The sequence below is a fragment of the Anomaloglossus baeobatrachus genome, chromosome 2 (assembly GCF_048569485.1).
Source record: "Anomaloglossus baeobatrachus isolate aAnoBae1 chromosome 2, aAnoBae1.hap1, whole genome shotgun sequence".
NCBI classification, from domain to species: Eukaryota; Metazoa; Chordata; class Amphibia; order Anura; family Aromobatidae; genus Anomaloglossus; species Anomaloglossus baeobatrachus.
The window spans coordinates 183,254,190-183,326,278 of NC_134354.1; the positions used below are offsets into that span (position 1 = coordinate 183,254,190).

At 43.4% G+C, this 72,089-nt stretch overlaps 1 protein-coding gene across 1 annotated transcript; it reads left to right on the plus strand.

Annotated features, from left to right (window-relative positions):
- The first annotated feature begins 4,273 nt into the window (after window positions 1–4,273).
- Window positions 4,274–47,761, plus strand: NYX (nyctalopin). Its single transcript, XM_075333519.1, has 3 exons — window positions 4,274–4,373; window positions 5,719–5,795; window positions 43,863–47,761. The coding sequence occupies exons 2-3, from the start codon at window positions 5,762–5,764 to the stop codon at window positions 45,233–45,235; spliced, it is 1,407 nt and encodes a 468-aa protein (XP_075189634.1). The 5' UTR covers window positions 4,274–4,373; window positions 5,719–5,761; the 3' UTR covers window positions 45,236–47,761.
- Window positions 47,762–72,089: the final 24,328 nt, after the last annotated feature.

Genomic DNA, 72,089 nt, shown 5'->3' on the forward strand with positions numbered 1-72,089 from the left:
TGAAAAATCACTGATGTGTGACCAGACCCATTGATTATAATGGGTCTGCGTATGTCAGTGATTCTGGTACGTTTAAAAAAAAGCACAAACGTACCAGAATCACTGATGTCTGAAACAGGCCTTACGAAGCATATGAGCCATCTCCACTGTTGTTTGTCGCATTAGAACTGATAGACCTTGTGATGAGCCGACTTGTTGACTACAATATTTTGCCTGGACGTCCACCTCTTGGCTTTTGAATGGATGGATACACTTCATTTTATTTTCTTACAACTGCCAAGGCACTCACATGATGCAGTTTAGCAATTTTCATGCCTGAGAGACCACTATCGATTAGCTGGATGATGGTGTTTCTCTTTTCTTTGAAAATCTTTTTCATGGCTGCTCCTCGATTAGAAGCAGTGACTTTTGGCTTGGGAGTCAACCTAATAACACACTGAACTATTAGGAAATGTGAGAACAGGTTGTAATTTGTAGTATACAGGAAGAAAATTATTTTAAAAACACCAGGAGCAAAACAGTAACAATGCAGTAACATGACAAGAATTTGCATAAGTAATCATATGCTATATAGTTGCAAGTCAAATTTATGTATGAGAAAGCCAAGATAATGTCTCTATAAAATGAAGGTAGTCTCACACTCAAAGATGTGCATGGTGAGATATTGAGCATGAATTCAAAAGTTCAAAACATTGTTACCCTTTTATTTGTCACTGTGTATATATATATATATATATATATATATATATATATATATATATATATTTATATTTATAAAATGATGTACACTTAATAAAAATTGAATGGATTAAGCACGACTTCCATCCAGTTGCAAGATTTGCCAAACGGCTGGAGTAAACAGTATTTATAGGTGAAATCATTTATTGTAGTAGATGTGAGCAGACCCGTGGAAGTTCGGTTTGGTGGGTGCAGCCGGGCTTTTGAGAGAGTTCGGTTTTCGGACCTGGACTTGATCTGAACCTTAATGGAAGCCACTAATTGGGTAGTTCGTGTCCACGTGCAGCCAGCCATTAACAGACCATATGCGGGGGCGCATGGCCAGGTTTTTCCATTTATTTATTTTTTTGTGCACTCTACATTCAATCATGCTGTTGTTACCCCCCAGTGCGAGCTGATCAAACTCTGCAAGAGGCTCGCACTGGGCTGAGGCTGAGCACCGACCGTACATGAGCACAGCAATGCTCACACGAGTAGTTTGCATATGTGAAGCATCCAAACTCCGAACTTATTTAACTGTTTATATGTAGAGTCTGTGTTCAGTATGAACACCGAACCTCAAGTTTGCTTATCTCTATTTGTGACCTTTGAGTCCTTTACTATCAAAAGTGTCGAAAAACCAAAAGCTTTTGTAAAAATGAAAAAAAACCAGGATAAAAATAATGTATTATTCTGAATAAAATATTCACATATGAATTTGACGGGCGGGTGTGACCACGCCCAATATCACCCATGCCCTGTCCAAGCTACGCCCACATTGTTAACTGGAGTTAACATTTTAATGAAATGTTGTTCTAATTGGTGCAGGGGGGACACACAAAATTAGTACAGTTCCAGTAGGTGAGCATCATCTTTTTTTTTTTTTTTTTTTTTGACCACCCTGGACCCTGTAATAAATTTCTTGAAATAGGGAACAACCTCTTTTACATAATAATGAAAGCCAAAAGTCACATGGGGAAAAAACACTTGATACACATAAAGGTCATAATTAGTGATGGGCGAACGTGCTCGTTACTCAATTGAGCATTAGCATGCTCGGGTACTCGCGGAGCTTGGCTGAGTATCACGGGTAGTGATGGGCGAACCCCCGATGTTCGTGTTCGGGAGCCTCACTTGAACGTTTTGTAAAGTTCGGGTTCTGAGATAACGCAAACTTGGGTCCAAACTTCGAACTTGGACTTTACAGTTATGGAATGGGGTGGGGGTGGGGGGCTGTAAAATAAAGAATATAGTTAATAATAGACATTGTCATTATACTTACAGGTCTCGCGACGCGTCCTGCAGACTCTGTCTCACGGCCACTTCTGCTTCCGCATCCAATCATTGCTGTGCGCCCTGGTAACCACCACTGACTAATGGACCTTCAATGACATCATAGCCATGTGACCAGTCTGGTGTGAATGTTGTACAGACATTAGCTTACAGACTGGTCACATGGCTATGACATCATGGAAGGTCATATTAACATCCGGGGGTATTCACTGCACTGCTTGTCGTCACTCGACAGTCTTCGGCTGTTTTCGGCCGTGTTCGCAGTGGCATCAGAGTTCACCCGAGTCCATGGCTGCCATAGACTCGATTGAACTGTGACTGTCACTGTGTGAGTCTCGCATCAGCAGCACGGTGCACAATATCCCGACAGCAGCAGGTTGGCTGTATGTATTTCCGTGCAGCTGAGGCGCTCCTGTCCTGAGAGCGTCAGGCCGTGCGGGGTGATGCAATGCGAGATGCAAGTGGAATCATACCGCCACTGTTAGCCTGCTTCTCGCTTTGTACAGAGCGATGAAGCAGAGCTGACATGGCTCCCTCTGCTTCTAGCTCTGTAGACATGCTTATCTTTACAGAGCAATGAAGCAGCGCTCACATTGCTCTACCTGTGGACTACGTCAGGCTAAGGATTTTTTTTTATAATAAAGATGGAGTCTCAATGTTTTTTTTGTTTTATTTCTAATAAAAAATTTTTTTTCTATGTGTTGTGTTTTTTTTCTGTCTTTTCATGGTGGCCATGTCTAATTTGGCATCACACCATGAAATTTGGGCTTAGTACCATCTGAGAATACAAAGCTGGTATTAACCCCTTTATTACCCAGCGTGCCACCGTCATCAGGACCGCTGGAGGAGCCGGTTAAAGTGCTTGGAAATGGTGCTAAGAAACAATGTGCCATTACCAGGGGCAGCTGCGGGCTGCGGAGAATACTTAGCCCGACGTAGTCCACAGGTAGAGCAATGTCAGCTCTGCTTCATTTGTCTGTACAGAGCTAGAAGCAGGCTGACAGTGAAGGTATGATTCTACTTGCGTCTCGCATTGCATCACCCCGCATGGCCTGATGCTCTCGGACAGGAGCGCCTCAGCTGCATGGAAATACATGCAGCTGACGTGCTCTCGAACAGGAGAGCCTCAGCTGCATGGAAATATATGCAGCTGACCTGCTGGTGTCAGGAGATTGTGCTGCTGATGATACTGATGCGAGACTCGCACAGTGACAATCAGAGTTCAATCGAGTCTATGAAAGCCATGGACTCGGGTGAACTCTAACGCCACCGTGAACATGGCCAAAAACAGCCAAAGATTGCCGAGTGATGACGAGCAGTGGAGTGAATACCCCCGGAAGTTAACAGGACCTTCCATGACGCCATAGCCATGGGACCAGTCTGCAAGTCAATGTCTGTATAACATTCACACGAGACTGGTCACATGGCTATGATGTCATTGAAGGTCCTTTAGTCAGTGGTGGCTACCGGGGGGCACAGCAACGATTGGACGCGGAAGTAGAAGTGGCCGTGCGACAGAGTCTGCAGGACGTGTCGCGGGAGCAGTAAGTATAATCATAATTTCTTTTAATAATCTGCTTTTTTTTTTACAGCGCCTGGACCCGAACTGGACCCAAACTGTAACGCGAGCGTCCCAGAAAGCTCATGTTCGGGACCGTGTGCACGAACACTATGTGTTCGGTATGAACCCCGAACATTACGGTTTGTATTCGCCCATCACTAATCACGGGTGCTTGGACACTTCGTCCATGAAAAAATAACTACAACGCACAGGCTTGCTTCACTGCATGAGGTGTGCAGTTGCAGTCTCTGAATGGCTCTATGTGGTCGGAAACTCGAACAGGCCAATTATTGACTTTCCACAATGCTCATTATGTGTGTCGAGCTCATCCGAGGATCTGACCCGCTCGAATCGAGTGGCGAGCATTCAAGCATTTTAGTGCTTGCCCATCACTAGAAATCAATTTTTCACATTAAACTATTTTTTTTATTATACCTTTTCAATCATCAAAAATAATAAACATCCACTTCACTTACACACTACATTATGCAACTTATTTCTGTACGTTCTCATTCCTCTGGATTTTTAGCAATACAGTACTAACTGCATGGCTCAAAGCCAAAAAAGGCTGTGATATTATTTCAGGCATAGACCGGATTGATTTGTCAACAATCTGTGTCTTGCTGTTCGTTCAGGCAATCACATTCTTACTTTTCCTCCATAATCCTTATTTGATACTAAGGATTTCAGGGCCATTAAATGATCATTTTCAGAGAGAAGCAAACCAAATGGATGTAGATACAAGGGAGAGAAGGATCATTCGGAGACATGAAACGACAGGAGCACCCAGCCACAAAACTAGGTACGATGATTGATTAGTTAGTTCCTTATGAAATATTGAGTTTAAGATTCATTTTAAATATGAAACTACAGAAGTAATCTAGATTTCTAAGGTTGATTTTATCGATAATGTTTCTGCTAAATACCTTGATATAGTTAAGTATATGTTATAAAATATGGGTAAAACAAAAAAGGCAACGGTGGATAATTTTAATTATTTTGCCTAAATGTTGTTTTATTTTTTTCTTGTGAAACTAGTTGTTAAAGGAAGATATGCACTAGTGAGACTTCAGTCTAATTGATGCTTCTTTTCAGTTCTGATAAGACATTACTGCATACACTAATATATAATTAAGATATAGAGATAAGGAATACAGTAAATTTATCCCAAAGGGATGTCATCGGCACCCGGTAAACCAGGGCATATGCCAGCGACTATGGATTTGACCAGCTAATAAAGATCTCATCTAGTGTGCTCACTGACTGACCAGCTAAAGGGTTTGGGACTGAAGAAGTACTGCAAACATAATTAGTCCAGTTATACAATATTGTACAGTATATGTAAAGAATTGGAGGGGGTGTTTTTATGTATAAAATTATTGGGTCTGTAGTTTGGTACAAAATCGACCAGTACCCTCTACAAATCATTACTGGGTTTTTCTAATAGTCCATATAAGTCACTATCAATAGATTAATCATTTATATTGCCCATAATTACCACTGTACAGTCATAACACAGTAGTGAATAAATTATTTATAATAATAATAATTTACATATTCTGTCTACCTGAGGGTATTATAGAGTTAACTTCCATTTCACGTTTTGCAAATTTCAGTACCAATATGAACTACATGTATCAGATCAACCAATCCAAGCATTGTAATTTTACTAACTGTCTCTATCCACATATATTAGAGATAAAGGTCCTTACTGTCTCTATCCACCATATTACAGATAAAGGTCCTTATTAACTGTGTCTATCCACTATATTACAGATAAAGGTCCTTATTAACTGTGTCTATCCACTATATTACAGATAAAGGTCCTTACTTAACTGTCTCTATCCACCATATTACAGATAAAGGTCCTTATTAACTGTGTCTATCCACTATATTACAGATAAAGATCCTTACTAACTGTCTCTATCCACCATATTACAGATAAAGGTCCTTATTAACTGTGTCTATCCCCTATATTACAGATAAAGGTCGTTACTAACTGTCTCTATCCCCCATATTACAGATAAAGGTCTTTATTAACTGTTTCTATCCACTATATTACAGATAAAGGTCTTTAATAACTGTCTCTATCCACTATATTACAGATAAAGGTCCTTACTAACTGTCTGTATCCTCATATATTACAGATAAAGGTCCCTATTCTAAATCTTTCTGAAATGCCCTGGTCTAATGGAAGACGTAATGTTTGCCAACATCTTCATTGGTAAGAACTTTATTGAGCTTCATGTATCTAATGAATCCCAATAAAATAAACAATTTGTCATCTAGTCAGGTTTTGTATGTATATAATAGTAATTATATACAAATTTATATTTTTAACTATATTGTCCTCTAAAAAATTCACAACTGCAATACCAAAACAATAATTATTGTGGACATATTGGAACAGTAGTAGTTATACCAAAATTTTGGGTTACATAATAATAATAAAATGGGTAACTAGGTGGATGGATGTCAAATAGCATTCTGAAGCTGCCTTTAAATTGCTGCCTAATGGGGTTTTTTTGTAACCTTTAAAAATGCATTTGTCTAAAAAGGTATAGTAACGTTTCCATGCGGTACTGTATCTTATTGTTTTCCATGGGACAAATTTGTCATTTTTGCATACTTCAGTTATTTTGGCTAATAATGTAGAATTTTTTATACAGTTAAAAGCCATACACAAAAACTATTGTTTTTTTTTAATAGGATTCCATGGTATATACAATTTTGTGTATTTTTTTTACATTTACATAAAACAAGCCATTGTTCCCTAGCTTTTATGACATCCCAGGGCTGTGGGGTACTCTGTCCCGGGTGCGTGGTGCACAGGGGAGGAACAGTCGGGGTCGCGGCCGATGCCCAGATCTGTGACCCTGGAGGTCGGTCCGATAAAAAGGGGGTTAAAAATGGAAGGAAAATAAAATAAAATAAAAATAAGAGTTTTTCGACTATGCCACTTGCGGTGTGCGGCCAGGGTATTGAAGCCGCCGCTGGTTTCGTTTTACATGGTTCAGGCACTCCCAGGGGGCGGGATCTCTGGTTTTCGCTCCCTTTGCAGCTTGTGGCGCAGTTGTTTTTAATCTCCAAAATGGCGGCAATTTTGCAAGTTTTAGTCACAGTTCAATTTGTAAGGTGCGCTTGTCACCCGAGGTTATGGGTCTAGTCCTTATCCTGCCAACTACACCAAGTTCGGGGTTTGATGACCCAGGGCTGTGGAGTACTCGGTCCCAGGCGTGTGGTGCACAGGGGGGAACAGTCGTGGCCGTGGCCGATGCCCCATTCCGTGACCCTGGGGGTCGGTCCAATCAAAAGGGGGTGAAAAATGGAAGGTAAATAAAAGAAAATAAAATAAGAGTTTTTCGAATAAGCCACTTGCGGTGTGTGGCCAGGTTATTGAAACCGCCGCTGCAGGGTCCTGCTGGGGCTGGTGGAGTAATGCAGCTTAGGTGTTTTGGGCCCTCCGCAAGCAGGGCTAGGCCCCAGCAGTGGATGATGGGGGCAATAGTAGGGAACAGTCAGTGCATTTGTACGGGGGTGAGAAGGAAACAGTCCACACCGCTATTGCACTTTCAACTTGCCTTTTTACTGTTGGCTCGGTACCTAGACTCCCTGGTGCCGGTTTCAGGTGTTCCCGCTCTCCTTGTTCTCCGTGCCAGCTGTGACTTGGGGTAGCTGTCCTCCATGCACACTTGTTTGTATTGGGCTCCTGTGGCTTACAGCTTCTGGGGGAGCCCCTCCGTTTCAGTCTTGGTCCTATTGCAGGCAGCCTGGACTATTTAATGGGTGGACTTCTATTCCTTGTCCCAGGTCCCCTCTTTGCTGCTCATGCTTCAGACTCTTTGGGTGGAGAGAGACCCTGGAGATCCCCTCACCTGGCAGATTTAACAGTTGACCATAAAGTGTCCCGCTGTCCTAGGGTTGTTACACTTTTCCTTCTTTACTTTATTCCTCACTCCTCACTCCTTTGCTTCCAACCACTGGCCCCTCCCCTTGCTGGGTCTCTCCCTACAGATTGGGTGGCAATTAGCCAATAAGTGCCCATCTCTTTTACCTGTTGCTAGGCAGTCTCCCAGTCTGGAATTGAGGTTGTGTATGTGGCCTGAGGGTGCTGATGTGTTGACTGGCACGGATATTCCGGGGTTTGGGATTCCACAGGTTGCAATTTGTGGCATCTGATACCTCAGGGGTGCTACATTTTGAACATATCATCAATAATTGCCTACTAAATAAAACAATAGCATGACCCGTAGGTTTGCATAACTTTACAATGTACGTTATTACAAATACCTGAGGTATTGTTCCTGTCTGTGCGACCATCAGACTACAGGACTCCATCATATTGCTAATTCTAAGTTGGCTATTGGTGATGCTTGCCGTTTTGGCAGAGGTCGGTGATGTAGAGGCGTGCATAGGATCCACATCCTCCAAGAGATTGTCATATTGTATTCTAGGCTTATGGCTTCCATTTGTTTGTGGTTGATAGTGACTGATAACATGAAAGCTTATCACCCTGTCTGAAGTCAGAAAAATAATCCAATCTTTCTTTCATTGCAAAGGTCCAAACCAGTCATATATAAGTCATCATGGCTTGGAAGCATTTATCGCTAGGCTAGCATGCAACTGGTAAAGATGGACAGAATTCTTAAGAGTAATGTAGTATCACTGTTTGGCACTATTACCCATCCTAGGTCCTATAGTTATGGGAGGCATATTTCTGTCAACTTGGGGCAGAGCCGAATGCAATGCATATACTTGCATCACAGTGCGTTCTCCGCATCAGCCAAAAATTAATATTAGGCAGATAGATGAAATTGTGTATGCCATGTCTCATATCTATAGACAGCTAAAGTCATGAATATATGGCATTAATACCTTCTGCCTGGGACCGCCAGGTGCTCAGATATTCTTAAAGGGAATCTGTCACCAGGTTTTTGCCACCTAATCTGAGAGCAGCATAATGTAGGGGCAGAGATCCTGATTCCAGCAGTGTGTCACTTACAGGGCTGCTTAGTGTTGTTTTGATAAAATCAGCTGTAGATTATCCTTAGAGGACTACTTGTCCTACTGCCAGGTAGTCCAGCATATTCGTGCGCTCTATATAACCACTAGATCTGCAGCAAAGAAAATACTGAATTTATCAAAATGGCAGCAAACAGCTCAGTAAGTGACACATTGCTGAAATCAGGGTCTCTATCTCTACATTATGCTGCTCTCAGATGGGGGAGCAAAAACCTGCTGACAGATTCCCTTTAACATCGGGAATCTCATAACTTTTGGTACCTGAGTCACATCTTATTTACCAGTCCCCAGCTAGTTTTTCTTTGGTTATTGCAAAACTTGGCAGTGACTGTATTGAAATATATATATATATATATATATATATATATATATATATATATATATATATATACTAGCTGTAGTACCGGGCGTTGGCCGGGATAGTAAATGTCTCTCTGCCAGTCTCTATCTGTATGTCGCTGTCTGTCTCTTTCCTTGTCGGTCTGTGTCTGTCTCTGTCTCTCTGTTTCTATCTCTCTATCTGTATTTGTATCACTCTATCTGTCTCCATCTCTGTGTCTGTCTCTCTCTATCTCTGTGTCTGTCTCTATGTGTGTGTCTGTCTGTCTCTCTTTCCCAGTCTGTCGCTTTCCTGGTCTGTCTCTCTCCCCAGCTGTCTTTTTGCCCAGCTGTCTCTTTCCAGGGCTGTCTCTTTCCAGGGCTATGTCTTTCCAGGTCTATCTCTTTGCCCGTCTGTCTCTTTCCAGGTCTGTCTCTCTTCAGGTTTGTTTCTTTGCCTGTCTGTCTCTTTCCAGGTCTGTCTCTTTCGAGCTCTGTCTCTTTCCCAGTTTGTTTCTTTCCAGGTCTGTCTCTTTCCAGGGCTATGTCTTTCCAGGTCTGTCTCTTTGCCCGTCTGTCTCTTTGCCCGTCTGTCTTTTTCCAGGCTGTCTCTCTCCCCGTCTGTCTCTTTCCAGGTCTGTCTCTTTGTCCGGCTGTCTCTTTGTCCGGCTGTCTCTTTGCCCAGCTGTCTCTTTCCAGGTCTGTCTCTTTACAGGGCTGTATCTTTCCCCGGCTGTCTCTTTCCTAGTCTGACTCTTTCCAGGTCTGTCTCTTTCCAGGGCTGTCTTTTTCCAGGTCTGTCTCTTTCCAGGTCTGTCTCTTTGCCCGTCTGTCTCTGTCTGTCTCTTTCCACATCTGTCTCTGTCTGTCTCTCTGTCTGTTAGCCTGCAGCTCCCACCTCCATTCAGTTTAATGGAGGCACGATTTTGGAGAGTATTTGTAAAGCGCAGGGTTAAATTTTCCGTTCAAAACATAGTCTATGACATTCCCTGAGTCACATGAGGCGTCTGTGCAAAATTTCGTGATTGTAAATGCGACAGTGCGGATTCCTTTAGCGGACATACACACACACACACACACACACACACTCAGCTTTATATATTAGATATATGATGATTGTTGGCAAGTGGAGTGCTATATAACAATAGCCTCCAGTTCACGAATGTTCTTTGGATTGCATTCTACAACAGCCTCCTGCAAATCCCAGCAAACATTTTCTTTGTGGTTCAAGTGAGGTGACTGTGATGGCCATCCCAGAATCTTTCAGAAGCCTTGGAGGACTTTGAGGTATACTTGGGATCACTGTCCTGTTGGTTGATCCAATGGTGTCCAAGCTTCAGCTTTCTCACAGAATGCGTGATGTTTTCTCCTAGGATTTCCTGACACTTGATACTCTTGTCCATCACTGTATACACTGCAGGTTTCCAGTGCCGGAGTAAACAAAGCATCTCCATCATCGAGCATCACCATTAGAGTTGAGCGGGAAGGCAATAATCCGGGGCCGGCGGGTCGTTAACAGACTTAAAAATAAGTCCGATCCGCTCCGGAATCCGGTGCCCATATAAGTCAATGGGGACCAGAATCCGGAGGGTTAAAACGTTTGTGGAGGGGCTAGGGGGCTGGGAACGAGTGAGGCATACTCACCGAGGCGCTGTCATGGCGACACACTACTTCCGGGTCACGCTGTTACCTTCCGGAGCTGACAATTCAATATTCATGGTTTTTCCCGCCCACCAGCGTTTGTTGGTTGCAGATAGACACGACCCCATCATGAGTGTCAGCGTGTCAGCTGACTGCAACCAATCACAGGCGCCAGGACGGCCGGTGGGCGGGGAAAGCAGTGCACTGTCAGTCACGGTGGTAAACACACTCGGCAGCACAGTTATAGCGCTCGGCTGCAGCCCCAGCCGTCTCTGTGCGCAGTATCTGTGCTGTTTATCCAGTGCCCGGAGTCACACGTGCGAGGCTGCCGGGTGCTGCCAGAGCCCCTCGCACCTGTGATTCCGGTGAAAGTAAAAAAAAAAAACCCCGACTTGCGGTCCCCCTAATCTTCACATCCAGCCAAGATAACGCCGGCTGGGGGCTGGTATATCCTCAGCCCGCAGCCGTCTGGTATGTCGCATCTGTTAGATGCGACATACCGGTGCGATACCGGCTCTTCCCGCTGGCGTGATGTGGTGCCAGTCGGGGTAATAGCAGGGGTTAGCAGGGGCACATAGCTGCTGCTAAACCCTAGGTTTGTGTGATGGCACAGGCGTCTATCAGATACCTGCATCACACAAACCTGTAAGTGACAGTAAATAAACACAGACACACAGAAAAATCCTTTATTTGAAATAAAATACAAAACACTCCTCCTTCACCACTTTATTAACCCCCAAACACCCTACAGTTCCGACATAATCCACAGGAGAAGTCCCACGCCGCTTCAGCTCTGCTACATGTTAGAGCAAGCAGCCATAGAGCACGACCGCCCGCTCTGAGTGCAGCGTAGTACTGACCGCGATAAGCAATGACTGCACTGCAGACACTGTCACAGGCTGGGGGGTGGGTCATCCAGGAACCAATCACAGCTGAGAGGACGGCCGCTGGGCGGGGAAAACACGGAAAGCTGTGTGACAGCACAGGAAGTGAAAGCGCGACCCGGAAGCAAGTGTGCCGCCATGACAGAGTCTGGTAAGTATGAAACGCTATTTATTTATTTATTTTTTTTCCATTTTTTATTACATGCCGGTTCCGGATCGTGCAGCCGGAATCCCAGGCCCGGATCGGGCCCGGGAATAGTGCTGAAACCGCGCGGATCCGGACATTTACAGCCTGGGCTCGCTCAGCCCTAATCACCATCATTGTTCACTGTAGCTGGTGGTAGCTAGTGATAGCTTACGCATTCTTCTATGTCCATGTAATGTAGCCAGTGTTCCTATAGCTTTGAACTTGCAAACTATTGCCCTGATTCATCAAAACTGCCTTTCTACACATCGGTGTTGATCTGGTGCATCAGAAAAGTGGCATGTGCCTCCATGTGTGCCTCACCACACATCTGACTCCAATTTTAGTCAGATTTGTGGCGTAAAAAGGGCCGACACTCATCATTAATTTAGCTGCCATGCCTTGTCCTGCCTCACCTCTAACCACTTTGTCAGAGCCGGTTAAAAATAGAACACCAAAAGTTGCAACATTATAGAGCAGCCTCACATTGTACCAAAATTAAATGACTTTCCAAAGCTTTTATCACCAGAATTCTGGCGTAAAACCTGTGATGAATTGGGTCCTGTGCATCCAACTATATCTCTAGGAACCTTCAATGCCTTTGCTATCTCATTGTATCCATGTTATTATTTATATTAGACAGTTATCTTTACTTTTAACATTTTGGATCACTATCTAACATAAAATCAAACGTCACAATTAGTGATGGGAGAACCTGATTTGTAAAGTTTGGGGTCCATACCGGATACCTATTATCCGTTCACCAACCCCAAACACGGAGCTCTCTATGAACTCTGTGTAACTGTTCGGATTCAGCCATCCAGATAATTTAAAATAAAAGAAGGCAAAAAGAAAGAAAATAGGGAATAAAGGAGGAGCGTTATACTTACCAAGTCTCCCGTACGGCTGTAATACTACTTCCGGGTCCGATAATTAATGCTCATACATATTCACTGCTTCCGCGCCCTCCGGCAATCCCGGTGTGTGTGTTGGTTGCAGTCAGACCACGCCCCCACCCTGTGTGACAGCGTCTGTGATTGCTTGGAATCACACATGCTGTCTGTGTCTCTATAGTGCTGTAGAAATAAATAAATAAATAAATAAATTGGCATAGGGTCCGCCATATTGTGATACCCAGCTCAGATAAAGCATACTGCTATGATCTGCAACCCCCAACCCTGTGCTTATCTTGGCTGTGTATCAAAATAAGAGGGACCCCATGTGGCTTTTTTTAAATTATTTACCCAATTTTGATACCCAGCCATGATAAAGCAGACAGCAGGGGGCTGGTATTCTCAGGCTGGGTAGACCCATGATTATTGGGACCCCCAGCCTAAAAATAGCAGCCTACAACTGCCCAGAATTGTTGCATCCATTAGATACGACAATATCGGCACTTTACCCAGTTTATCCCAATTGCCCTGGTGCAGTGGCAATTGGGGTAATATAAGGCGTTAATGATAGCTCACAGCTTTCACTAAGCCCTAGATTAGTAATGAGAGACAACTATGAGACCCTCCCCATGACTACACTATAAGAAAAAAAGAAAAAAACAAACACAGAAAAAATCCTTTAGTTGAAATAAAATCCCAAAAGAACACCCTCTTTGTTGACTATATTAACTCCAAACACTCAGTTCTGACTGAGGTCCACATGAGGTCTCATGACGTTCCTGACTCTGCTACATGCTGAAGTCACAGCATGCGGGCACAGAACATGCCCGCATGCTATGGCTTCAGGCAGAGACTGACTGAGCCGCAGCTGTGAGCAGTGATGTCACTCAGTTTATCCGCGGTCACAGCTGTACGTTCCCACGGTAGCCCGCCTGTAACTGTAGGTAAACTGACCTAAAGTGAACTCATTGAACTCAGTGACTTCAACTCAAGTGATCTGAGTTCAATCAAACCTGCATTTCCTGGCAGAAAACTGTGGGGGGGGGGTTTGCCAAGAGATGCAGATATGGTGCGGAAAATGTATACACCAAATTCCTGCACCAATACTGTATCTCCTGGCAAAAAAAATGCATCAAAATGCGATTCAGTTTTGATGCGATATTTTGCCAGGAGATGCAGATTTGGTGCTGAAATTTATACACCAAATTCCTGCACCAAATCTGCGTCTTCTGGCACAAAAAAAATGCATGTAAACATGATACGATACTGATACTTTTTTTTGCCAGAAGATGCAGATTTGTTGCAATAATTTGGTATATAAATTTCAGCACCAAAACGGCATCTGAGTTTGTAAATTTTGCTAATGAGTCCAATTTGCCATAGTGATTGAATAAATTTGATTGCAAAAGATAGCAATGAGTGATATGTTGCTTCTTTGCCTATTGTTGAAGAGACCTTTCATTTCATGTTGTCACAATTTCACAGTTAGAATGTTTCTTCATGTGATAAAAGCCTCTTTCTCTGTGTTCCAAGCTGTCAGTGTATGAATTCCATTATTGTAGGTGCAGCCTGGATTTAATAAACAAAAGATTCTAAATGAGAATTTTTAGCTGTAACAAGTACATAAAGTTCTGACCGTGAACCATTCAGAAAGCCTCTCTTCAGTTTTCAGTTTGGATGTTTCCTGAAAGCCTTTGCTGCTGTGGAATAAAACATATACGGTACTTTCTATTTTTTCTAATCAGTTGTTCTCTTTACATTTCTTCACACGCTTTTGTATTTCAGTACATGCACATTATATATGACCCCATTTGCTTCAGCTGTTTACATGGAAATGACAGTTATGGGTAATTCTGTCTTTCAGAGATGTCAAAGTTTAAAACTTTACATTATTTATTTGTCCAAGGATCATCTTTTCAATTTTATATAAAATAATGCATTTTTAATATTCTGTAGGCACAGATAACATTATTTGGTTTGTTAGTGTGCCGCCCCGTGCTCGGCAGCCGAGCCGCTCGGGTCTGGACCTTCAGTGGGTGGCTCGAGGGTCTCCGGACCTGGGGGTCCTGCGGTCACTCCGATCAAAAAGGGGTTGGCGGTGTGGGGATGTAGGTGTACGGCTGGAGCCGTGTTTAAGTTCGTGACGCCACCCACGGGATGTGGTGAAGGTGGACACCACCGCTGCAGTTATGGGGCACCCAGGGGAGATGTTATGCAGCAAGTTGTTAACCCCTCCGTGGGTAGGGATGGTGGCCCCGGGACCCGTTGGGGGAGTTGGGAGGTGCAGGGAGATGGGCGGCCGGAGGGCACTGATGTACTCACTATTAGTAAACACACGAGTCTCTGGTAAACCAAGGTGATGGTGGTCGGTGTACGCAGCCGGCTGCAGTCTGGTCCCCCACCCGGTTGGTGGTCTCTGCCTTTCTCCTGCACCTGTTTTGTGATGGTGGACTACCTGCGCTTGCAACTTCAGGAGTCTGCTCCCCAGCTTGTGGTTGCCTGAGGAGCCCTTTGCCCACAGTCGCTGGCCCGTGGGATCTCTCTGCCGTGGCGGTGGCTTTCTATCCCCCTCATTGGGCTGTTGCCTTCAGTCGGGACTTTGGGTGGGACAGGACCTATAGTCCTGGCCGCAATCAGTTAATTAGCTAGCCCCCAGTAGCTTCTGGACCTAGCTTGAGGGTCTGAGTACCCCCCTTTTTGCTCCGGTTTCCGAGTCGGTTCCCCGGGTCGGTACCGGCGGGCCACTACCTTGACCTGGTCCACCACGGTTCCACCGAGCCGTCTTCCCGGCTCCTGCAGACAGAGGCCTCCGTCTGCCTCCTAGCCAAAGGTACCAGGGCTCCTACCCAGGCACCTGTCAGTCTGCTACAGGCCTGTCACACAGGCCTGACCTCCTCCACTGAACTCTCAAACTGAACTACTGTCTTTTCCCGCCTCAGGCCATCCGAACTCCTCGGTGGGTGTGTCCAACCACCTTGCTCCACCCCTGGTGTGTCCATCAAGCACTGAGGGGGGTGACTAGGGTTTAAATGTTTGGCTGCTGTCACCTTGTTAGGGGACTGGTGTAATGCGGGGCCCTATCTGTGACTACCTGGCCCGGCCAGGGCGTCACAGAAGCCAAAATTGAACTACAAATAAAATAACACTGAATAAATATACAATGATTCTTCAAATCACCCTATTTTATACTGCAATGGCCTTTACTTGGCCATCATAAGAGAAATATTGTTTAGCGGCTAAGGCCCCCTTCATACGTGTGTCTACGGCCTTTTTCACACGTCCTTGTCTCCGGTACGTGTTTGGTCCTTTTCCTCACGTACCAGAGACACGGGCACACGTAGACCCATTAAAATCAATGGGTCTGCGCTCAAATGCGTGTTCTGCCATGGACCGTGTGTACGTGTGGAGCATACGTGTGTCCGTGTGCTCCACACGTCAACATGTCCGCTTTTCTCCGGCATCACGGGTGTCACACGGAACGCAAACGGACCACATGGAGGTGTTCCGTGTGACACGCACAGGAGAAAACACACATGTTTGAGAAAATAAAAAAATACTTTACTCACCTTCACTAGCCCTCCTGGCTCTGCCGCTGCTGTCACTTGCTTCCGACCGCTGCTCATTATGCTCATTGAATACTCACTTCACTGTGGCCGGAAGCAGCAGCGGGGAGTCGGCAGGACCGGAGACCGAAGATCAGTACCACGGACAGCGATGCCAGGGACAGGTGAGCAGAAAGTTCCCGTTCTCCATGTGTTATCACAGATAATACACGGAGAACACACGTAGGCCATAAACACGACTCACGGAGGGCAAAACGCTCCTCTGACACATCCGTGAAAAACGTGCGTGGTTTTTCACGAACGTGTGAAAGAGGCCTAAAAAAAAGTATGTAAAAAAACTGATACCAATGTTAGTGTATACCATCAGTGTGCCATCAATGAAACATCTGTGTGTCATCTGTGTTTTTCCAGTATGGCTAAAGAAAGAATGAAATTGCAAAGGATGTCCAATACTTTCATTGTTAAACATGTACAGCACACGGATAGGACATGGATGACTTGTATTGGCCCTTATCATCCTCATCCGTGCTGTCGGAAAAAAACGGACATGTCTCCTTGTGGTTCACATGGACTTACGGTACATGTAAAAACATGCACATGGCAGCCCCATAGGTTATAATGGGTACGTGTGGTATCAGTGAAAAAACAGATTCCACACGTACAGGAAACACGGACATGTGAGGAAGGCCTAAGGGATACACCTTTGTGGACACTTTTGTTTTCTACCAATATACATGCATTTTAGCTAAAATCATTTTTGCTATAGGGTTTCATTAACTATATTGAACCATTTGGCATCTGCAGCTTCAATGCTAGATGGTACATAGCAGACTGCAGAAGGAGTTATCTGTGAATCCAAACATTCTGAATTTTAGGGTATGTAAATTCGGCTGTGTTCACAATGGGGTTTTTCCAGGCTCTTTTTGAGCAGAAACTCCCCAAAATTCTCCTCAAAGGGTATGTGCACAAACTTTTTTGCCTAGTCTCCAGAGCAAAACTGTGCAAAATCTCCATGTTTTTGAGGAGGCTTTGTAATGTTTCCATGCAGTGTCTATACAGATACATGCATATATACAGTCTTGCTCATCATTATTGGCACCCATAAAGTTTAAGTATATAATGTGGAATATCACCTGGAAAAAAAAAAAATCAAGTGAAACCGCTTTTTGTATAGAGCACTCATGTTAAATACAAAAGAGCAAATGATAACCAACAATTTGAAAAAAAACAATGGAAAGGAAAAATAGAAAAACCTAAAGCTGCTGTGACACTGCTATTGGCACCCTTTACATTAAATAAGTATAGGAAAACATATTAATTCGCTTGTGGTAAATTGTCGGTGCTCATAGGGCATGAGTTAGCCAATGAACGATGACTTCAGAGTTTTAAAAAGGCCTTCTTCCTTTGTCACAGTGGTGAAGACAAAGGAGCTGTCTGATGACATCAAAACTGCTATTATTAGCAAATACAAGATTTCCAAAGGGTATAAGGTCAACTCCAAAGACTGTGGTATCACAGTTTCAACAGTGCGCAATGTTATTAAGATGTTTGCCAAGCATGGAACTGTCAAGAGCCTCTCTGGACATGGGGGAATGAGGAAAATTGACGAGATGTGTTCAAAGGTTGGTGCGAATGGTGTAAAAAAACACCACGTCAAAAATCCTGTTGGCCAACCTGGAACAGTCTGAGGTCAACAAGTACCATAGACAGCACACTAAACCAAGCACAGATTTATGGGCAAAGGTCAAGGAAGAAACCATTGCTGAAGAAAAGACAAAAAGGAACAACTGATCTTTGCCAAAGAGTACCTTGACAAACCACAATCCTGGGAAAATATTCTGTGAACAGATGAAACAAAAATAGACTTTTTTGGTAATGCATAGCAACAGTTTGTTTACAGACGGCGCAATCAAGCTTATAAAGAAAAAAAACCCTACCAACAGTTAATCATGGTGGAGGATCCTTAATGCTGTGCGATTGTTTTTCTCGTCTGGTACTGGGGGATTTACCTGTATCACATGAATCATGACATCGGAGAATTATTAAGAGATTTTAGAGCGAAATGTCCTACCCAGTGTAAGAAAACCTGGTTTGAATCGAAGATCAATGGTCTTCAAGCAAGACAATGACCCAAAGCACAGATCCAAAAGTACACAGGAATGGTTGAAAAATAAAATATGAACTATTTTAAAATGGATAGCAATGAGTCCTGACCTCAATCCCATTCACAATCTTTTGAGTGAACTGAATTCTGCCATTGGGAAAAAGAAGCCTGCAAACATTCAAGAGCTTGAACAAACTGCAAAGGAAGAGTGGGAGAAAATACCAGCTGAGAAGTGCAAGAAGCTTATAGATGGCTACAAGAAACGTTTGGAGGCTGTCATCAATGCCAAAGGGTGTGCAACCAAGTATTAATTAGTAGTGCTTTTATTGCTGCACATGCTGTTTATTTGGTTTCTTCTTTGAAATTGCCAAATGTAAGTTGACAAATAATGTTTTATTGTTGCATTACTTTGGACCATTAATTAAAAAGTCCTGAAGATATAGTTTTGGTACATTTCCATTTATTTCTGAAAATATTGTACAATCTATGAAAAAAATGAAGGGGTGCAAATAATGGTGAGCAGTACTGTACATACAGTTTTTGTAAAGTCTTTTTTACTGTAGTTTTCAAGGGATTTTTTCACTCTATTTAATAATGAAGGAACCATTAGTGTTCTTTTTTTAAGCAAAAACTATGGCAAAATGCTAAAAAAAAAGTCTGATCAGTTTCAGTTCCAAGTGTCTTCTGAGCTTTCACATTGGCTTGTTTTGTTAAGTAACAGAGCGTCTTTCAAGCAGAAAATAACAATAATAATAATAATAATAAAAAAAACCCTGAAGTGGTCATTAGGTGTTAAAAAGCATGAATATATGCACAGTAAGATGTTTTTACATGTAAATGAATATGTTCATTCTTCTACTTGTTTTTTGGATAGGTTTTACAGGTGGTTTCAGCAGCGGAATCCACGGAAAAAAGATAGTGTGCACATAGCAATTTTCTGTGCCTAAATCTCCTTAAAAAACCCCTATGTGCACTTAGCTAAAAACAGTTTCAGAATGTCTTAGAAAACTTTTCCAGTTTATTTCTATGGCAAATCCACCTTACTGTTCATTGAAATTTTAAACTTTTTTTTTTTTACAATGCAGAGGTTTGGAGAAAATCCTAAGGGAAAAAAATAAATTGCATGTCATTCTCTGCACTATGGACTGTCCAATAAAAAGGCTGCAAAAAAAAAAAAATTAAGGAAAAAAATCTCTTCATTAACTGTTCAAAAGTCAAAACCTCTAAAGGCTATGTTCACACAGGGCATTTTTGGTACATTTTTTTCTGCATTAAAATTGTAGCAAAACTTCATCTCTTGGCAAGAAATAACCTGCGGTTTGGTACGGTTTTCCTGGCAGGATGGCGGGCCTGCAGAGCATAGTCATGACAATGTGCTAATGGATGAGACAATTCTAAGTGGCTGCAGGCTATTTTTAGGCTGGGGGCTCCGATAACCATAGGTCTCCCCAGCTTGAGAATACCATCCCCCAGCAGTTGGCTTTAGCATGTCTGGATATCAAAATTGGGGGGACTGCCAACTGTTTTTTAAAATCATTTATTTAAATAATGAAAAAAAAAAGCCACGTGTGGTCCCTCTTATTTTGATACACAGCCAAGATAAGCACATAGCTGGGGGCTGCAGGCTGTAGCCGTATGCTTTATCTGTGCTGGGTATCATAATATGGACACACCCTAAGCCAATTTATTTATTTATTTTTACACCACTATAGGTACCCACACAGCATGTGTGATTCCAAGCAGTCAGACACGCTGTCACACAGGACGGGGTGCAGTCTGACTGCAACCAAACAGAGGTGCCAGGACTGCCAGTGGGCGGGGGAAATGTTGAATATGTATGAGAGTAATGAGTGGCCCTGGAAGTAGCATTACAGCCATGCGGGAGACTCAGTAAGTATAGCGCACCTGCTTTATTCCTATTTTCTTTCTTTTTCCGCGGTCAGTGCACGGATACTAGGTATTCTGTGCGGATCCCTAATTTTACACTGGTCTAATGTCCATTCCTTTTGTTCTTTAGCCCAAACAAGTCTTCGCTGCTTGTTGCCTTTCCTTATCAGTGGTTTCCTAACATCTATTTTACCATGAAGGCCTGCTGCACAAAGTCTCCTTTTATCAGTTGTTCTAGAGATATGTCTGCTGCTAGAACTCTGTGTGGCATTGACCTAGTCTCTAATCTGAGCTGCTGCTAACCTGCGATTTCTGAGGCTGGTGACTCGGATAAACTTATCCTCTGCAGCAGAGGTGACTCTTGGCCTTCCTTTCCTGGGGCGGTCCTCATGTGAGACAGTTTCTTTGTAGTGTTTGATGGTTTTTGCCACTGCACTTGGGGACACTTTTTCAAAGTTTTCCCAATTTTTTGGACTGACTGGCCTTCATTTCTTAAAGTAATGATGGCCACTCGTTTTTCTTTACTTAGCTGCTTTTTTCTTGCCATAATACAAATTCTAACAGTCTATTCAGTAGGACTATCAGCTGTGTATCCACCAGACTTCTGCACAACACAACTGATGGTCCCAAGCCCATTTATAAGGCAAGAAATACCACTTATTAAACCTGACAGGGCACACCTGAGAACTGTAAACTATTTCCGGTGACTACCTCTTGAAGCTCATCTACAGAATGCCACGAGTGTGCAAAGCAGTAATCAAAGCAAAAGGTGGCTACTTTGAAGAACCTAGAATATAAGACATATTTTCAGTTTATTCACACTTTTTTGTTAAGTATTTCATTCCACATGTGTTAATTCATAGTTTTGATGTCTTCAGTGTGAATCTACAATTTTCAGTCATGAAAATAAAGAAAACTCTTTGAATATGAAGGTGTGTCCAAACTTTTGGTCTACTACCTAGAGCCCCGGAAGACCAGTGTCAGTCACACACAAACACTCCAGGTAATCCCAGTTTTCTCCAAAAATCCCCCATACAATGGTACAAGGCTAGGGTCGGGCCAATGGATGGCCGCCCAGAGTTGGAGCCAGTCCAGTCCACTGGTTGAGCAGGTGGGAGGGGCAGACACTGGACAATGAGTCAGTCGGAGTCGAGCAGTGAAGGTGAACAGGAGGAGACGCACTGACAAGGAGTTGACAGTAACCTGGTGCCCAGGAGGGTAGTTGCCGGTGGAGTATGGTGGAGAATTCCGGGAACTACGCACCAACGGGATACAGGACTCTAGGACAGGCAGAAACTCCAGGCAGGCCTGTTAACAGCTGCACAGCGAGGGGACCATTAAGGACCTCGCTGACCCTCAAAATCCGAGACTCAGTAGCAAAGGAAGAACCAGGGACAGGACCAGACCTCGCTGACCCTCAAAATCTGATTCTCCGTAGCAAAGGGAGAATCGGGGACAGAACCAGAGACTCCAACCCCACAGGGTTCACGCTACCTTCAGGCGGACAGCAGTAGAAAAACCACCGGACGGGGACCCCCAGTTGCTCTACACCACGGGGACCCACGAACCAGAGACAGCTTCAGGGGAAGAAGATTCCAGATTACTAAACTAGCACTGGGACAAAGAAGACCTGAAGGTGAAACCAGCCGGCCTCGGGTGACCAGTTACCACCAACAGAAGTGAGTAAAAACCAAGTTACACTGAACCCTTGTGTGGACTACCTTCCGACACCCATCATTTCACCTACCCTCTAGGGCACAGGCTGCCATTAACACCATCCCCAGTAGTGGACATTGTGCAGCGGTGGCTCCATCAATATAGCCGCAACACCGCAAGTGGCGTTACGTGTGAACACTATTCAATTCCCCTGTAAATACGTCCCCTTAACAAAAAGGGCCCAGGGAACGGAACCGGGCTACGGCCACCAAAGTAATATTCCACAGATATATACCGCCCGGAACTGAGTACCCCATAACCCTGGGTGACACATATACATATATTCAGCTACATAAACAGATACACTTGAAATGAAGTATCGTAACTAAAAAAAATAAGAAAAAACAAAAAAATAGGGAATGAAGAGACATGAAAAGCTGAAGATATAAGATAAGTCTGTAAAAACATGAAATAAATGAAGTGCAAAATAAAATAAAAAAAATAAAATGGATCAAAGTATGAAAAAACTAAAGGAGAAGGTGAGTAAAGAGAAGGAAGTTCTGTAATTAAAGAACACAAGTACGTAGCAAACAAGAACACAAATTGGTGATAGTGTGATAAAACTTATAACAAGGGATACCTGGGGCTGAGAATACAGGGCCAAAAATGCGTCAATAGGTCCATGGAAACAATACCTAACGTGATATTAGCAAAGGTGAGTGTCCCAAACAAACAAAGGCAGTAACTGTAGTGACAGATGAGGAAATATTACACACCCTGTGGTGGGCGGAACTTGTTGCATTTATTTGCTTCTATGTTTGAGCTGTGCGCTGTTGTAAAGTTGGGGACGATGAGTTATGTGACGTGCCGACAGCTCATGTGACATGTCGGAAATGGCCGGAGTTGTGCGTTGCATCAGGATGATAGCTCCATTAGCGTTATTGATACACAGGTTCTCCTTTATTGGCAGGGTTATACGGTATCTACACCGATTTACTGCCTTTGTTTGTATGGGACACTCACCTTTGTTAATATCACATTAGTAACTGTTTCCTCAAACCTATAGGTGCAATTTTGGCCTTGTACTCTCAGCCCCAGGAATCACATATTATATGTTTGCTCACCTCTTGTTTGCTACATACTTGTGTTCTTTAATTACTGAATTTCCTTCTCTTTACTCATCTTCAGCTTTTGCTTTTTCTTGCTTTGATCCTCTTTTCATTTTACTCTTCGTTTATTTTATGTTTTTATAGACTCAACTTTTATCTTCAGCTTTATGTCTCTGTTTATCTTTCAGCAGCGTTGAGCTATATTTATTTATATATACATATATATATATATATAAATATATACTTACTGTATATATATAATAAATATACATACTTTATTCATTGTACATAATATGTTGTATTATTGAAATATTCTTGTTTATTTTTCCTGTATTTACATTTATTATTGCATGTTATGTTTATGTTTAGATTTACCGTACTTTGAAAAAGGCTCCGCAAGGCGAAATGTTGGGTTGTCTACTTATATTATATAATAGGTTACAAAATAGTTACCTTTTTGCACAAGACTCCTTTTTCCCTTCTTTTTTTTTTTGCAAGATTAATGTGCCACAGAGACTGATGTGTATACACCATATAGGATACATTGTGCCTGACGTATATACAGTCATATGAAAAAGTTTGGGCACCCCTATTAATGTTAACCTTTTTTCTTTATAACAATTTGGGTTTTTGCAACAGCTATTTCAGTTTCATATATCTAATAACTGATGGACTGAGTAATATTTCTGAATTGAAATGAGGTTTATTGTACTAACAGAAAATGTGCAATCTGCATTTAAACAAAATTTGACCGGTGCAAAAGTATGGGCACCTCAACATAAAAGTGACATTAATATTTTGTAGATCCTCCTTTTGCAAAAATAACAGCCTCTAGTCGCTTCCTGTAGCTTTTAATGAGTTCCTGGATCCTGGATGAAGGTATATTTGACCATTCCTGTTTACAAAACAATTCCAGTTCAGTTAAGTTTGATGGTCGCCGAGCATGGACAGCCGCTTCACATCATCCCACAGATTTTCAATGATATTCAGGTCTAGGGACTGGGATGGCCATTGCAGAACTTTGTAATTGTTCCTCTGCATGAATGCCTGAGTAGATTTGGAGCGGTGTTTTGGATCATTGTCTTGCTGAAATATCCATCCCCTGCGTAACTTCAACTTCGTCACTGATTCTTGCACATTATTGGCAAGAATCTGCTGATACTGAGTTGAATCCATGCGACCCTTAACTTTAACAAGATTCCCGGTGCCGGCATTGGACACACAGCCCCAAAGCATGATGGAACCTCCACCAAATTTTACTGTGGGTAGCAAGTGCTTTTCTTGGAATGCCGTGTTTTTTTGCCTCCATGGATAACGCCTTTTTGTATGACCAAACAACTCAATCTTTGTTTCATCAGTCCACAGGACCTTCTTCCAAAATGTAATTGGCTTGTCCAAATGTGCTTTTGCATACCTCAGGCGACTCTGTTTGTGGCGTGCTTGCAGAAACGGCTTCTTTCGCATCACTCTCCTATACAGCTTCTCCTTGTGCAAGGTGCACTGTATTGTTGACCGATGCACATTGACACCATCTGCAGTAAGATGATGCTGCAGGTCCTTGGAGGTGGTCTGTGGATTGTCCTTGACTGTTCTCACCATTCTTCTTCTCTGCCTTTCTGACATTTTTCTTGGCCTGCCACTTCTGGACTTAACAAGAACTGTACCTGTGTTCTTCCATTTCCTTACTATGTTCCTCACAGTGGAAACTGACAGTTTAAATCTCTGAGACAACTTTTTGTATCCTTCCCCTGAACAACTATGTTGAATAATCTTTGTTTTCAGATCATTTGAGAGTTGTTTTGAGGAGCCCATGATGCCACTCTTCATAGGAGATTCAAATAGGAGAACAACTTGCAAGTGGTCACCTTAAATACCTTTTCTCATGATTGGATACACCTGCCTATGAAGTTCAAAGCTCAATGAGGTTACAAAACCAATTTAGTGCTTTAGTAAGTGAGTAAAAAGTAGTTAGGAGTGTTCAAAACAAGAAATTGATAAGGGTGCCCATACTTTTGCACTGGTCAAATTTTGTTTAAATGCAGATTGCACATTTTCTGTTAGTACAATAAACCTCATTTCAATCCAGAAATAATACTGAGTCCATCAGTTATTAGATATATGAAACTGAAATAGCTGTTGCAAAAACCCAAATTGTTATAAAGAAAAAAAGTTAACATTAATAGGGGTGCCCAAACTTTTTCATATGACTGTACATCACATAGGATACACTGAGACTCTGACGTGTATACACCACATAGGATACACTCTGTCTGATGTATATACATCACATAGAGTACTCTGGGGCTGGTGTATATACATCACATTGGATACATTGGGGCTGATGTGTATATACCACATAGGATACACTGTGACTGATTAATATACACCACATAGAATACATGGGGGATGATGTATATACATCACATAGGTGATGCTGGGGCTGGTGTACAGTATATACATCACATTGGATACACTGGGCCTGATGGGCTTACACCACATAGGATACAATGTGACTGATGTATATGGAGCACCCCACGGGGTCTGGGGAATACTCGTCACCGGGCCGGTGGAGGGTCAAGGGATGTCACGGGTGGCCCAGCCCAGTTTCGTGACCCCGAGGTGTCCACAAAAAGGGAATGGAATGGAATGAGGATATTGGAAGTAGTAGTTGTTTTGTGACGCCACCTGTGGTACGCTGCCAGGGATTAACCGCCGCTGCAGGTGCTGTCCTCTGGGGCAGATGGTGTCGCAGCCGGGATTGTTCAGCTCCCCACAGGTAGAGCTAGGCCCCAGGGAGGATGACAGGGGTGGTAGTGGTGACCGTTGGCGCCGGAGCGTGGGGCGACGGCAGTAAAGGGCTGACTCAGTAGTTGCGGTTCAAGGTGTTTACTCACTTTCCAGTTGTCACCCTTAGAGTGCCGGTCTCTGCCGTGATAGACCCCAGCCGATCCCGGATAATTCGGAGGTCACCACCTTTGTTCCCACTGTGTGTCCTTTCTGGTCGGAGTCCCACCAATCCAGAGTAAGAAATATGGAACGGGTTTCGGGTGTATCCTGCACTCTCCGCAGACTCTGGAATCCCCTGTAGCTGTAGAGAACAGGGATGAGCTGTCTGCTCCAAGCCGCTGGTCCTGTGGTGCTCCCAGAAGTGTAAAGTGATGCCTGGGCCGAGGTCCTGACTCTGCTCCTCACCCCAAGCTGTGCCCGGGATAAAACTGACTAGGTGAGAAGAGCTCCTTCCTTTTCCCCAAGTGGTGCCCACCCACCAGGTGGTTGTCCCAGTGACCGGGAAAGTCCCATGCCTCGTGAGGGCCACCCCCCTATCTACCCTAGGCCAACCAGTTGGGAAAGCATCTGACTGTGTGTGGTTTGTGAATGTGAGAAACACCAGCAGTTAACCTCTTTCTTACCCAGGATGAGTACCGCACCTTAAGTGAGGTGCAGTACCCTGTGGCAACTGAAGCCTCAGAGGCGCCACATACAGTTAGGTCCAGAAATATTTGGACAGTGACACAATTTTCGCGAGTTGGGCTCTGCATGCCACCACATTGGATTTGAAATGAAACCTCTACAACAGAATTCAAGTGCAGATTGTAACGTTTAATTTGAAGGTTTGAACAAAAATATCTGATAGAAATTGTAGGAATTGTACACATTTCTTTACAAACACTCCACATTTTAGGAGGTCAAAAGTAATTGGACAAATAAACCAAACCCAAACAAAATATTTTTATTTTCAATATTTTGTTGCGAATCCTTTGGAGGCAATCACTGCCTTAAGTCTGGAACCCATGGACATCACCAAACGCTGGGTTTCCTCCTTCTTAATGCTTTGCCAGGCATTTACAGCCGCAGCCTTCAGGTCTTGCTTGTTTGTGGGTCTTTCCGTCTTAAGTCTGGATTTGAGCAAGTGAAATGCATGCTCAATTGGGTTAAGATCTGGTGATTGACTTGGCCATTGCAGAATGTTCCACTTTTTTGCACTCATGAACTCTTAGGTAGCTTTGGCTGTATGCTTGGGGTCATTGTCCATTTGTACTATGAAGCGCCGTCCGATCAACTTTGCGGCATTTGGCTGAATCTGGGCTGAAAGTATATCCCGGTACACTTCAGAATTCATCCGGCTACTCTTGTCTGCTGTTATGTCATCAATAAACACAAGTGACCCAGTGCCATTGAAAGCCATGCATGCCCATGCCATCACGTTGCCTCCACCATGTTTTACAGAGGATGTGGTGTGCCTTGGATCATGTGCCGTTCCCTTTCTTCTCCAAAATTTTTTCTTCCCATCATTCTGGTACAGGTTGATCTTTGTCTCATCTGTCCATAGAATACTTTTCCAGAACTGAGCTGGCTTCATGAGGTGTTTTTCAGCAAATTTAACTCTGGCCTGTCTATTTTTGGAATTGATGAATGGTTTGCATCTAGATGTGAACCCTTTGTATTTACTTTCATGGAGTCTTCTCTTTACTGTTGACTTAGAGACAGATACACCTACTTCACTGAGAGTGTTCTGGACTTCAGTTGATGTTGTGAACGGGTTCTTCTTCACCAAAGAAAATATGCGGCGATCATCCACCACTGTTGTCATCCGTGGACGCCCAGGCCTTTTTGAGTTCCCAAGCTCACCAGTCAATTCCTTTTTTCTCAGAATGTACCAGACTGTTGATTTTGCTACTCCAAGCATGTCTGCTATCTCTCTGATGGATTTTTTCTTTTTTTTCAGCCTCAGGATGTTCTGCTTCACCTCAATTGAGAGTTCCTTAGACCGCATGTTGTCTGGTCACAGCAACAGCTTCCAAATGCAAAACCACACACCTGTAATCAACCCCAGACCTTTTAACTACTTCATTGATTACAGGTTAACGAGGGAGACACCTTCAGAGTTAATTGCAGCCCTTAGAGTCCCTTGTCCAATTACTTTTGGTCCCTTTAAAAAGAGGAGGCTATGCATTACAGAGCTATGATTCCTAAACCCTTTCTCCGATTTGGATGTGAAAACTCTCATATTGCAGCTGGGAGTGTGCACTTTCAGCCCATATTATATATATAATTGTATTTCTGAACATGTTTTTGTAAACAGCTAAAATAACAAAACTTGTGTCAATGTCCAAATATTTCTGGACCTAACTGTATATACATCACATAAAATACATTGGGGCTGATGTCTATATACATCACATAGGTGACACTGGGGCTGGTGTATATACACCCCATTGGACACACTGGGGCTGATATGTATACACTGCATATGATACACTGAGCTCCCATGTTGTTACCGAGCTTGCAGGATGCAGCCCTACTCATCTCCAGGAGTATATACACTGAGTGTTAAATGTATGAAATTCGTGTGCATGCACTGTGAGGATAAAGTGTAATTAAAGAGCTGGCAGACAGTAAAACCGGGGCTACTATAGGTGCGGATGGGCACATGGCTATCCAGGCCTACAGTGCAGATAGTGGTTAGCCATGACTCACTATACAGTGGGTGTGCGGTAATCACTCCTCAACATGTTGATTGACAGACCTCTCTGCAGCCTCGCTAAAAAGATGATGCACAATGAACGATCGCAAGGCACGTAATACACTTACAATCAAAGCTTTAAACCTATACTAATTATTTTCTGTAACGCTCATTATTTAACTCTACACATAATTTTGATGTTTTCATCATGTATCTTATACTGACATATGTGGAAGGGAACAGCTGCTCCCCTGTGAAATGTATCACAAATCTTCTCTTGGGGATTTTGTCTGTATTCCTAAAGCTCTGGTGTATTCTAATCCTCCGAGTCCTCACCATATATTAACACAGCCAGTTCATTTAATTCTGTAAATTCCAGACATATTAATACCAGGCATAATGTAATGAAACAGCACTTACCATGTATGACATTCTCAATATCAGTTAAGCACTGATGAATCTAATGAATGTCATTTTAAGAATGACATTTTTTATACATTATGAAATGTTATCGTTTATTACAGACTTAACCTGCTGGTTTAGAAAGACTGTAGATGATTGAAAAAAAAGGATTTTTTTAAACTAATGCCACACCTGTGTAAGGGTGGCACGGGGCAATAGTCGTGGGCAAGGCCGAGCCCTGCTTCCGGGCAGTGCTTGTCTTCTTGGCTGCACCACGGCCACCTCCACAGTGCAATTAGAGACACCAAAACCCCATTTCTCAGGGGGGTATTTTAGACATGAAGACCAGTATAACTTTCAACACTTCTTTACTAGGGAACTCACAGTGTTCTTGAATCACACTCATTGGGGGCACAAAGCTTCAACATTACAGGCTGGTTACAGTGTAGTTTCATTTCACATATTTGCTGCAGACTGCTCCTTTATGTACTTTACTGCTGTTGCGCTAAGACTGTCTTCTTCTCGCTGTAACACCACAGTGGCAGACAATGAATTCATAGAGTCCAACATGGCTGTAACCACGTCCCCTCCCACAGGGATTCATTTTACCACCGGAGAGAGTTCCATTACCACTGTCTCCGTGACAGCCTGTTCACCCAGGTCTATGTTACCTCTCGTTGAGACTAGTCCTATTGGAGTTAGTCGCTTGCCAGACGTCCTCCTAAAGCTAAGGACTGCTACTTCTATAGATGGGCAGGGACTTTTCTCCAAACACAACTCCTGAAGAGTCTATTTTCCACTTGCTACAGACTTCCTCGGGTGACCCTGAGGGTCTGGCCAAATTTACCACTGAAATCCTACTCGCTATAACTCCCACAGGTACAGCCTCTGTACTGCACTTTCTCGTGTCCCTATCTGACTAAAACCAGGAGATTCTCACTGCCATATCCCCTACTGTGGCCGGCCTCTTCCTTTTACTCTCTCAGCCCTGCCACTACACCTCAGCCCTAAGCTCTCCCCTTACAGCTAAGGGACCAGCGACCGATGACATCTAGTCTTGGCTGGCAAACATTGCACCCGAAGGCATGCATATAAATAACATTTCACATAAACTATGACGTCTTCAAGGGGGTTGCAGGACACCGGACACCCGCCCACACCTGTCCCCAGGTTTGTATAGTAATGCAGCTCATTGCCATCGGCTCATGTCTTGTGCATCAGGCTTCTTCTATGTGACAACCTCTGTAGGCTCAGCCGCAGGGAAGCTCTCTGTACACTGTGTGCAGAATTATTAGGCAAATGAGTATTTTGATCACATGATAACATTTATACATGTTGTACTACTCCAAGCTGTAAAGGCTTGAAAGCCAACTACCAATTAAGTAAATCAGGTGATGTGGAGGGGTGTGGTGTAATGACATCAACACCCTATATAAGGTGTGCTTAATTATTAGGAAACTTCCTTTCCTTTGGCAAAATGGGTCAGTAGAGAGATTTGACAGGCTCTGAAAAGTCCAAAATTGTGAGATGTCTTGCAGAGGGATGCAGTAGTCTTGAAATTGCCAAACTTTTGAAGTGTGATCACGGAACAATCAAGCGTTTCATGGCAAATAGCCAACAGGGTTGCAAGAAGCGTGTTGGGCAAAAAAGGCGCAAAATAACTGCCCGTGAATTGAGGAAAATCAAGCATGAAGCTGCCATGATGCCATTTGCCATCAGTTTGGCCATATTTCAGAGCTGCAATGTTACTGGAGTATCAAAAAGCACAAGGTGTGCCATACTCAGGGACATGGCCAAGGTAAGGAAGGCTGAAAAACGACCACCTTTGAACAAGAAACATAACATAAAACGTCAAGACTGGGCCAAGAAATATCTTAAGACTGTTTTTTCAAAGGTTTTATGGACTGATGACATGAGAGTGACTCTTGATGGGCCAGATGGAGGGGCCAGAGGCTGGATCAGTAAAGGGCAGAGAGCTCCACTCTGACACAGATGCCAGCAAGATGGAGGTGGGGTACTGGTATGGGCTGCTATCATCAAAAATGAACTTGTGGGACCTTTTTGGGTTGAGGATGGAGTGAAGCTCAACTCCCAGACCTACTGCCAGTTTCTGGAAGACAACTTCTTCAAGCAGTGGTACAGGAAGAAGTCAGTATCGTTCAAGGATAACATGATTTTCATGCAGGACAATGCTCCATCACATGCATCCAATTACTCAACAGCGTGGCTAGCCAGTAAAGATCTAAAAGAGGAAAAAATAATGACATGGCCTCTTGTTCACCTGATCTGAACCCCATAGAGAACCTGTGGTCCCTCATAAAATGTCAGATCTATAGGGAGGGAAAACAGTACACCTCTCGCAATGTTGTTGTAAACAGATCAACAAATGACAGAATCTATGGATGGTAGGCTATTGAGTGTCATCATAAAGAAAGGTGGCTATAGTGGTCACTAATATGTTTCGGTTTTGTTTTTGCATGTCAGAAATGTTTAATTTTAAATTTTGTGCATTTATATTGGTTTACCTGGTGAAAATAAACAAGTGAGGTGGGAATATATTTGGTTTTTATTAAGTTGCCTAATAATTCTGCACAGTAATAGTTACTTGCACAAACAGATATCCTCTTAAGATAGGCAAATCTAAAAAAAACCAAAACACTCCAACTTCCAAAAATATTAAGCTTTGATATTTATGAGTCTTTTGGGTTGATTGAGAACATAGTTATTGATCAATAATAAAAAAAATCCTTTAAATTAGAACTTGCCTAATAATTCTGCACACGGTGTATAGAATAGATGCGTTAAAAGAAACCATGCTATGCTCCTCTTGGTGATTGATATGGGGGTTAGTATTTGGATAGATGGGAGCATAGGGCAGTATAATGGAAATGAATGATCTTGTTAGTGGGCCTGGCAGCAAATCTATAGAGGACCCCCATAACTCTTAGAGCAAGAGCACAACCATAGCAATTCCAGACACAGGCAGGTCATCGCAGTGCCAGCCAAAGGGCCTTTAGAAAACTGCCAAGCACTGGATCCCCAAAATAATGCCAGTCAAAGGGCTCCAATAACAATACCAGCCAGTGGTCAATGAAAATCATGGTGCCAAAAGTCCAATCAAGGCCTCCCCAACTATCTAATAGGGACCAGCCATGTGAGTGGAATAAAAGTATAGCAAAGTGATGACCCAGGCATGGAGATAAAACCTCATTGTTAGTATTGACCATGGCGTCTAAATGATGAAAACAAATAGTTTTGTCCATCTATTATCAACCACCACCAATAAGCAATATAACAATGCTAAAAACAATGTTGAAAGTTTTTTTTTGCACCCATCCAAATCAGATATGTATATTAAATTGGTCTTATTGAGTCATGCAACTAATTCCACAAAAAACAAACCCTCATATATGTATGAAAACTAAAAACCAAATGTTATGGCTGTGACCCTAACTGTTTTATTGGAGGATGATAAGTTTAAATATCACAATGGGGGGGTCATTAGGCCCCCAAAAAAGTTTACATACCCCTACTCTGGAAGATATTGTTTTACATAGTTGTGTAGAAAATGCAAAATATTACGGTAAATATTGTGAATATTAACTTTCTATCCCAGCAAACGTTTTTTTTTTCTTTGGGGAATTAGAAAACATGTTATTTTCTGAGGAATATTTTATCCTTTTTTTTCCTTAAGAAAAAGTTCTGCCAAATTTATGTAATTTTCCACTGTTTTTTTTGTCCAGATTTCACTTCCATGTTATCAAGTGTCACTGAAAATACTAGAACTGAGAAAACTGTAATTTGGGTGCTTGAATACATTATATCTTAGTTAATATGTTTTCTAGATTTGTTTGTATGAACAATTTCCTAGTTGCGATCTGACTTTGTAAGACACTGAAGCTGCACACAATAACATATACATTATTCTCAGCATTGTATCTAATGATATTCTGAATATCCTTAAAGCACCACTCCAATGTGTTTTTTATTTTACCTATGGAGTGGTATAACTAATGCATGTTCCATGCCCCTACTAATACACTTACCAACTGCCGTCATCTTCTCATATTGTCACCGCTTCAATCTTCTTCTGCTGTTTGTGACCTGCTGGATCACTCCAGTGTTTACTGAGAGCAAGCCAGAGATCACTTCTCAATGTAAAGGGGGCTTTACACGCTACGACATCGCTAATGCGAACTCGTTGGGGTCACGGAATTGTTGACGCACATCCGGCCGCATTAGCGATGCCGTTGCGTGTGACACCGATGAGCGATTTTGCATCGTTGCAAAAACGTGCAAAATCGCTCATCGGTGACATGGGGGTCCATGCTCAAAAATCGTTACTGCAGCAGTAACGAGGTTGTTCCTCGTTCCTGCGGCAGCACACATCGCTCCGTGTGACACCGCAGGAACAAGGAAGCTCTCCTTACCTGCCTCCCAGCCGCTATGCGGAAGGAAGGAGGTGGGCGGGATGTTACATCCCGCTCAGCTCCGCCCCTCCGCTGCTATTGGGCGGCGGTTCAGTGACGTCGCTGTGACGCCGCACGGACCGCCCCCTTAGAAAGGAGGCGGTTCGCCAGTCACAGCGACGTCGCCGAGCAGGTAAGTATGTGTGACGGGTCTGGGCGATGTTGTGCGTCACGGGCAACGATTTGCCCGTGTAGCACAACAGATGGGGGCGGGTACCCACACTAGCGATATCGGGACCGATATCGCAGTGTGTAAAGCCCGCTTTAGTCTATGAAAGCCAGAACAAGGCTCTCATAGACTTACACTGAGAGCTTGTGACCGTTACCTCTCACGTCTAGTCAGTCAGAGGCTGAGATCACAAGATAGCAGATCGGCGCTAGAAATAGCAGAAGATGGCAACTGGCAAGTATAGTACCACGGGCAGGAAACTTATATTATTGATACCACTCCAGCAATTAAATTAAAATAAAACACTGGGATGATGCTTTAAGGACTAAGAGACTGATGTATTCTAATTTTTTGGTGACTTTACATTATTACACAAAACGATAATTACTCCCAAGCATTGAAATTGCAACACAAAGAAGGAAAAGTCATGGAGTTATGAAACTCACATGATCGATAGATAATTTAAAGGGAACCTGTCCCCAGGTTTTTACTTTTTGAGCTGCGGCCACCATCACTGAGCTCTTATGTACAGCATTCCAGAATACAGTGTATAAGAGCCCAGGCCGTTCTGTAGAACGTAAAAAACACTTTTATAATAATCAACTAGGGGGCGATCTGGTGTGATGCGTGCCGCTGCTCTTGGTCTGGTGCCTCCTCCATCTTGTGCGATTGCCGTCCTCCTGCCCAGCCCCATGTGCATGATGCGTTCTGCGTCATTCACACAGAGGCCTTTATTGAACTCTTCCGCCTGCGCACTTTGATCTGCCCGGCTGAGCAGTCTCATGGATGCGCATTACAGTACTTTGCTCGGCCCTCAGCAGGGCAGATCAAAGTGCGCAGTTGCGCAATGGAGGCCTCTGAGTGAATGATGCAGGGCGTGGCATGCACACAGGGCTGGACAAGAGGACAAGATGGAGGTGGCGCTGGACCGAGAGCAGCGACACTCATCAGACCGGACCACCCCCTAGGTGAGTATTATAAAGTTGTTTTATGTTATACAGCGCGGCCTGGGCTTTTATATACAGTATTCTGGCATGCTGAATAGAAGAGCTTACTGGGGGTGGAAACAAAATTTTCAAAACATCCTAATTTATTCATAATTAATTATGAGTGACAAATGCAGAAATACATACAATTATACTACTTGGCATGTTATCAGTGAGGTTTTTAATGGTTGTCTAAGGACACTTTGGACAAATGGCTGTACTTCTGTTACCACAACCAAATCAAAGTATCGCTAAGCTATTAATGTACCTGCAATGAAGACTAGAGGGTCTTCCTACAGTATATTATGCCACCCCTATACAATAATCACAGAAAAAAGACCATTGTAACATTCCCTTGTGAAGGTCTCTTCATGGTGTTGCCCTCATCAGAGTTTAAGAATATGTGTAGTGATCCATTTCTTACTACAAGCAAAGTTAGACATCCCAAAACAAGTCTAAGGCATCAGTGTCTACATAATCCAACAGGAGGCGTTTGCATGACATTGGGCTATGAGCCAGACATCCAGCTACAGATACCGTCAAAGGCTATCCTGCTTCAGAGCAATGTGGCAACAGAGGCTGGAATGAAGGTTTGTCCTCTTCAGTGATGAGTCCCTCTTTTATCTTGGATGCAATTATGATGCCAGAGATTGGTTTGTCAACCACATGGGAAACACCAAGAAGAGGCATTCACTAGGTAATGTGAAAGTGTCCCAGGAGCTTTTTTTCAACATGATAACTTTGTGCCACATGTTTGTGCTACCGTGTGCAGCTTGCGTGACCTAAATATGCTACAATGCCCTGCAACACCTCAAGGCTTTTCTCCCATTGCACACCTTTGGGGCGTCATTGATCGCTAATTGCAAAGGCAGTTACCAGCAGTGGATCTTAATGCTCAGTATTGGAGAGCATTTCCGAGACAACAATTAGCAACTGCATTGATAGATGCCAAGTGTAAAGGCTGCTTTACACGAGTCAATCCATCGTGCGATTTATTTGGCAAAGTCTTTTTTTTTTTTGTTTGTATCACTGATAGGTAGTTGTCCATGTGTCACACGTTGAGTGTTGTCAAACGACCACAAAGCGCTCATCGATATATTGATTGGCCATGGCGGACGTCCAAAAGGCTTCACACATGTTTTCCTTTGGTCAATCTGTCTTTTGTATGGGCGTAATTAGGCAAACTATACAGCCCTCCATGACGTTGTCTGGATTGTTGCACGCCTTGAATTCTTCTGACCTGCTCAATCCAGTTCTGCTAATGTGGTTGATTGGTTACATCCCATATATATAGTTTCTCTTCTGCGTCTGTCTTTGTTGCCTCGTGTGTCCTTAGCATCAATCTTGTTTGTTGTTTGTGGTCTGGTTAATGTCGATTTTGATCCAAAAAGGAAAGATTGGCATATAACAACTTACCACAAAAAAGGGATAACAAGGAGTGAGGGCGGAAAATCCAGCGAACAAACAAACGTAAGAAAAATTAGGAATAATGCACTATAACACACTGTGCATGACGCCAAGGCTGAATGTTCACACATCATGACTACAGCTCCGTATTTTATAACAGTAATAACCAATCAAAATGCATCTGCTACAACCAATCCGATTAGATTAGGCGTGATTATTTAAAACCACAAATACGCCCTGAACGTTTACTGACGTCACAAACAACTATGAGGATGGCCGATTACACGGTGTCACACTTTGCAATGTGTCGTTCATTAAGACTAAACTGACCGATTTTATGGAATTAAACGATGAGTACACGATGGCCGAATTTCAAACGATTAGGCATCGGTTGGACTCGCAAGGAGCTGTCACATGAGGAGATGTCGTTACGAATGACGGAAGTGCGTCACAAAATCCGTGACCCCAACGATGCATCGCACAATAGATCGACTCGTGTAAAGCAGCCTTAAGTGCATGCATTTCTATAGATGCTCATACTCGATACTGAATAAATTGAGTTTTATTGAAACATTTGTTTCCATTTTCCATGATATGCATATTATTAACATGCCTTTACTTTACCATTTTAGTGTAGCAATTTCAATATTGATTCAAAAACTTTAGAACTCCAAATCTGCCAGATTGTGAGGGCATCTCCTGTGTATAAGCACTCTTAAAGTTAACCTAGAGATTTTCAATTGGATTCATGTCTCTGGCGAGCCCATTCCAAAAGTTTAATCTTCTTCTGGTGAAGCCATTCTGTTGATTGATGTGGAGGTAAGCTTAGGGTCATTATCCTTTGCAAATTTGAAATTTCTTGTCATCTTCAGTTTTTTAGCAGAGGCCTGAAAACATTGTTGTTTTTTTTTTGCAAAATTGACTGATACTTGGAACTGTTCAAAATTCCCTCCACCTTAATTAAAGCCTAAGTTCCACCTACCAAAAGACAGCCTCAAAGCATAATGCTGCATCCACCATGCTTTACTATGGATATGGTCTTCTTTTGGTGATGTAACATGTTGACTTTACGCCAAACATTGCTTTTATGAATTTTGTCCAAAAAGTCCCTTGCTCTCCTCAGACTATAACAAGTTTTCCCACATGCTTTTGGCAGACTTTCTGTAGGTATTGTCAAAACGTAGCCAGACATAGCTGTTTTTCTTTGTAAGAAAGGGCTTCCATCTTGCCACTCCACCCCATAGGCCAGACATATGAAGAATATAGAATATAGTTGACACATTCAGTACACAACCAGTACTTGCCAGAAATTCCTGCAGCTCCTTTAATGTTGCTAGAGCTTTCTTGGCAGCCTTCCAGAACAATTTTCTTCTGGTCTTTTCATCAATTTTTGAAGGATGTCCAGTTCTAGGTAATGGCAGTGTTCTGCTAAATTTAAGCCACTTACTGATAAACATCTTCACCATTTTTCATGATATATCTAATGCCTTGGAAAAATATTTTTACCCGTCTCCTGACTGTTGGTTTTTAACAATGAGATCCCTTTGCTGTGTTATAAGCTGTTTATGGATCATGGCTTTTCCTACCTAAGAAAATGTCAGGAAAATCCTACTAGAATAGCTAAATTTTATATAGGGTTAATCAGAATCATTGTAAATGATGGCAGCTGTGTAATGACTACAAATTAACCTCTTCATCAGCCATAGATTTTCCGTTTGTTTGTTTTAGTTCTTTACTCTCTTTTTCCAAGAGCCATAACTTTTTTTATTTTCCCTTCAATATAGCCATATGAGGGCTTGTTTTTTTTGTGGGACGAGTGTTACTTTTGAATGACACCATTTATTCTGCTACATATTGTATTGAAAAGTGAGAAATTCCAAGTGCGGTGAAATTGGTTTGGGGTTTTTCATTTTACCATCTTCCCTATATAGTAAAACTGACCTGGTAATATTATTCCCCAGGTCAGTACGAGTTTGTAGATGCCAAATATGTATACTATAGTTTTACTTTTATCTAAGTTGTGAAAAAAAAATTAAGAAGTTTCAAAAAAAAAAATAAAAATAAAAATAGAATTTCGCTTTTGTCACCATTTTCCGAGACCTGTAGCATTCTCATTTTTGGGGATCTGGGGCTGTTTGATGGCTTATTTTTTGCATCTTAAGCTGATGTTTTTAATTGTACCATTTTTGAGTAGATACAAGGTTTTTATCACCTGTTATTGCATTTTAACGTAATGTTGTGGAGACGAAACAAACAATTCTAGCTCCCTTACCGATTACATTGATTGATTTTATATTTTAATAGAGCGGGCATTTCTGAATGCGGTAATCCCAAATATGTGTATTTTGTATTATTATTGCTTATTTTCAATGGGGTTTCAGTATCACTCTGAACAGCAGAAATGCTTTTCTGATGTGTATGTGGGCACATATCTGGAAATTGTACCCAAGGATGAACCAGACTTGTGCAACTCCACATTTCTCTTCCTGAGATCTTGGCTGATTTCTTTTGACTTTCCCATGATGCTACACAAAAAAGCAGTGTGCTTCAGGTGTGTATTAAAATACATCCACAGATGTGTCTCTAACTCAGATGCTGCCAATTAACCTATCAGAAGCTTCCAAAGACATGTCATCATCATATGGGCTGTCCCATATTGTTTAAAGGCATAGTACTCTTACCTTTGACTTTGCAGCAAGTAATAAAAATGCCTTAAAACATTCTTGCTCATTATTCTGGCATTTGGCAAAAATAGATAATTTTGGTAATCCTAAGTGACCTTAAACAGGAAAGGCGTAATCTGATTTCATACAATTTGTAGCATGAAGAAATAAAATATACCTTTTAATTGATTTTGTATTAAAATATGCAAGAGCATACACCTAAACAAACCATAAAGTGGAAAAAAAAAGGTACAAATAGTATCACATATATATGTGTCGCCCAGGGCTATGGGGTACTCGGTCCTGGGCGGTATATTTACGGGGAATGCTGTATCATGGGTGTTCGCTGGCTCTTGCCCAGTTTGGCGACTCTGGGGACGCTTTTTAATGGGGAGTATTTACAGGGAAGATTGAAGTCATTGGTGTGACGCCACCTGTGGGTTGCAGTTAAGATGGTGGAACCACCGCTGCTGAGTTGGTGATCCCTAGGGATGGTGGTAATGGCAGCTGTGGAGGTACCCTCGTGGGATATATGGTGGAGACTTTCGTCAAAGAAGGGAGGCCACACCATGGGTTGTAAGTTAACAGTCTTTATTCACAGTTGGGCCCTTGGACTTCAGGTCCCTGCAGTTCCAGTGCCAGTTTGATGACTCGGTTGCTCTGTCCCCGGCATCCACAGTGCGGTTTGGTCACTGTAGCGTGGAGCTGGTTTGGGGCACGACTATCCTTTGGGAAGTCTCCTCGTCCATACAGCTGTCAGTGTGGACCCTGTAGGGCCGGTCCGTATTCTGAACCCTGATTCGCTCGCTACTGCTGATGCCCCCGGATCTGTGGATCAGTGAGGTCTGTGAAGGTCCCCTCACTGTGCAGGTATTTGCCAGGTCGTGTTAAGCTGACTCCTGATCTAGCGCCCTGTGCCCCGTCAGTGCTCTGGTCCCAGTGGTACTCGGGTGTACCTACCCTGGCGACCACTCTCCTGTGCCCCCGGGCCACCGTTACACGACCCAGCTTTAGGCATGTCTCTCTACACTTCCACCCTCTTCACTTCACTCTTCTCGACTCTCGACTCCCCTTGTCCCCTCCCAGCGGGCTGTCTTGTCCCCTGGACTGGCTCCGCCCTCTAGGTAGCCATCCCTTTGGTGTCTGACTGGCCAATTACCCCTGGTGTGGAGTGGAAACTGGGATTTTGGTGTGAGCAGATGTCACTGGCACAGGTGTTCCAGGTCCCTGGGGGTAGGCCCTGCATCCTGGTGAGGATGTGTCGCGGGCGGAGGAGGGGACGCCGCACTCTCCCACTGCTCGGGTCCGGCTGCCGCTGCTGCTGCGGCCTCGGCTGCTCGGTGGCTCGAGCGATGGGCCGGATCCCGGGGACTCGAGCGGCGCTCCTCGCCCGTGAGTGAAAAGGGGATTGGTTTTGGGGATTTATTGTCCGTGACGCCACCCACGGTTGTGGTGATTGTGTGGACACCACCGCTGCTCTGTATGGGGATCCCGGGAGCGGTGACAGGGAGCAGCTTTGTTGTTATTTCTCCCCTCCGTGGGTAGGGGGTTGGTTGTCCCAGGGCCCGATGATGGGGTAGGGATGGATGGCAGGCTAGGTGCGGGGCCTGGTGAGGTGCAGGGTCGCGGGGGCAGCACTGTGCCGCACGGCACGGTGGTACTCACTCAGCCTGAGACGTTGACACAGTTCTCGGTAAAACACACGGCTGGAAAGACGGTTCCCACGGATGGCTGCTGTTGCTTTTCCCCGGTAGTTGACGGTGACGGTCTCTGTCCCTGCACCTAGTGAAATGTTGGCAGCGATGGGTTCCCACTGGTAACCCGCTCCCCGGCTTGGATATGGGCCGGAGGAGCCCCTCTTTGCTCGCAGGCGCTGGCCCTGAGAAACTGGTGCCTTGGCGGTGGCGGTGTCTCTCTCCTACGGTTGGACTGTTGCCTTCAATCGGGACTTAGTTGTTAGGAGACCCGGAGGTCCCCTTCACTGACGGATTTGGCAAATTCACGGTGACTCCTAGCCTTGCCGGGATCCGAAAGGCCCCTGCCAATGGTGCTGGCTTCTCATTGTATACCGGTCCGGTACCGCCACCACCCGTCCACGGTCCTTTCGGCAACCTCCGATCAGCCTCTCCTGCAGACAGTCACCGCCGTCTGCTAACCTTGCTGTCTCAGTCCGGGGCACACACCCGGACCAACTTCAGGCTTTCTCAACTGTCACTTTCTCTTCCCACTTCAACTCCTCTCACTTGCTCCTCTACCACTCTATCTCTTTCTGACTGACTGTGTTTTCCCTCCTCCAGGACTGTGAACTCCTTGGTGGGCGGAGCCAACCGCCTGGCCCACCCCCTGGTGTGAACATCAGCCCCTGGAGGAAGGCAACAAGGATTTTAGGTTTAGCTTTGGTGTACCTATCCGGGGTGTAGGGTGTGGTGGTGTCATGACCTGTGACCCCTGGCTTGCCCAGGGCGTCACAGATGCAGTACCTAGTAGTGCCCTGAGTGGTTCAGGGGCACTACATTTACATATAAAACAATAAGAATTGATCTCCAGTAGTTGAGACCAGTTTCCCCAGGGGGTTCAACTGGAAATAGCAGGATAGGTGATAACATATTTTACCCTGTCATGCACAATGTAAAAAATGACCCCAATATATGGGCCCTCCCTACACATTTCCTCCACAATAGTGCAGATTCATCAGTGAAGTAGAAAATGGGGAAAGGAAAATAAAGCAGCGTGCAGTGGCAGAAAATCATAGGTTGGCAGGGTGGTGCTCAACCTCTGGTGACCGCGGATGCCACACATGGGGTGCAACAGGGTAAGATATGCTATCGCCTGTTTGCAGCTGAACCCCTTGGTGAAACTGGTCTCGACTACTGATTGAGTGAGATCAATTCTTATTGTTTCATATGTATATGTGTTACTATTTGCACCTTTTTTGTTGCACTTGCACTTTATGGTTTGTTTAGGTGCATATTTTAATACAAAATAAATTAAAAAGTATATTTTATTATTTCATGCAACAAATTCTATATTGAGAAGAAATTATTGTTTCCCTTTATATTACCTTGGTGGAATTTAACTACTTGTTTATAGTATTCTGATTTCATGTCTGATAGGGAGAAAAACATGCATATGTGTCTTTTTAGAGATTATATGTAAACTTCTGGTTTCAACTGTATATGTATGTCCAAGGTTGTAAAGGGATTAATATGAGATTAAATATGATTGCCTAATACTGAATACAACCACATCCCCAATTATAAGAGGGTGTCCACACGCAATCACATTATTATTGTTTTGGTTTTTTTTATTTTCCCCTACAAATGATTTCAGTTTGTTTCTAAAATGGAATGTATAAAATGTACAATGGAGTTGTACAGATTATGGGTCACATTTTTGGGTCCCATTTTCATCCAGAAAAGTAGGATGATTTTTTTCTCACATGTGCTGTCCATATGCAATTTGTTGGGTTTTTTTTAGTAGCCATTTACAAGACCATTTACAGTGTCTTGTGGTACAGAATTATAATGTATCCATACAAAATAAATGCCGCTTGGATGCTCCATCTGGCATCCGTTTTCTTTTTCCGCACCCATACATTTGAATAGGTAAGTCTATCTGATTTACACTCGCAGCATGCTGTGATTTTTTTTCCTCACTCTGAATACAGCTGAGATATAAATCACAGATCTACATTGCCATTTCTTTTTGCATAGTACTCGTCCGAGTTATACGCTACTGTGAGTGTAAAAAATTATTCTTGCTATGATTTTTTTTTTAACAGGGTTGTGGACCATGGGATTCCAGCAATCAGCCCCCACTAATGATGACATGCAATAATGCCTTATTTAGGATCCTTTTGGTACAGATTCCATATCCAGTCATGAGGTGCTGAAGGCTGCATATCTATATACTTCTATTTCAACAATCGTCTCTAACAAGAGTCTCCCTGGTGGGGAAACTCCATGATTACTTGCCATCGCAGGAAGAACATTGTGACAAACACACTACAATGATATCTTGAACACAATAGACAAACACATTAAATGATGTTGTTGTGGTTTGTTTCATTTTCTAGTTTTCAGTAGAGAAATATTGAAGTAGTGAACTCTAATATATGAGGATAAGAGGGCAAATCGTGCTTTGGGAAGAAAAATACAAATTGTCATTTCTTACAGCTCTATATTGTGATCCATATAGTCAATTAAAGAGAACCTGTCATGTTGAAAATGGTATGCAGCAAGATGTTATAGAGAAGGAGAACCTGATCATTTTATTTATTGAAGTCCCTGGTGTTTTTTGTCATTATCATCCTCTGCTGGCCCGCCGTCCTGCAGAGCCAGTTTCTAGCATTTGCTCTGTAGGACGGTCTCCTGCAGAGCTGGCTAACTCTTTTTGTCCCCTCCAGGTTTTTAGCCTCTCTCTGACCCTGTGGGAGAAGTCTTCCGAACCTCAATTTGGACCCCCCTCCGCTTTATTACGGATCCGGCCCTGCTGCTGCACTGCCAGTGATACTTCTGGTGATCTGCTCATGTCTTCCATGATCCTGTCCCGCTACCGTTCCCCTTCTCCAGCTCTCCTGACTTCCTCCCTCTGCCCGTGACTGCATTCCCTGACCTCCCCGTGACTCCGTCCATCTGATCCCCTTATTCTGTTCTGTTCTTCCTGGTGTTTTGTCCTTCTCCCTCCGTTTACCTCCCTCTATGTTACCCACCTTCTAATCTCATTTTCCATCCCGGTTATTTAGTTCATCCCCTCCTATTGACTGACTCCCTTTGTGTACCGACTTCGGCTTGTGCTTTGCCTCTGTCTCAATTTTCCCTTTTATCCTGACCTTACCTTTCAGTGCATAGACCTTGGCTTGTTTGATTACTCTCTCCAGGTTCTGCACCACCTAGGGTTTTCTTTTATTTGTTCCTATCTGGTTGTGCTTGGGCAACACATTGTGATTCAGCTCTGAACTGCATCAGGTTAGCATCACATTTTATGTATATGAGTGCAGTGGGTGGTCCCTGTATGACCGTGCACGCAGAGATAACTGCCAGTCACTGAGTAGGACCACCCACTGGACTTGTATTTAATTCCTTTCATATGAGTCCAGTGGGTGGTCCTACTCGGTGAGTATCAGTAATCTCTGTATGCATGTTCAGACAGAGACGGCATACATACAAACATGAGGGATTTCAATCAATAAATTGCGAGTTATACTGAATCTCTTCTTAAAAACCTATATATGATTCTGCTCAGCTTCTTGCTCAGCTTCTCCATTTTTATACAATGCTTTTCACAGACTGGACTACATGTACGAAGGGACAGGTTACCTTCCACTTGGCTCTGGAACAAGCATAGAATATTTCAATAATTATGAAAAAATATTGAGAAAAGTACATAAATATCACAAGTCATGTAATAATGGAGGAATGTGTTTTCTTTTATGCGATATCTAACAAGTATTATTTTTTTTTTCTTGTAGCTGTTCTTTTAATTCATCCACTGTATGCCATATGGGCTTGTTACCGTTCCTGTCCATCAAGCTGTGCTTGTACTCACGAACGAAACTGCTCTGTTTTATGTGATCGAATAGGACTCCTGGAGATCCCTAATGAATTTCCATGTGAAGCTTCCTTTATTAACCTAGATAAAAACAATATCAAGTTTCTCTCAGAACGGGCTTTTGGGACTTTGCCTTCATTAAAATTACTTTCACTGAGTCACAACAACATATCGTTCATTACTCCCGGGGCTTTCAAAGGATTGCCCAATTTGATCGAGCTCAAAATGGCCCATAATGAGTATATTCGATATTTGCACACTCGAACCTTTTCTGCGTCAAAGAAGCTAATAAAGTTGGACTTAGCAGACTGCAATTTGTTCAACATCCCCGACAGGCTTTTTGTTGATCTTCCATTACTACGAGAACTTATGTTTTTTCAAAACAACTTTCGGAGGATTCCAGGAGCAATCCGAGGAATGAAGAGTTTGACTCACGTGTATCTGGAAAGTAATAGGATAGAAGCGGTGGCTTATAATTCTCTCCAAGATATACCTAATCTTACCTATCTTAACCTCCAAGACAATAAAATATATGTGATCCATGATAAATCTTTTCAAGATTGTCATAAAATGGAATATCTTTTTCTTAATGACAACTTACTGAATGAGCTTCCAGAAAACTCCTTCAAAGGACTAAAGAAACTAAAGATGTTAAATTTAGGTGGGAACTATATCCGAAATGTCTCAGGTGTTTGGTTTCAAGATTTAATTGAGCTAGAAATTCTTTACCTAGACCGAAATAAGATAAGCTTCATTGAGGAAGAAGCTTTTGAAAACCTCACCAGCTTAGTATCTTTGCATCTTAATAGCAACAACTTGACCACTTTACCCTTTGAAGTCTTTAGACCAGTATATTTCATAGGAAGGCTATATCTTTTCAAGAATCCTTGGGAATGTGACTGTAGAATTGAATGGTTAAGAGAGTGGATGGAGAGTTACAAGCTTGTACGAGATATTCCATGCTCATCACCATCATCATTGACCGGCATTGACCTCAGCAGTGTTTTTTTTCAAAAGACCACCGAAGGAGTCTGCCTGGACCCTTCAGAGCAAAATTTTACTTACTATATTCCCCTTCCTACAGAAAGGCTACCGTCTACGATGGAATCCAAACTAAGTAGCTTGATCTCAAAACTACTTTTGCCCAAAACAATTACTGAAGATCTCGGAAACATGACTGAAAGTTTTAATAATAGCACATATAATGAAACTGGCAAGGCCCCTACTGCTCCATCATCAGAGAATGTATCACTTATGTTTTTTCTAGTTCATTTAGTAATGATTATATTTTAGGCTGTCAATACCGATTCCATGACTGGTACTGCAAAAATTATATCCTGAAAGCTGGTTACTACTTCTGCACAATTGGGCCACTCAATGGAACTTGTCTAGTTATTACAGGGACTCTGCAACCATGTTTATACTGTGCGATCTGAGGACAGCATAAAGTGGTATCCCTCAGTGTTACAAACTGGACTTCTTATAGTAAAAATATATGTTTTATCTGCTGCAGCGCTGCTTGTCTACTTAGTGATGAGCTAGTGGTGTGTAGTCTCTGGTATTAATAAGCTCTGCTTGCCCTGTCTCTGCCCTTGATTGATTTGTTAAGATGAACTTTATAGCTTACTAAACTAGCTTTAGGAAAAAAAAATGGTTGTAAAGCATTTTAAACAATCTTGTAAACAGGACTTGGCCCTCCAAATAGTAATTATGAGAGATACTTAATTGTAGCAATCCAATATAACACATATATGACATTTTGATCTACGAACGTAGAGCTTCAATAGACATACGGATTGCATATGAATGAACAGAAACATAGCAGAGAGTATAGCCAGGCCCAAAGTGACAATTTGCTCAGAAAATCTTCCAGAAAAATGCTCAAGTTCCCCTTGGACTTTCATTATACTCAGCAAACGAGTCGCACCCATCCGAGCATTAAAATTCTTGTTACGAGTACCTAGCACCCATGGTAGTGATCGCTCATCACTAATTTCCAGTATCACCTGACTTGAGCCAAACATGCCCAAAGGGAAGTGCTGGAGGATTGAAGACCCTTGCTGGACAGCGGAGGCAGGAGCACCATTTACATCATTTACCATGATAGATACCAGCAGTGGACCTAAGGCCTTTTCTGTATTGGTCATGAGTTTCCAGCTTAAGCCCTAAAAAACTGAATTTAGACAGAGCCATTGAGAAAAAGGAGGCAAGCACAGTTCAAAGGCTGCATCTTTGGACTCTATTTGACTTTTTTCCTGCAATGTCCATCTTTTATTCTGCACACAATAGCATAGTCCACTGTGCTATTGTGTCCGGCAGAAGTACAAGTATTTTGTAAAACATATCAGGGCAAGTGAGAGGTCATCTATGATTGTTTTATATTCTGCCTGGGACTGTATCTTAACAGTAATGTAAGCTGCAGGGTGATAATATTCTGCAGAACGCCTACTTAGAACTGGTGTTGCTTATATCTGTACAGGATCCCTGACTGAAAAAGCCAGTGTTCAACTGTCCTCAATTGGTGGATTAGGTGTGTACTTTTTTAGGTTTCATGTTAAGTCAAAGATTTTGCAAAATGTTGCGCAACTAATTCTGGCTCCTATAAGAATATCTCCCAAGGGAAAGTGGAATACATTTACAACAAATTTTTCCAACTTTTCAAAAGTAGCATATGATGAATCAGGTGAAAATATCTGGAAACCTTAAACCTCACCGTGACAAACTAAAATGAAAACCAGGCAAACACATAAAATAAAGTAAAAAAACACAGAAAAAATGCGCAAATTGAAAATGTATTTTGTTTTCACCAAATTCAAGTCGCAAAACACCAAAACCTCAACAACAAAAAGACGCAGATGCAATAATGAATCAGACCCACAGTGCTTTGCACACCATGCATTTGTGTGGGCGTATGGTATTACCAACTTACTTCAGAAAGTCATCATTAAGATGCCGAACATGAAGGCTGAAGTCTATCTTTCTTCCCTAAACAACATATTCTAACAAGTTATTGAAAGGTCTTGCTGCTTTTAGCAGAGATCATGTTACATAGTTACATAGGATGAAAAAAAGACCTAGGTAAATCTAGTTCAACCTTCCACCACCAATACTACACTATGCGGGATTGAATGTTGATGGTTGGAATAGTGCGTGGTTATGGGAGGGACAACATTTGTGCTTTATTATAGCATCTATGGCTACATTTGGCATCTCTGTCAGTCTTCTAAAGAGAACATTTTATGCCCTAAACCAGATGTCACCAACCTTTCTGACCTTGACAGCCACATTCGGCTTTGAGAAAGGGTCACGAGCCATATCCAGTTCCCACCCCCTTTACAGTAATGCCACCCAGAGCCCCATTAACAGTATAATGACAGCCAAGAGATGTTCCACAGAAATCACACTAAAATAGTATACTGAGAGCCAGGGGATTGCACAATACCCCCATCAGTATTCTCGCATCAAGCGCTCCCACCACACATCACATCCAATTCAAGCACTTGATCTAACAGGCAGTATCATCCTGTCTCCAGGTTACCATACTTAATTATCTCTAAACCCCCAAGGCCAGTATATGGACATCCAGATCTATTCTTATATGCGGAGGCTACTCACATAATTCACCATCAGCAGACCTGTTCTTCATAGCTGCTTGCTAGGCCTGATGCTGATATACCATGTTAGATACAACCGCAAGCCACACATCATGGACCCCCGAGCCAAAAGTTGGGTTGGGAACCCCTGCTATAAACAATCTGATCTCACTGTAGTGAACAGGTGCCAGCTGAAAACACATTATAACTATAAAAATACAGACAGCTGCACTCTAAAATGCTAACATTGAATAATGGAACTCTGGTATTGCATTACTGGTATAGGAATATTTTAAAATAGAGATACTTAGCTTATGTATTGGCCAATGCATGCGAGCCTAGTTACCATGGCAAGCTAATCTCTGTATACTGGGAACCTAACTTGAAATGCCACTACCTGGGTTAAAAACCTACGTTTCTGGGCAGAAAGGATTATTAAAGAATAATCACCAGACACGTAGGTTTTTAACCCAGATAGAGGCATTCCAAGTTACATTCCCGCTATGTGTATATATATATATATAAAAATATATATAATATATATATATATATATATATATATATATATACACAGCGGGAATATAATTTGAAATATATATATATGAGATCACCTTGTCATGGTTATCAGGCTCACATGCATTGGCGAATACATAAGCTAAGTATCTCTTTTTTTTAAATATTCCTATAGCAGCATTGCAATACCAGAGTTCCCATATTCAATATTAGCATTTTAGAGTGCACCTATATGTATTTTTGTAGATCTCACTGTAGTGGCCGCTAAGCAGTTTGAAAAGTTCAAGTTTGACTATTTAATGGTGACTTTCTGGAGAAAGACAGCTATTTGCATATGGTACCAGTATGCATAGTGTGCAACAAATTTTAATAAATATATATTTTTTATCATATTAAAGTAAAATTTACCACAGTGTGTTGTGCCAAGGTAATATTGTCAGTGGGCTGGTGTGGGTTTGTATGCCAAAGCTGCTTTTCAGCCCCGGTCTGGCTCTGGTACACGCTGAGGGGTAAGTGACAGCAGTTTTCTCTCTGCTTTGTTTCTGTTCACTCAATGCAATCCATTCCATATATCTGATGAAGGTTTTCATTCTAAGAATGACCATCACATATGTATTGTTGTGGATTGCTACAAATAATAGAACTATTTGGAGGGCAAAGTTCTTTTTACATTGGACTGTGGGTCGGTACCCTATGTGAACAACCTGAGTTTTTGTGAGTGCTGTGTATCCACATTACCAATATTTTGGAAATAAATCTAATAATTTTATTCAAAATGATTGACTATAGTAAAATATAATTTATCAGTATTAGCTTCATTAGTGATGTACAGCCAACAAAATATAGGTACGTATAAGCAATAAGCATGTTTTCACAAGTGGGAGGTTTGTTGCCGAAATGACTGTGACTGAAAATCAATTTCATTCGTGTACACGTGTTTATTGGAGCGGAAGTATGTGGATTTCTACAAAAGCCATTCAGTTGAATGGGACTGTCACAGAAATCTGACAGATCTGCTGCATATTTACCTTTCTAGCTGTTCTTTAGGTCCTCTATGTCTGTAACATGGGGAGATCAACCATATATTTTTCCTGCAACATTTTCATTTGGGCTCATAAAAATTGCAATGATAAAACCTTGCATAGAATTAATAGTCAGTGGATCAAGCAGCTGAATGTTTAAGGGGAATCTGTGAGCAGGTTTTTGCTACGTAATCTGAAAGCAACCTAATATAGTGGCTGAGAGCCTGATTCCAGAGATGTGTCACTGTACCGTACCAACGCCAGCAGCCGGGCTGCTGCTCGGATCCGGATCCGCGGTGGCTCGAGGGATCTCCGGACCCGGGAGGGGCCGCGCGGACACCCGAAATAAGAGGGGGTATTTACAAGGGGTTTTGTCGTTAGAGTTCGTGACGCCACCCACGGTGTGTGGTAAGATGTGGTACCACCACTGCTGTGGAGAGCGCCCGGTGGCGATGGTATGGCAGCTAGGTGTTTAACCACTCCGTGGGTAGGGGAAGAGTGCCCTGGGGCTTCGTGGTGGTGAGAGGGGAGCACCGTTAGGGAGGAAAGGGTCACTGCGTACTCACTCAGTCCAATAACGCTGACACCGACAACTTGTAAACCGGAATTCTTAGCACCGATGTAGCACGGAGGGAGCACGCTGGGATCCCATGCTCGATGGTGTTGCTTGTTAGCCTGTGACCTTTTCCTTGGCACTGTCTTTACTGGTTGGCCCCTGTAGTGTGAAACTAGTCGGGTCATGCTCACCCGTATGGCTAACGGAGTGAGCTTGCTCTCAGGGTTCACGCTTGGGATTTTCTGGACTATGTATTGGGAAAGTCCTATCCCCCTCGTTGCACTAGTACCCCGATTTTGGAGCAGGTGGAGGACAAATCATGAAGTGTTCGCCCTCGTCGGGTAAATTACCAGGACGCTTGAAGCTACTTCCCGGCCTAGGGTCCACGTACCCCGCTGGGCCCTGGCCCCTGCCTGGAGATGGCTCAAGGCGGCCAGCTGCCCTGCTCGGCAGTTCCATGCCCCTTGACACGATCCCCTGTGACTGGGGTTCCAGCTCCTACCAGGCCCAGACCAACGTCTGCCACCTAGTAACTGAGGAGCCCATCTCCTAACCTCCTCCAACTACTTGTGACCTCTCCTCTCCAGAGTCGACTGCCTACTCCTAACACTCAAGACCTTCCCTAACCAACCCCCCAAATAGGCAGCCCTATTCCCTTTAGGCTACCCATTGGTGTGTCTGGTGGGTGTGGTGCAGAGTGTTTCTAGGATTTTTGACTGGCTCGTTCTTAGCAACACCAAAGGCTAGGGACCCGTAACCAAGGAGGAGATGAACACCATGCAGAAGGGCAGATTGCACAATGTCCTGTGACAACCTGATAGGCCAGGGCGTCACATCATATTCTGGGCTGTGTTTTGCAATTTCAATACAATCAGTGTTTTATGAGCAACAGATTATCAATACAGAACTAATAGTCCTCCTGCCTCCTAGTCCAACCACATACCCACCACTAATTACATATTTATGGAAATACACATTGTACAAAGAAAGCTGAAAGTCAATGGTGTGGTTGGGTTTACACAGGGCTCAGCATTCTGAGCTACTGCTAGAACTGCAACAGAAAAGTCTGTGATTCTATGATAACTTCTGTATGCAGTAAGCTAAGTGATACATCGCTGGAACCAGGTCAGATCTGTTGACAGATTCCCTTTAAATGCCGGCTGTTGATTTCTCCACACCTAGATCACATATAATTCAACACGAGCCACATACAGTTAGGTCCAGAAATATTTGGACAGTGACACAAGTTTTGTTATTTTAGCTGTTTACAAAAACATGTTCAGAAATACAATTATATATATAATATGGGCTGAAAGTGCACACTCCCAGCTGCAATATGAGAGTTTTCACATCCAAATCGGAGAAAGGGTTTAGGAATCATAGCTCTGTAATGCATAGCCTCCTCTTTTTCAAGGGACCAAAAGTAATTGGACAAGGGACTCTAAGGGCTGCAATTAACTCTGAAGGCGTCTCCCTCGTTAACCTGTAATCAATTAAGTAGTTAAAAGGTCTGGGGTTGATTACAGGTGTGTGGTTTTGCATTTGGAAGCTGTTGCTGTGACCAGACAACATGCGGTCTAAGGAACTCTCAATTGAGGTGAAGCAGAACATCCTGAGGCTGAAAAAAAAGAAAAAATCCATCAGAGAGATAGCAGACATGCTTGGAGTAGCAAAATCAACAGTCGGGTACATTCTGAGAAAAAAGGAATTGACTGGTGAGCTTGGGAACTCAAAAAGGCCTGGGCGTCCACGGATGACAACAGTGGTGGATGATCGCCGCATACTTTCTTTGGTGAAGAAGAACCCGTTCACAACATCAACTGAAGTCCAGAACACTCTCAGTGAAGTAGGTGTATCTGTCTCTAAGTCAACAGTAAAGAGAAGACTCCATGAAAGTAAATACAAAGGGTTAACATCTAGATGCAAACCATTCATCAATTCCAAAAATAGACAGGCCAGAGTTAAATTTGCTGAAAAACACCTCATGAAGCCAGCTCAGTTCTGGAAAAGTATTCTATGGACAGATGAGACCAAGATCAACCTGTACCAGAATGATGGGAAGAAAAAAGTTTGGAGAAGAAAGGGAACGGCACATGATCCAAGGCACACCACATCCTCTGTAAAACATGGTGGAGGCAACGTGATGGCATGGGCATGCATGGCTTTCAATGGCACTGGGTCACTTGTGTTTATTGATGACATAACAGCAGACAAGAGTAGCCGGATGAATTCTGAAGTGTACCGGGATATACTTTCAGCCCAGATTCAGCCAAATGCCGCAAAGTTGATCGGACGGCGCTTCATAGTACAGATGGACAATGACCCCAAGCATACAGCCAAAGCTACCCAGGAGTTCATGAGTGCAAAAAAGTGGAACATTCTGCAATGGCCAAGTCAATCACCAGATCTTAACCCAATTGAGCATGCATTTCACTTGCTCAAATCCAGACTTAGGCTATGTGCGCACTAGAAATGTGAAGTTTCTCAAGAAAATTTCTTGAGAAACTTCTGCCAGTGAAAGATTTCCGGACCTGCGGAAAAAATCCGCACCAAATCCGCACGCGGTTTTGCCGCGGATTTGCCGCGGATTTACCGCGGATTTACCGCAGGTTTGTCCCTACAATAAATAATAAAGATAATCGATAGACAGATAATGGATAGAGGGAAAGATGGATAGATGAATAGATGAATAGATAGATAGAGGGATAGATAGATAGATAGATGAATAGATGAATAGATAGATAGATAGATGGATAGATAGAGGGATAGATGGATAGATAGATAGATAGAGGGATAGATGGATAGATAGATAGATAGAGGGATAGATGGATAGATAGATAGAGGGATAGATGGATAGATAGATAGATAGAGGGATAGATAGAGGGATAGATAGATAGATAGATAGATAGATAGATAGATAGATGAGAAAAACCTATATAATGTTCCACGTCCCTGCATTTTCTAAGCTGGCACCCTTTAGTGACTTTCATGTGGCACTAAAGGGTGCTTAGCCTTGTATTTAGCCATAAAATAAATAAATAATTAAAAAAAAATGACGTGAGGTCCCCCCATTTTTTGTAGCCAGCTAGGGTAAAGCAGACGGCTGCAGCCTGCAGACCACCGCTGGCAGCTTCACCTTGGCTGATAATCCAAAACAGAGGGCACCCCACGCTGTTATTTTAAATTATATAAATAATTTAAAACAAAAAACGTGCCGTCCCCCCCATATTGGATCACCAGCCAAGGTAAAGCGGACAGCTGGGGTCTGATATTCTCAGACTAGGGAGGGCCACTGTTATTGGACACTCCCCAGCCTAAAAATAGCAGGCCGCAGCCGCCCCAGAAGTGGCGCATCCATTAGATGCGCCAATCCTGGCGCTTTGCCCCAGCTCATCCCGCGCCCTGGTGCGTTGGCAAACGGGGTAATATATGGGGTTGATGCCAGATGTGTAATGTCACCTGGCATCAAGCCCTGGGGTTGGTGAGGTCAGGCGTCTATCAGATACCCGACATCACCAACCCAGTCAGTAATAATTAAAAAATAGACAACAAAAAAAGTTTTATTTGAAAAAACACTCCCCAAAACATTCCCTCTTTAACCAATTTATTGAAAAGAGCACAATCAATTCCACGTCCGGCGTAATCCAATAAGGAAGGGGGGGGCACGGCGATCCATACCATAGTCGCTGTCCAAGTCAATGAAGAACAGAATGTTCCCCATTGGCTGGGAGAGCAATGCAGTGACCTGAGCTAACATCAATAGGTCAGCTCAGGTCACTGCAGGGGATGCCGAGCGCTGCCATCAGGAGCACAGATGAGATCATTACCTTCTGTGATCATCTCCTGTACTGCTGACGTCAGCGCTGTCACTGACTTATCGCGAGAGCCCGTGACGTCACCGCTAGTGACAGTCTCGGGCCGCTCGCGAGACGGGCATAGACAGCAGTGACAGCGCTGACGTCAGGAGGCAGGAGATCGTCACAGCAGGTAATGATCTCACCTCCTGACAGCAGCGATCGTCATCCCCGCGGCTCCCAGCACTGCAGGATGTCAGTGTCTGCCTGCGCTGCCGCGTGACAGGCTGCTGACACTGCGGGCAGACACTGACACCCTGCAGTGCAGGCAGCCGCGAGGCCGGAGCAGGACACAGACTGCACGGGCACCTGGAGGTCGCACGGAAGTGCTTCTGTGCGGCGTCCAGGGAGTGTGACGTGTGTTTACTCTGCTCCTCTTCCTGGCATAATGACATCGCTTCCTGCAAAACCGCAGGCAGCGATGAGCATTCCCGCAGGTAATTCGCGGCTATTCCGGTGGTATACCGCACATCATTGCTACCTGCGGAATACCCCCGGAATACCGCAGGTACCTGCGGAAATTAATGGACATGCACATTTTCTCAAGAAAGTTTCTCGAGAAAATTTTCTCAAGAAATTTTCTTGAGAAAAATCCGCACAGTGCGCACAGCTATTTTTTTTTCTCATTGAATTTCATGGGAAATGTCTGCACAAAGATTGCAGACATTTCTCAAGAAATTTCCGGGGCAAATCCGCGGGTAAATCCGCAGGTAAAAAGCTGTAGTGCGCACATAGCCTTAGGCAGTGATTGCCTCCAAAGGATTCGCAACAAAATATTGAAAATAAAAATATTTTGTTTGGGTTTGGTTTATTTGTCCAATTGCTTTTGACCTCCTAAAATGTGGAGTGTTTGTAAAGAAATGTGTACAATTCCTACAATTTCTATCAGATATTTTTGTTCAAACCTTCAAATTAAACGTTACAATCTGCACTTGAATTCTGTTGTAGAGGTTTCATTTCAAATCCAATGTGGTGGCATGCAGAGCCCAACTCGCGAAAATTGTGTCACTGTCCAAATATTTCTGGACCTAACTGTATGACAAATGCACAACTTCAGATTTTGAAATATAGCTTTTGTTTTATTTTTTATTTCTTACTATTTTTTTTGTAAATTTGATGATAGTGTCCTTACCACTTTATAAGTAATTGGTTATATTTTGTGGTTTTCATGTGTTATGTTGCTAGAATTAATAATGATCAATCTAGATAGCATATGGTTGATCGCTAATGTTCATATGTCACTTCTCAGACCACTTGCGTATGGTTTTATCACGGGTGTGTCACAGGTGACAGTCATGTGCTTTCTAGCCATAGATTGTCACAGCGTCTGGCTGCGCAGAATGCTCCCTGACTTTCCATTGTTCCTGCTGTCAGTATTCATTGGTAGAAGTAACTTTCCTGCTGGATTAATTTCTACCCCTTTGGACCCCGCAAAGCTCGCCTTCTACCCAGCTGCTGATCATCAGCATTCCCTTTGTGCTTAAATACTTCTTCCTTCCTTGGACTGGTGCTTGTCATATTTTTCATTTCATTCAAACCTTGGTTGCAAGCAGATGGCTTGTACTCCTCTGTGGTATCATTGCTGAAAACTTTGCTAAATGTCTACCTGTGCCATCTGTGCATGCGTAGTTCATGCTTCTCCCCCTGTGTGTCCTCCTTGTGTCATCTATAGTGTTTAGTGAGGTTGACGAAGAGCTCATCCCATTCATTCCCTATTTAGGACTCAGTACTAGGGATACCTAGGGTCAGTATCAGGGACCAGCAGTAGATTTGGTCAGGAATCACCATCTTCCCTTTCCCTAGACACAGATTTTCCCTTCCTTTTCGCCATTCACTTGGTATTTCCTCGTACCTAGTGTGACAGATTTCACTTTATCCTTTATATCATATGATCATGGAAAAGAAGTATATTTAATAATGTTGGTATATATATATATATATATATATATATATATTCATCTCTCCCCTTATTTCTCTTGTGTTATATACACGCATAATATCGTTGGTCATGTGGTTATTGCTTTATTAGCAGCATTGCAGGTATGTAACCTTTGCTTGAGAAAGGGGTCCACCCTGAAATGTCACCGGAGTGTCTATATGCCAGATGTCTGCACGACAGTATCCCCTAACCTGTGGCTTAGTAGTATGAGGCTCACAGTGGTTTGCTCATCTGAGTGGCACTCTAACCTGTATTGTTATATACCAGCGGTATTATCACTTAGGTCATTGCTACATTTTAAGGGGGTACTTGGGGGATTATTACTTCATAAGGGGGCATTTACAGCATTATTAAATTTTAAAGAAGGCACTTGTGGCATTATTACTTTTCAAGGGGGCTCATGGAATTACTACTTTATAAATTAGTTTTATATTATATTAGTATTTCATAAAGGGGCACTCAGGGCACAAGTGTTATATAAGGGGGGCTTAGGCCATATTACTTTATAAGGGGGCATTTGCAGTATTACGGTATGTTAAAATGGTGCACTCAGGAATTTTAACTTTCAGAAAGGCACACAGGAGGCCTTGTGATTCCTCCATATACAGTATATTGTGAATTGTGAGCATCTTTTCAGAGTCGATGGTGACTCTCAAGGTAAGAAAGGTTGCGGATCCCCGCTCTACGATGTCTTTATAAGTTCAACTTGTCCACGCAGTTTGTTTGGTCACCTACATGGACTGAAATTTTTGGATCACCTACGGATCAATGAAGACATCCAGTGAAGAGTAGGTGCACTTTATTGTTGATTTACTGTCTGTCAGTGAAAATATGAATTATTTCAACTTTTCTCTGTGGAGAGTGTTTTCTATTTTTTATAATCGATATACGATAATTTTATTTGTGTGAGCAAACAATACAAAATATATCTAAAAATGTAAAGTTGTTTATACACTACAGACCTAAAGTTTGGACACACCTTCTCATCTCTAGAACAACTATTAAGAGGAGACTTTGTGCAGCAGGCCTTCATGGTAAAATAGCTGCTAGGAAACCACTGCTAAGGACAGGCAACAAGCAGAAGAGACTTGTTTGGGCTAAAGACCACAAGGAATGGACATTAGACCAGTGGAAATCTGTGCTTTGGTCTGATGAGTCCAAATTTGAGATCTTTGGATCCAACCACTGTGTCTTTGTAGAAAAGGTGAACGGATGGACTCTACATGCCTGGTTCCCACCATGAAACATGGAGGAGGAGGTGTGATGGTGTGGGGGTGCTTTGCTGCTGATACTGTTGTGGATTTATTCAAAATTTAAGGCATACTGAACCAGCATGGCTACCACAGCATCTTGCAGCGGTGTGCTATTCCATCCGGTTTGCGTTTAGGTGGACCATCATTTATTTTTCAACAGGACAATGACCCCAAACACACCTCCAGGCTGTGTAAGGGCTATTTGACTAAGAAGGAGAGTGATAGGGTGCTACGCCAGATGACCTGGCCTGCACAGTCACCAGACCTCAACCCAATCAAGATGGTTTGGGGTGAGCTGGACTGCAGAGTGAAGGCAAAAGGGCCAACAAGTGCTAAGTATCTCTGGGAACTCCTTCAAGACTGTTGGAAAACCATTTCCGGTGACTACCTCTTGAAGCTCATCAAGAGAATGCCAAGAGTGTGCAAAGTAGTAATCAAAGCAAAAGGTGGCTACTTTGAAGAACCTAGAATATAAGACACATTTTCAGTTGTTTCACACTTTTTAAGCATTTCATTCCAAATGTTTCCATTCATAGTTTTGATATCTTCAATGTGAATCTACAATTTTTAGAGTCATGAAAATAAAGAAAACTCTTTGAATGAGAAGGTGTGTCCAAACGTTTGGTCTGTACTGTATATGTTGTTGCTACACAGTGTACAACTTTGTGAGACATTGTGCCTGCTCCAGATTAAACCACAGAGTCTACGTATGCACGTACATAGAAAGCCACGCTGAGACAGTCATGTATTAAAGCAGCACTATGGGGAGATAAGGTATGCACACCAGTGACTATGGAAGGGGAATACATGGAATAGCAGAAACTGCTGTGTGAATACTGACATGAAAAATTCAATAGCTATTTGTAAGAATGAAATGTGAAAAATGGAACCTGCATTACTGCCATGAATATATGAATAAAGAGAAATTTAGCTACTGAATTGATCAATGCAGAAGAGCCCCAACACTACGCCAAAGTATTTCTCTACGTTGGGGTCCCTAGCTTGTGTGTGTCCTCTCATGCAGTTAAAAAACTTACCGTGTATGGGACGCTGAGACCCAGGCTATATATGCGTATAATGTGGATTGGCAATAGGTGTGTATGGGGAGGGTTCACAAACGAAAAACTACTAACATTAAGGAATAACGTTTGGAACTCCATTCTATGTCTTTTCACATTTCATTCTTACAAATAGCTATTGAATTTTTCATGTCAGTATTCACACAGCAGTTTCTGCTATTCCATGTATTCCCCTTCCATAGTCACTGGTGTGCATACCTTATCTCCCCATAGTGATGTTTTTTAGGTTTTTTGCACCCAGTTCAGACATAGAATGGAGTTCCAAACGTTATTCCTTAATGTTAGTAGTTTTTCGTTTGTGAACCCTCCCCATACACACCTATTGCCAATCCACATTATACGCATATATAGCCTGGGTCTCAGCGTCCCATACACGGTAAGTTTTTTAACTGCATGAGAGGACACACACAAGCTAGGGACCCCAACGTAGAGAAATACTTTGGCGTAGTGTTGGGGCTCTTCTGCATTGATCAATTCAGTAGCTAAATTTCTCTTTATTCATATATTCATGGCAGTAATGCAGGTTCCATTTTTCACATTTCATTCTTACAAATAGCTATTGAATTTTTCATGTCAGTATTCACACAGCAGTTTCTGCTATTCCATGTATTCCCCTTCCATAGTCACTGGTGTGCATACCTTATCTCCCCATAGTGATGTTTTTTAGGTTTTTTGCACCCAGTTCAGACATAGAATGGAGTTCCAAACGTTATTCCTTAATGTTAGTAGTTTTTCGTTTGTGAACCCTCCCCATACACACCTATTGCCAATCCACATTATACGCATATATAGCCTGGGTCTCAGCGTCCCATACACGGTAAGTTTTTTAACTGCATGAGAGGACACACACAAGCTAGGGACCCCAACGTAGAGAAATACTTTGGCGTAGTGTTGGGGCTCTTCTGCATTGATCAATTCAGTAGCTAAATTTCTCTTTATTCATATATTCATGACAGTAATGCAGGTTCCATTTTTCACATTTCATTCTTACAAATAGCTATTGAATTTTTCATGTCAGTATTCACACAGCAGTTTCTGCTATTCCATGTATTCCCCTTCCATAGTCACTGGTGTGCATACCTTATCTCCCCATAGTGATGTTTTTTAGGTTTTTTGCACCCAGTTCAGACATAGAATGGAGTTCCAAACGTTATTCCTTAATGTTAGTAGTTTTTCGTTTGTGAACCCTCCCCATACACACCTATTGCCAATCCACATTATACGCATATATAGCCTGGGTCTCAGCGTCCCATACACGGTAAGTTTTTTAACTGCATGAGAGGACACACACAAGCTAGGGACCCCAACGTAGAGAAATACTTTGGCGTAGTGTTGGGGCTCTTCTGCATTGATCAATTCAGTAGCTAAATTTCTCTTTATTCATATATTCATGGCAGTAATGCAGGTTCCATTTTTCACATTTCATTCTTACAAATAGCTATTGAATTTTTCATGTCAGTATTCACACAGCAGTTTCTGCTATTCCATGTATTCCCCTTCCATAGTCACTGGTGTGCATACCTTATCTCCCCATAGTGATGTTTTTTAGGTTTTTTGCACCCAGTTCAGACATAGAATGGAGTTCCAAACGTTATTCCTTAATGTTAGTAGTTTTTCGTTTGTGAACCCTCCCCATACACACCTATTGCCAATCCACATTATACGCATATATAGCCTGGGTCTCAGCGTCCCATACACGGTAAGTTTTTTAACTGCATGAGAGGACACACACAAGCTAGGGACCCCAACGTAGAGAAATACTTTGGCGTAGTGTTGGGGCTCTTCTGCATTGATCAATTCAGTAGCTAAATTTCTCTTTATTCATATATTCATGGCAGTAATGCAGGTTCCATTTTTCACATTTCATTCTTACAAATAGCTATTGAATTTTTCATGTCAGTATTCACACAGCAGTTTCTGCTATTCCATGTATTCCCCTTCCATAGTCACTGGTGTGCATACCTTATCTCCCCATAGTGATGTTTTTTAGGTTTTTTGCACCCAGTTCAGACATAGAATGGAGTTCCAAACGTTATTCCTTAATGTTAGTAGTTTTTCGTTTGTGAACCCTCCCCATACACACCTATTGCCAATCCACATTATACGCATATATAGCCTGGGTCTCAGCGTCCCATACACGGTAAGTTTTTTAACTGCATGAGAGGACACACACAAGCTAGGGACCCCAACGTAGAGAAATACTTTGGCGTAGTGTTGGGGCTCTTCTGCATTGATCAATTCAGTAGCTAAATTTCTCTTTATTCATATATTCATGACAGTAATGCAGGTTCCATTTTTCACATTTCATTCTTACAAATAGCTATTGAATTTTTCATGTCAGTATTCACACAGCAGTTTCTGCTATTCCATGTATTCCCCTTCCATAGTCACTGGTGTGCATACCTTATCTCCCCATAGTGATGTTTTTTAGGTTTTTTGCACCCAGTTCAGACATAGAATGGAGTTCCAAACGTTATTCCTTAATGTTAGTAGTTTTTCGTTTGTGAACCCTCCCCATACACACCTATTGCCAATCCACATTATACGCATATATAGCCTGGGTCTCAGCGTCCCATACACGGTAAGTTTTTTAACTGCATGAGAGGACACACACAAGCTAGGGACCCCAACGTAGAGAAATACTTTGGCGTAGTGTTGGGGCTCTTCTGCATTGATCAATTCAGTAGCTAAATTTCTCTTTATTCATATATTCATGGCAGTAATGCAGGTTCCATTTTTCACATTTCATTCTTACAAATAGCTATTGAATTTTTCATGTCAGTATTCACACAGCAGTTTCTGCTATTCCATGTATTCCCCTTCCATAGTCACTGGTGTGCATAACTTATCTCCCCATAGTGATGTTTTTTAGGTTTTTTGCACCCAGTTCAGACATAGAATGGAGTTCCAAACGTTATTCCTTAATGTTAGTAGTTTTTCGTTTGTGAACCCTCCCCATACACACCTATTGCCAATCCACATCGTATATATAGCCTGGGTCTCAGCGTCCCATACACGGTAAGTTTTTTAACTGCATGAGAGGACACACACAAGCTAGGGACCCCAACGTAGAGAAATACTTTGGCGTAGTGTTGGGGCTCTTCTGCATTGATCAATTCAGTAGCTAAATTTCTCTTTATTCATATATTCATGGCAGTAATGCAGGTTCCATTTTTCACATTTCATTCTTACAAATAGCTATTGAATTTTTCATGTCAGTATTCACACAGCAGTTTCTGCTATTCCATGTATTCCCCTTCCATAGTCACTGGTGTGCATACCTTATCTCCCCATAGTGATGTTTTTTAGGTTTTTTGCACCCAGTTCAGACATAGAATGGAGTTCCAAACGTTATTCCTTAATGTATTAAAGCAGCTTCCTCTTTGTCTCAAAAAAAAAAAAAGAAGTGTTTTTATTACATTATGGTCAGTCAGTTCTATAAACATTTCTTGGACATACATTGTAGAATCCTAATTGTCTCAGCTTATCTCTTACATAGTGCTGGCATTACCATATCTATATATATATATATATATATATATATATATATCTAATATCCTGTTGGCTAAATGTTAGTATCCTTTGCACCCAGATTTAAGGGGTACTTTGCACACTACAACATCACAAGCCGATTATAGCGATGCCAAGTGCGATAGTCCCCGCCCCCGTCGCACATGTGATCTCTTGTGATAGCTGCTATAGCGAATATTATCGCTACGGCAGCTTCACATGCACTTACCTGCCCTGCGACGTCGCTCTGGCCGGCAAACCGCTTCCTTCCTAAGGGGGCGGGTCGTGCGGCGTCACAGCAACGTCACACGGTAGGCAGGCAATAGAAGCAGAGGGGCGGAGATGAGCGGGATGTAAACATCCCGCCCACCTCCTTCCTTCCTCATTGCAGCCGAGACGCAGGTAAGGAGATGTTCCTCGCTCCTGCGGCTTCATACACAGCGATGTGTGCTGACGCAGGAACGAGGAACAACATCGTACCTGTCACAGCAGCGACATTATGGAAATGCCCGACACTACACCGATCATACAATTTCGACACTTTTGCGCTCGTTAATCGTTGTAAAAACGATTCACATACTCCGATGTCGACAACGACGCCGGATGTGCGTCACTTTCGATTTGACCCCACCGACATCGCAGCTGCGATGTCGTAGTGTGCAAAGTACCCCTTAGAGTCTAGGTGTGACATACACTTCCTAAGTTTCAGAATGCTAAACTTCTCTTAGTTTCAATTTAAATAAAGAAATTACAGGTGGCTTTTTGTCAAAAATAAACAATGGCATCCATTACACAGGGAGAAGAAGTATACATACACACAAATAGAAAACCAGATAGGACACATGAGAAAACCTTATGCATCATTAGTTTGTGTGGTTACACCCTCTAAAAGCCATATGAAAAACTGAGAAAGAAAGAGGGGAGTAGCAACCAATATCAGGTGTTTGAAAAAAATAGACTTCAAACAGGATCAACTCTATCAAAGTGTATAAATCTTTATTACATACAAGAAAGCATATTAACATTAGCAAAACGAGTGATCCAGAGTTTACAGAGTTAAATTTTACAGGTGGATAGGTAAAAAGATCCAGAGCAAGGCAGTTAGGTCTGTAAGGCTGCCATGGGAAGTAAGAGCAAAAATTAGCCCCAACATGTGAGAATCAAGTCCAAGTGACAGTGCACATATTAGCATTATGGTGCACATGATAACTTACCCATGGTAAAGCCTAGACAGACCCACAGCCACCGCACCCCAACGCGTTTCGTGGTTTTCCTCAGGGGACTGCAACATAGTGTGCAAAGAGAGAGGTCCTGTTAACTGTGCCCCAGTGATGACATACAGGCCAGGCGTCCATTCAGGCCGCATGAGGGGGCGGGATCCCGTTCCGAGCGTCTGGTATCGGGCCGTTCCCGGAAATGACGGCATTGGCAGTGTCGTCACACTGTGCCCGCCCCATCCCGTTGAGGAAGCCGTCATTTAAGGACGCTCAGGAGGGGTCCACACCGCGCATGCACGCCACGGGCGCGGCCATTTTTGAAAAGGGCACATACGAGGGCAAACGGAAAAGGAACCTGAGTACAGGTAAGCAGATATAGGTAGCGTGAACAACGCTGGGAGAGTGAAAAGGGATCACTCAACACCAAATGTCAGTACTGGGTGATAAAAATAATAAAAACAGAGATTAACACTCCCAACGCTCCCAGACATATGATTTTCAGTCCCTGCTGTCAGAAAGGTATAAAATGTATACATATCGCAACCAAGAGGTCATCCTAAGATGGGTTCCCACAGATACATCTCTCTCACCTTCGCAGCCAGAGGTGCATAATATATGTAGTTATCATAACAAAAATCATCATAAAAAATAAAAAAGTATGTATAAAAAATAATAACATCCATATTATATTTATATTTATATTAATATGCACCTGCTAGATGCAGAGCCAGGAGAGATGCAGATGGAACCACAAGAGGTACCATATATTATGGCGTAAACGACTAAAAATGTATATGTCACAAGGCGGAGAGGACTAAGGTCAAATAGAAGGATCCAGCGTGATGTGGGCCACGGCTCACGTCCACATAGTGGGAGTAAAGACGGAGTCCACACCAGGCGGAATCCTGGATACCCAAAACCGTGTCAAAATAGAATTAAGTTAATTCATGAACACATTACGCAAAGATATAAAAAGCTATAATGACATTCATAAACACCCAGTTGATGACATAAAAAAGCATTGGTGTCCCGTTGTTTCGCATTTCAAAGTAGAATTTCTTCAAAGGAATCCAGTATCCGCAAGAAGTGTTTTGAAAAAGCCAGAGAAAAAGGATCATCCCTCTTGATCATAGATGAACAGATGAACTAACAATAAAGAAAATCAGAATAAAATTACAAAAAGGTACTAGACACACCATTAAAACCAAAAACAGAGGAGAAAAGTAAAAACTATTCCTGTAGATACTACAGGAATGGTGCGAAAGATAACTTTTCGTTTAGCCCAAATGGTGTCATTGTCCCTAGTGTCACTATCCAGCGACATTCTAGTTTTGCCAGCGCTTTTTTGTGGTTACCACCTCTTATACCTAATTTCAGCCTGTCAATCCCTCTTACTTTCAGAGAGGAGGGATCACAAGCATGATATAATTTGAAGTGTCGGGGGATGGTTTTTAAGGTCTCAAGATCAGACACCTCCCCTGCAGCAATGATGTCCCTGACATGTTCGCGCACCCAAACACGGAACTGTCTGGATGCTAATCCCACATATGTCAGTCCACAGCCGCATCGGGCCGCGTAAATCACGTATTCAGTGGTGCAAATAATAAGGTGCCTGATCTCAAAGTTCCTCTTTCCATCCGCCGACACAAAGGTTTTAGTCCTTTCAATATTACGGCATGATAGGCATGTCCCACAAGGGAAACATCCCCACCGAGGTGGCCCAGCATTAAAGAGAGGAGGAGTTTTAGGGGCATAGTGACTATGCACTAGATGATCTTTTAAATTCCGATTCTTCCGAGCTGTCAATGCTGGATATCTGGGGAGTACTGATCTCAATGATGGTTCGGTCACACAAACTCCAAATGGAGTCTAGATTATCAAGGCAGATCCGACTATCACAATATGCAACTGTCATATGTGGCTTGCGTTGAGTTATAAATGACTAAACTCTGTACAGAACTTGTAAGTACTCTGCATGCCATATATAGTATGTTGACTGTGAGCCTAGTTTAACACTTGTGTTGAACGGCATCCGTTGTATTGCGTTGTGAGACGGATGCAACGGATGCATTGCATATAATGGCACAACGGATGCAACGGATCGTACAAAACAACGGCAAGCTTTTTCTTTTTAATTTTTTTTTAATTTTTTTTTTCTTCTTTACAGTTTTACCGGCAGCAGACTATTGTGAACGATCAGCTGATCACCCGGCGGCTGGGCGCTCAGTTGAGAGCTCTCACAAGCCGGTGGCCGGGCGCTCAGCTGAGCGCTCTCACATGCCGGCGGCCGGGCGTTCAGCTGAGCACTCTCACATGCCGTCGGCCGGGCGCTCAGCTGAGCACTCTCACATACCGGCGGCCGGGCGCTCAGCTGAGCGCTCTCAATAGCCGGTGACTGGGGGCTCAGCTGAGAGCTCTTACCTGCCAGCGGCCGGGCGCTAAGCTGAGAGCTCTCACATGCCGACGGCCGGGCGATCAGCTGAGCGCTTTCACATGCCGGCGGCCGGGCGCTTAGCTGAGCGCTCTCACATGCCGGCGGCCGGGCGCTCAGCGGAGCGCTCTCACATGCCGGCGGCCGGGCGCTCAGCGGAGCGCTCTCACATGCCGGCGGCCGGGCGCTCAGCTGAGCGCTCTCAATAGCTGGCGACTGGGCGCTCAGCTGAGAGCTCTCACATGCCGGCGGCCGGGCGCTAAGCTGAGAGCTCTCACATGCCGGCGGCCGGGCGATCAGCTGAGTGCTCTCACATGCCGGCGGCCGGGCGCTCAGCTGAGCGCTCTCACATGCCGGCGGCCGGGCGATCGGCTGAGTGCTCTCACATGCCGGCGGCCGGGCGCTAAGCTGAGAGCTCTCACATGCCGGCGGCCGGGCGCTCAGCTGAGAGCTCTCAATAGCCGGCGACTGGGCGCTCAGCTGAGAGCTCTCACATGCCAGCGGCCAGGCGCTAAGCTGAGCGCTCTCAATAGCCGGCGACTGGGCGCTCAGCTGAGAGCTCTCACATGCCAGCGGCCAGGCGCTAAGCTGAGCGCTCTCAATAGCCGGCGACTGGGCGCTCAGCTGAGAGCTCTCACATGCCAGCGGCCAGGCGCAAAGCTGAGCGCTCTCAATAGCCGGCGACTGGGCGCTCAGCTGAGAGCTCTCACATGCCAGCGGCCAGGCGCTAAGCTGAGCGCTCTCAATAGCCGGCGACTGGGCGCTCAGCTGAGAGCTCTCACATGCCAGCGGCCAGGCGCAAAGCTGAGAGCTCTCACATGCCGACGGCCGGGCGCTAAGCTGAGAGCTCTCACATGCCGACGGCCGGGCACTCAGCTGAGCGCTCTCACATGCCGGCGGCCGTGCGATCAGCTGAGCGCTCTCATATGCCGGCGGCCGGCGATCAGCTGAGCGCTCTCACATGCCAGCGGCCGGGCACTCAGCTGAGGGCCCTCACATGCCGGTGGCTGGGCGCTCAGCTGAGCACTCTCACATGCCGTCGGCCGGGCGCTCAGCTGAGCGCTCTCACATGCCGGCGGCCAGGCGCTCAGCTGGGTCGGCCAGCAGAAGCAATGCAGGTACTTTTGGCACAATCCGTCATCCATACAATTCTATTGGAAACAGTGGAATCCGTTAACGGATTCCGCTGTTTTCCAAAAGGGCGGATTGTGACGGAAGGGAAAAAACGTAAGTGTGAAAGTACCCTGAGACACCATTAACTTACCAAGGAAAAATGTTCTTCCATAGTATTCCATGAGATGCTGAAAACCGAGATCCTGTTTTTTCTGTTGCCAATGCACAGCAGAGATAACATATGTTAGTAAAATATTTTTTTTCCAAAGAATATTGTAGTCTTCATTTCATCAACTTTTGGCATCATGTCGATGATGAAGCTGTCAGTACAATCTAAAATTTTGTTGATGAATAAAGAATACAATATTCTTGGTAGAAAAAGGTTTTCTTAAAATATCTTCTCAGTCCTACACTGATTGCAAGATTCTTTTTACATAATTTTCCAAACTTTAAAGATTTATTCCCCCGGTATTATAGACCTACACCCCAGACAGCTAATGTTGTATGCCTTAAGCGGGCTTTATACGCTACGATATCGTTAATGATTTATCGTCGGGGTCACGTTGTTTGTGACGCAGATTCGGCGTCATTAACGATATCGCAGTGTGTGACACTTATGTGCAACCTAAAACGATCGCAAAAGCGACCAAAATCGTTTGCCGCGGAGAGGTCGTCCTAAAACAAAAAATCGTTCTCTTCTAATTAGCGATGTAGTTCCTCATTCCTGCGGCAGCACACATCGCTGTGTGTGACACCGCAGGAGCGAGGAACATCTCCTTACCTGCCTCCACCGCCAATGCAGAAGGAAGGAGGTGGGCGGGATGGTATATCCCGCTCCTCTCCGCCCCTCCGCTTCTATTGGACGCCTGCCGTGTAACATCGCTTTGACGCCACACAACCCTCCCCGTTAGAAAGGAGGCGGATCGCCGGCCAGAGCGATGTCGCAGGACAGGTAAGTCCGTGTGACGGGGGTAAGCGAGGTTGTGCGTGACGGGCAACAATTTGCCCGTGTCGCACAACCGACGGGGGCGGGTACGATCGTTTGCGATCTCGCTAGCGAGATCGCAGCATGTAAAGCCCGCTTTAGCCCAAGCTCTGGCATGAAAGTAGGCTAATATTTAGGTCCCGCAGTTAGGACAGAAAAATAAAGTAAAATAAGTAAATAAATATTCTACTCAAATGCAGTTAAAAAAATGAAAAAGAAAATGCACAAATAAGTTATATTGTGTATGAAGCCTTTATATCTGCATGAAATAAAAATCTAATTATAGTTTTCCTTTTTGTTGTCACAGCAGCATGTAAAATATCTATCTGGGTTGTTGCCAATAATGAAAAACGAGACATTGCTTACTGTATATAGTACCAGATCCAAATACACATACTAATTATATCCCGCTTGAGACGTAGTGGAGTAAAACCCTGAAGCACATTTCAAGCTTCTGTGTATGCCGCATATACCTCCATTTAACATATTTTTTTACATTTAATCTTTTCATAGGGCCTTTCTTCAACCACAGCAAAATCCATGTTACGTGTGAATTAACTGCAGATGCTATTTATTAATGGAAGGAAATTCACTATGAAAATAATGCTAAATTTTTAGACATGATAAGTAGAAATAAGCAGATTGATCTTTAAAGAATCGAATTTGAGTCGAATTTCCTCAAATCTGTGATTCAATAGGATCGACACAAAAAAAAATTCCCAGCAATCCGATCACATCGTGTAGCACAGCTAATCAGGGGCTGTCATTAGATGTGCCAGGATCACTAGGAACAGGGCGGCTTAAACTGGCCCTCAGGCTAGGGAAACCTTGGCTGAACCTGATCACAAAGAGACGTCTGAAGATGACAATGTTTGAGCCACCTTCCTTACCGTAGCTCCTGAATAACCCTGGTCTAATCGTCCCCCTCCCTCCACCCAGGAGAGGGCCAGGACAAGAGTGACTAATCCCACACAAATAAACAGACAGTTGAAAACCAAAACTCAATCTCATAGGAATCACTCACTGATGAATAAACCATACGTGATCAGGAGGAAACTAAAAGGAAGCACACAGAAGTTCACCAGCAACTGGATATCAAAGCACAAGAACCAGGATCGCATAAAGCTATCTTCGGCATGATAGACCAGGCTCCACCATCTTAAAAAGGGCAGAGGCGAATGGGATAGGTCTTTTTAAACATGTGACTAAAGCAGTAATCCACAGGATAGCAGAAATTAACTCCTGTAAGCCCGATTGCGCACAAGAGCACAGCTGGTCAATGCTCGAGCCTGTCTGTGCAACTCAAAATCAGCATCATAGGAGTGTCTCACTCTGCTGGGTGAACAGCATCAGAAGTAGTCCTGTCACTATGTGAGTTTTGAGCCAAAAACCATGTGACAGTACCGCTCATTCAATGCGGGGCCTCTGGATCCTCGGGAACAGGTCACTCCACATAACTGCGATGAAATGCCCTAACCAGACACTGCATTGACAACAGTGGCAGTCACCTAAGTCCTTTCCTCAGGACCATAACCCTGCCAATGAACTGTACTGTAGAGAGCAATGGACGAGCTGAGAACCGACAATTCTCGATACCTGTAACTCCAAAGAACCATCAACCAAGACCAAAGGTGGAGGAATAGGAAGAGGAGTTGCTGAAACCACAAATTTCTTTAACCGAGACTTGTGGAACGCATTGTCGATCATATATGATGATGGTTAGACCAGACAGAAAGTCAACGGGTTGATGATAATTCTGAGTGGACCGATGAAATGAGGACCTAATTTAAGTGAGGGTAAGCTTAATGGTTTTAGTGAATAACCACCCCAGATCACCCACATACAGGTCCGGACCCACTCACACGTCCACAGTGAGCCACATGCTTATACCTAGAGCCCATGTTAAGCAAGTGCTGCTGAACTTTTTCCCATGTAGATGATAATGTGCAACCCAACTGGTCCTCTTAGAGTACCCCAGAAGAGTGCTCTTTCAGAAAAGTACAGAACTGGGGATGGTGACTATAAACAAAAAATAAAGGGGGCACCCCAGAGGACACATGGTGGTGATAGCAAATTCAGCTAGAGGAAGGAATGAGGACAACTCCTCCTGAATATCCAAAACAAGACAGCACAAATACTGCTCCAAGTTTTGGTTAAAGCACTCTGTTTGCCCATTAGACTGTGGATGGAACGCCAATGAGTGGGACAATTTAATCCCTATGTGAGAGCAGAATGTCCTCCAAAAATTGTCAATAAATTGACCACCGCTATCACATACAATGTTGGATGGGAACCCATGGAGTCTGATAATTTTACGAATAAATACCTTTGCTAAAGTCTTAGGCTATGTGTCCACGGTAGAATGTACCTGCGGACTTTTCTGCCTGAAAATCCGCGACTTTCGCGGCAAATCCGCACCCGCGGATTTGCCGCGGATTTACCGCGGATTTTGATGCGGATTTTTTTTTTTTTTTTCCCATTCTATACCCAAATCCGCACCAAAATCCGCAACAAACAATTGACATGCTGCAGATTTTTCCGCATCAAAATCCGCGGCAAATCCGCAGCGGAAAAATCCGCAGCATGGACACACCATTTCCAAAATGCCATTGAAATGGCTTGGAAGTGCCGCTGCTGCAGATTTTCGGCAAATCCGCGGTAAATCCGCGGCAAATCCGCGGTAAATCCGCAGCGTGGGCACATAGCCTTAGCTTTGGGTAAAGATGATAAAGCAATAAATTATGGAATTTTGGAAAAAAAACAGAATTACCAGCTGAGGGAGCTAGATCTGTAATAAAATCCATGGCAATATCCATCCAAAATTTGCTGGGAGCACTCAATGGTAGCACCTTGACAGATGAGATTGCAATGCTTTAGAATGTGCACAGGTGGCACAGGCCAACACGAAGGACACCACATCCATCTGGATTTTGAGCCACCAGAAACAACATAATACAAGATCCAGAGTTCCTTTCATCTCGGCGTAACTAGCCAGAACCAGATCATGATGTTTCCCCACACCCTTAAGGTGAAGATTCAGAGAGACAAATGGCTTGTTAGCTGGCACCCCTGATGTTGCCTCATCTTGAGCTTCTGCAATATCAGATTCCACCTCACTACTGAGCACCGACTATACCACTCCCTTTTGCAGGATGGGCACCAACTATACCACTCCCTTTTGCAGGATGGGCACTGGCTCCTCACAAGGTTACCCCAAGGAAAATTCCTGGACAGGGCATAAGCCTTCATGTTTTTAGAACCTGGATGATAATTTTTTTTAACTTAAAGGGAATCTGACACCACTTTTTTGGCATATAAGCTGTGGCCTCCACCACCGGGCTCTTATATACAGCATGTTAGAATGCTGTATATAAGAACCCAGGCCGCTGTGAGAACATAAAACACTTTATAATACTTTACCTAACGGTCGCGCAGTTGGCCATATGGGCGTCTCCGTTCTCCGGTGCCGGCCATCTTTGTCCTCTTTCTGAAGCCTGTGTGCATGACGTACACACTGGCCGGTCCTGCGCAGGCGCACTACAATACTTTGATCTGCCCTGCTCAGGACCTGAATGCCAGCGAGTGTGTATGATGTCAGATGCGTCATGCACCGCGGCTAGAGAAGGAGAACAAAAATGTCCAAAAGAGGCGGTGCCGGATAACGGAGACGTCCATATGGCTAACTGCGCGACCGTTAGGTAAGTATTATAAAGTATTTTTTATGTTCTCACAGCAGCCTGGGCTCTTATATACAGCATGTTAGAATGCTGTATATAAGAGCCTGGTGGTGGTGGCCGCAGCTTATAGGCCAAAAAAGTGGTGACAGGTTCCCTTTAAGACCACCGAGCTTGTCTCGGTGCAAGACATTTTGCTGACTGGAGATACAGGAAATTTTTATGGCCCGTAATTACAGTAACCGGATGATTAACTCCCTCCAAAGTGTAGCCAATCCTCCATTGCCAAATTAATAGCAAGTAGCTCCCTATTACCAATATCGTAATTACAATCGGTCGGAGACAAGTTCTTACAAAAGAAAGCCCATGGATGAAGTTTTCCAATAGACAGATCCTGAGACAATACAGCTCCCACCCCTACCTCTGATGCGTCAACTTTCACCTTGAAGGGAAGAGATACATCAGGCTGTATCAACACTGGTGCTGACGCAAAACATCTTTCAAGACAATCAAAAACATATTAAGCACCCTGAGACCAGTTAAAAAAGTCTGTACCTTTTTCAGTCTTGGCCGAAATTTTTCTTAATAAACTTTTTGTAATAATTTGCAAACCCTAAGAAATGTTGCAGCACTTTCAGGTTATCTGGACAGTCCCATTTCCTAATAGCATGCAACTTAGAGGGATCCATTATAAAACCAGAAGCAGAAATTATGTAACCCAGAAACAGAAATTCCTGAATGGAAAATACACATTTCTCTAATTTAGTGTACAATTTGTTCTCCCTGAGGATCTGTAAAATCTAGTTTGACATGTTTCAAATGTGAGCCAAAATCCTGCAAATAAATGAGAATATCATCTATGTAAATGAAAACAAATTTTCCCACCAGGTGAGTAAATACATAATTCACAAAGTGCTGAAAAACCGCAAGCGCGTTGGTCAGCTTCTCAAAGTGATCCTCCGGCGTAATAAACGCCGTCTTCCACTCATCTCCTGTTGACCAGATTATAGGCCCCATTAATATCGGGTTTAGAGAACCATTTGGCAACAGAAATCTGTTTAAGGCCTCTTTCACACGTACGTGCCTCCGGTATGTGTTTGGGAGTTTTCTCACACGTAGACCTAGGTATTCCTATGGTTTTGGACACACGTAAGTATTTGCGCAGGGAATGTGTGTTTGTTCCGTACTTACGTGTGTCCGTGTGTTTCTCATTTCCGTTTTCTCTTTGGCATCACGGGTGTCACACGGAACACAAACGTGTCACATGTAATGCAAACGGACCACACGGATGTGTTCCGTGTGACACGCACCGGAGAGAAGGCATGTGTCTGTGAGGAAAAAAAAACAAAACTTTACTCATCTTCTCCAGCCCTCCTGTCTCTGCCGCTGCTGTCACTTGCTGCTGACC

Bases quoted from the DNA above. Each gene is read 5' to 3' on its own strand.
- NYX (XM_075333519.1), top strand. From the start codon at position 5,762: ATGGAAGACGTAATGTTTGCCAACATCTTCATTG. The intron at 5,796-43,862 runs GTAAGAACTTTA...TTTTTCTTGTAG, and splicing joins GTTTGCCAACATCTTCATTG to CTGTTCTTTTAATTCATCCA.